The sequence below is a fragment of the Akebia trifoliata genome, chromosome 10, assembly GCF_017979445.1.
Source record: "Akebia trifoliata isolate Shusen 1 chromosome 10, ASM1797944v1, whole genome shotgun sequence".
Classification (NCBI taxonomy): domain Eukaryota; kingdom Viridiplantae; phylum Streptophyta; class Magnoliopsida; order Ranunculales; family Lardizabalaceae; genus Akebia; species Akebia trifoliata.
In genome coordinates, this window is record NC_141384.1 from 5,560,746 (window position 1) to 5,626,057 (window position 65,312).

The 65,312-nt window shown below is 34.6% G+C and overlaps 4 protein-coding genes and 1 long non-coding RNA gene across 7 annotated transcripts; 2 read left to right on the plus strand and 3 right to left on the minus strand.

Moving 5' to 3' along the window:
* The first annotated feature begins 13,335 nt into the window (after positions 1-13,335).
* Positions 13,336-16,527, plus strand: LOC147392934 (uncharacterized). The gene is made up of 5 exons (XM_086456456.1): positions 13,336-14,094; positions 14,170-14,490; positions 14,596-14,727; positions 15,090-15,315; positions 16,379-16,527. The coding sequence occupies exons 1-5, from the start codon at positions 13,336-13,338 to the stop codon at positions 16,525-16,527; spliced, it is 1,587 nt and encodes a 528-aa protein (XP_086312582.1).
* Positions 16,528-21,037: 4,510 nt separating this feature from the next.
* Positions 21,038-24,372, plus strand: LOC147392935 (uncharacterized). Its single transcript, XM_086456895.1, has 3 exons — positions 21,038-21,747; positions 23,026-23,261; positions 23,609-24,372. Exons 1-3 carry the CDS (start codon positions 21,711-21,713, stop codon positions 24,266-24,268), a joined length of 933 nt encoding a protein of 310 aa, XP_086313021.1. The 5' UTR covers positions 21,038-21,710; the 3' UTR covers positions 24,269-24,372.
* Positions 24,373-28,793: 4,421 nt separating this feature from the next.
* LOC147392936 (peroxidase 16-like) lies at positions 28,794-30,480 on the minus strand. Its single transcript, XM_086456893.1, has 4 exons — positions 30,129-30,480; positions 29,647-29,844; positions 29,390-29,555; positions 28,794-29,285 (listed from the first exon to the last, which is right to left on the minus strand). Exons 1-4 carry the CDS (start codon positions 30,333-30,335, stop codon positions 28,879-28,881), a joined length of 978 nt encoding a protein of 325 aa, XP_086313019.1. The 5' UTR covers positions 30,336-30,480; the 3' UTR covers positions 28,794-28,878.
* A 6,264-nt stretch (positions 30,481-36,744) lies between these two features.
* Positions 36,745-44,955, minus strand: LOC147392937 (peroxidase 16-like). 2 transcript variants are annotated; one of them, XM_086456381.1, is made up of 11 exons: positions 44,562-44,955; positions 44,079-44,276; positions 43,822-43,987; positions 43,346-43,717; positions 39,308-39,708; positions 38,909-39,214; positions 38,641-38,810; positions 38,433-38,533; positions 38,003-38,344; positions 37,480-37,893; positions 36,745-37,380 (listed from the first exon to the last, which is right to left on the minus strand). In XM_086456381.1, exons 1-11 carry the CDS (start codon positions 44,766-44,768, stop codon positions 36,767-36,769), a joined length of 3,291 nt encoding a protein of 1,096 aa, XP_086312507.1. In that variant the 5' UTR covers positions 44,769-44,955; the 3' UTR covers positions 36,745-36,766. The 2 variants fall into 2 exon arrangements, with proteins under 2 accessions (XP_086312507.1, XP_086312508.1); XM_086456382.1 differs by lacking the exons at positions 36,745-37,380; positions 37,480-37,893; positions 38,003-38,344; ... (2 more) ...; positions 38,909-39,214; positions 39,308-39,708 and having other exon boundaries at positions 43,233-43,717; positions 44,562-44,917.
* Positions 44,956-53,773: 8,818 nt separating this feature from the next.
* Positions 53,774-56,297, minus strand: LOC147392938 (uncharacterized). 2 transcript variants are annotated; one of them, XR_015182409.1, is made up of 6 exons: positions 56,131-56,297; positions 55,153-55,210; positions 54,949-55,016; positions 54,542-54,663; positions 54,382-54,447; positions 53,774-53,994 (listed from the first exon to the last, which is right to left on the minus strand). It is a non-coding gene; the product is annotated as an uncharacterized LOC147392938 (long non-coding RNA). The 2 variants fall into 2 exon arrangements; XR_015182408.1 differs by having other exon boundaries at positions 54,946-55,016.
* Positions 56,298-65,312: the final 9,015 nt, after the last annotated feature.

Genomic DNA, 65,312 nt, shown 5'->3' on the forward strand with positions numbered 1-65,312 from the left:
GGTCGATTGGATGAAAAAACTTTTTCTCCCTTGGTAGAAAATCCCTTTTTGACCAAAAATGTTGATAAATCATATTTTGATGTCAATACTTATCTTTATTTTCATGAATTTTTAAGACAATCAACATTCTAAGTAATGATAATTGTTTTCCTAATTTAGTTTATGAACTCAAAATCTTAGAAAAGAGAGAGAGAGAGAGATGGATGTTTATTTGTTAAATCGTTTTTTACTTAGACAATAAATATTTAAATTAAAAAAAAAGTTAATTTTTTTAATTAATATATATATATATAAATTCCAATTGATTCAGATGTGTTTTATTGATTTGTCCAAGATTTTCAAAATATTGTCTGAGTCATCTTATTTATCTTGCAAGATTTTGCATATGTGAGATATCTTATCCATCTGTCTCATTGATGGGTGATACCGAGATGACTTGGTCTTAAACAAAATTTTAAACCATGGAGAGGGGGTGGGGGGAGTTGAAGTGGGCTTGTTGGAGTCCTAACCCCATCGTGATGAGAGAGGTTGTACGTTATACTAGTTGTAAACCCCTATCAAGCCTAAGTTGACTAAGTCCGACCCTAACAAATTTGTTCAGGTTTAAGTTGATTTTCAAACACTTCTAAAAATATTAATTTTTAACACTTTTTGAAGTTGTTCGATATTTTTTTTAATAAAAGAAAGGGTCCAATCTCACACTTAATTTGAAAAATGTTGAGGGATGAGAGACTTATTATTTTGTAATATGCCTGAATTATTTTTTGTTACAAATCATACATCTAACTATGTATGATAGACGCACACACAATATGATATTAGCCAGGTCGAGTCAAATTGGGCATTGTTAAGTCTCTAACCTAATTCAAATTGAATTCAACCCTACTTCTACATACTAAAGATCAATTAAGGACCTAAATTTTATCCTTTAGGATTCGTTTAACCCTAGACTCAATCAGTTGACTTCGAGAGGACGGTATGTGTGATCGTGGGATTAAACTCACCCGAAGGGTGAAAATACCCACCATAAACCCCACACACACAAAAAAAAAAAAAATTTATTCTTTTATACGGTCGGTGGGGCTGGGTTGGGTCGGGTCGGGTCAAAATATCATACCCAAAGTTGAAAGGGGCTAGGCTCTTGAGAAGAGTTGTAAAACACTTGCAAGATCACATCATGGTGGATAGGAGATAATAGCTACACCAAAAGAAAAAGAGAGAATCAAAATCCTCAAATTTATAACGACACTTGGCATCTTTTTACTGGCACGTGGCATGATCGTGACATTATGCCAATTATTATACTTTTTCTGAAAAAGACAGTATCAAATTCATCCTTTCTTCTAACTTATAGATTAAATTTGGATAAGATTCTTCTCTCCATTGGGCTATAATTGGAACGGTCTTTTCATGTTGCTTGTCTAATTATATGTGCAACTTTTTCCATAAAAGAAACTAAATATTTTAACTTTTTTTTCTTTTTTTATAACGTGTGGCTTAAGGTACACGTTAAAGTCCAATAAATACACCTTGGGATAAAAGGAATTTTTTTTTTTTGAAGTAAGCATCTACTTCAAAATTTGGTACAAACCCTCTTCTTTGAATTACACGTAACATTTCAAAGGAGGTATTTTAAATATTGACTAAAATGTAGGGGCATAAAATTAATACTAAATGCACATGTCTTGTAATGAGGAGAGTTCCTAAAATAAAATTTGAGGGTATTTTTGTGGAAAATTCAACTTCTCAATTGTATTTATTTCACTTTAACTTGTGCCATTAGTAAAAGTTGGTGTGGCAATAGGAACCCTCTCTTTTAAATTGTAGGCTATTTTTTAATCTGAAATCAAACGTATCTAATTTGAGTATCAGATAACGGCCAAAAGTCAGAATTCTAGAATCGAAACCAAATGTCCCCTTAGTGTGCAGGCCCATTAAGGGGTGGCCCAAATCATGATAGGTCAATGGACTCGGGAAAGTGCCATGTGGAATTCTTTCGATGTGAAAAGTGTTGTCCAATATAAATCTAGTTGTCTACACACTTATTAGGTAATTTTTAATTTTCTCATATTGTTCCATTTTGATGGAACAAATCTCCTAAAATGGGACCATATTATATTTGATGCTTTGCCTACCTTAGTTCCCATACTTTGTTTAGAATTAAAAAGATTAAAAAATTTAAAAAAAAAAAATTACTTAAAGGATCCGACAGAGGGATTTGTTTTTTTAAATAGTCCCTAAGTTTTGGGTGGTCTCTTAATAATCTATTTAATAAAATTTTCTTTTCTTAATAGTCTGTAGACCTCATCTCACATGTATAAGGTCTTTGAAATATCCAAACTATCATTTTCTCTTCTTCTTCATATAATTAGGTTTTCCAATAATGATTGCGATTATTTTCGACGATTTTTAATTATGAATGAAGAATGGAGAATTATATTCTCTTACTTTCGAACATTTAAACGTATTTTTTAATTTATATCAATGTTTCATTAAGAAAAATGAAGAACTAAGTTGATATTTAAATTTTTTTGATGATTGAGTTGTAATTTTTTATTTGCAACTATGATTCGTGCATTTTGAGTGTTTCAAGGAGGTTTACCCAATATCAAATTCAAAAAATGAAAAAAAAATGAAAAATCTGATTCACATTTACAATGTCGAGATCACCAGTTTTTATTGTCTGGTTCACAATTTAATTATTGTCGAGGTCAACGGTTTTTTTCTTAAGAAAATATTGTCGAACTCGACAATAATTAAATAAAAAGTAGTGAACTCGACACTAAGTAATTAAATGTTGAACTAGACAATAAAAAATTGTGAACTTGACGTTATACTGTGAATCGGGTTTTTTTTTCTTCTAATTTCGATACTTGGTAAATCTCCTCAAAATACCCAAAATGTATAAATAATAGTTGCAAATCAAAAGTTACAATTAGTCATCAAAAACTTTAGAATCTCAATTACTTCCTTCATTTTTCTTCACGAAACATTGAAATAAATAAATAAAATGTGTCTAAATGTCAAAAGTAAGAGAATCTCGTTCTCTATTCATCATTTAATCTATGTTTGGATTGAAATAAGTGGGAAAAAAAAGCTCATTAAGAGAAGAGAAACTCAATTTCTCTCTACCATATTTGGATTGATAGAGAGAACTTGGGACAACTTTATAATTTTAAAATATCTTAAAAGAGATCTAAAGGTAGAGAGTTGGAATTATAAAATATTTTAAAAAGATTTCACTCCTCTTCTCTCCACTTTTGAAGAGAAAGAAAACTCACTTTTTTTCTCTTTTTCTCTCCAATTCTTTTCTCTTCTCTCCCCCACTTAACAATCCAAACAAGAGAAATAAAAAGAAACTCATTTATTTTCTCTTCTCTTCTCTCCATTTCTCTCAATCCAAACACAATGTTATGATTAAAGATCATCAGAAATGATCATCGTTGGAATACCTAATTATGTGAAAAAGATGAGAAAATGATAATTTGGGTATTTCAGTGACATTATACATGTGAGACAAAATCCAAGGACCATTAAAAAAAGAAAAATTTACTAAATAGGTAATTAAGAGATTGCCCAAAACTTAGTGCCTATTTAAAAAAAAAGTCCCTCTTACCTTGCTCCTTTAAAGTAATTTTCTATAATAAAAAAAAATGATTTTTTTAAAAGCATGGAGACAAGGTGGGATGGAGATTTATTATTTTACAAGTAGAAACAAATTTGGATCTAGAAAGGATAGAAATCCATTATTCGTGTTGGGACCCACTCATTGAGATTCCCTTTAGTACTTTTAACACCAATGCCAATCTTCTTCTTTTACTAGCTTCAAGGTCTCATCCAATCTGATGCATTTAATGTGTGAACTGAAGTGTATCCACTGCTTAAAAATCCGTTTTTTATTTTAAGGATCTTTGGAAGGTTCCGTTTTCATGGAGTCCCTTTTGCCCTTTTTAAAAAGAGTTGTTATTGGCACCCCAACTTTACTTATTAAATCCAATTAAAAATAAAGAAAATAAGTGAATAATTGAGAATAAGTAAAAATTAGGGTGTATTTAGATGTCGATGGCATAATAGGTGCAGCACTCGCAGCTGGTGGGACTTCTTCAAAGCCTTGCAAGCTCTGCTACGGTGTTTGAATAGGATGAAGTCGTAACCCTTTGAGTTTTTTAGAAATCTTATTAATATTACAAATAACTTTAATCCTCAGATTTACATCATTTTCAGCATCTAAGGTTTCAACATCATTTTCTTCTTGGTCTAATGCTCTTCATATCTATTTTTCTTAGTTGAATTTCTATGTTTGAAGGGTGTGTTTTAATCTTTAATTGGGGTGTAACAAGTAAAAAAAATTGGGATGGTAATTATCGTTCTCTTTTTAAATCACAATAAAAATATAAACATAAATATAAAAAACAATCATGTAATTATCAAAATGATATTTTTACCAAATAATTCCATAGGTTTAGCGTATTTGCAAATTCGAACTACTTTTTTTAAATATGCAGAGCTAAAAGAATTTGTGTGAATTGACTAAAAGACCCTTGTCTTTAACAATTCAACTTAACGCTCTCTTTATTTGCAAACTCCTCCATCTTTTCCTTACATCTAATCGAACAAAAGAGATAACATCTTTCTCTCTTTGCCATGGACTAGCTAGGATTCTCTGAAACTCTCACATATGTCTCTCTATCTCAAGAAATTGAGTAAAATGGTGGAATCGTCTTTCCCATCCAGTTCTATCAAACTCTCATCCTTTACTTTTTCTCAATCGTAATCTCATACGTTTTTTTTCTTTCTACTTTCTAAACAATAATACCTTGATGATTTTCTTAAACATACAAAATGGATGACTCCATTTTTCTACATTTTCGTTGCTTCATTTCTATGTTAATTGAAAATGAGTTATAAAAAATTAGGTTTGACGAATTGTAAATATACATTGCGGTTATACATATCCAACATATAAAAAATCGTCGAACTTCGATTATAACTAAGTTATATAAATTAATTTCACAAATGTGTGGAATCTCTATGGTTTGGACTTCATAAATTTGACATATTTTGCTAAATATGGGTAAAATACTTATTGTTTAAAAAAAGTCAATTTCAATCTCAAACATAGATAGAGAAAACAAAGTTAAAAAATTAGTTATTTATTCATCATTTATAATAATAAAAAAATATTTCTACCCAGCTTGAATCAAGGGATTGAGTAAAAAAGATACAACAAAAGTTGAGAAAATCTAGAATATGGATTTCAAAAAGGATGAGTAAGTTTCCCATATTAGTATGGTGAGTAAATTTTCTTATAGGTGTCGAGGTTCAATAAATATACCATTGTTGAGGTTCTATTTATTATCTTCACGAATCTGGACAATGTATAAAAATTAAGTTTCTGTCAATCTTGTAAGTTTTAAATTTTTCTACAAGTACCATGGTTCAATAATTATAGTATCATCAAGGTTCTAAAAAATACGTTCACGAACCTCAATGACGTATAAAAACTAAGTATCTGATAATCCTATAAGCTGTAAATTTTTCTGTAAGTGTCAAGTTTAATAACTATAGTATTGTCGAGGTTTTACATATTATATACACGAACCTCAACGACAAGTGAAAAATCATTATTAATTGGCATGTATTAAGGTATTAAGTTTCTGTCAGTCTTGTAAGTTTTAAATTTTTCTACAAGCACCGTGGTTCAATAATTATAGTATCATTGAGGTTCTAAAAAATATGTTCATGAACCTCAATGATGTATAAAAATTAAGTTTCTGATAATCATGTAAGTTGTAAATTTTTCTACAAGCGTCAAATTTAATAAGTATAGTATGGTTGAGGTTTTACATATTATATTCACAAACCTTAACGATTTGTGAAAAATCATTGTTAATTAGAATGTATTAAGGTATGAAGTTCCTTTTTACTTAAAAACACTTTTACTTCATTATTAATTGTAAATCATATTGTTAATTGGAACGAGTCTAGATTAAATATATGTTTTAATACTCAAAAACTAGATGTGACTTGGATGTCCACCAAGTCAAGTCAAGTCAACTAGATAACTTACAAATCAAATAATATTAAATAATTCCAAAACCTAAAATTGTGGTTGTTGAACACTAAATATAAACATGGGGTGTTGTTAACGTGTGCCCTTAAGTACAATAAATATACTTTGAAAATTGGAATTGAGGGTACAAAAAGTAATTTTTTTCAAGGGCATTTTTGGTACAAAGTTCAATTTCCAAAGCGTATTTATTACATTTTTCAAAGAAGAAAGAAAATGCTGGAGTAACATTACAATTGACATCGTTTCAGACATTGATGAGCAACGGTAGATGTTTTCATCGAGATACGATGAGAAGTATCTATGGTTTTGTGCACACCAATGTCCTAAACGATGTCAATTTCAGTGTTACTCTAGCACGATTAAAAAAAAAAAATAGAATAGAAATAAATTTTTGTCGTACGTTGGTCAATTACTTGGCCTAACTAAACATCTCTTCTTTTGAGGAGTCGTCATATCGTAATTTATCAAACGACTCATCTCTATCAGATCAAATCCCAAGTGACCACTAGATTACCACAATACGGGACATGTTGACACCACGTGTCATCATTAAAACGTGTTAGTTGGACCAACGTTGATATTCCATGGGCCATTGATAATGACAGGACAAATCATGATAACCACAAGCGTTATCCAATAAGTGGATGGGGGAGGAGAACATCATCCCTAATTTAATTCATGCAGTTGAGTTTTCTAAATGTCCTAAATTATTCTATCATACTCACTATTATTTGTCTTTAGTTAAAAAAAAAAAAAAAAAAAAAGGAAAACCAATAATGCTAGGGTGACACAAGATTTAATGTGATTCTCACAATTCTGACGTGAAGGTGCGCACATAATCGTAGATGTGTTTCGTCGACTAAAAAAGAATGACGTATTAAGAAGGAAAAAACCTTTGAAACTGGTGGAACCCTTTTCTTTGAATGACAAGTGTTTCTAAGGAGGTATCCCAAATATTATTAAAAAAATAGGGGTGTGAAATAAATATAAAAAGGCAAGTGTTAGGTTGTGAAGAGATTTTTACCAAAATTTTGAAGTGGGCTACCCTCTTCAAAGTCGGACTCTAGTAAGAAAAAGAGTAAAAATAAATTAACTCGAAAAAATCACTTGAAATTCACTTGTTGACATGGCATGTTCATGGAATCTAGGGTGAAGCCAAGAATTTGCTCATGTGGGGGCAACCAAGAGTAGAAAAAAAAATTGTGGGGACATTTAAAAGTGAAAAAAATAGTTGTGGGGGCAACGAAAAGTGAATGTTTTTTTTTGTAAGGACAATAGTGATAAAAAATTTTATCCGTTACTAAAATTTATCACTATAGCACATTAATCCATAGAATTTGAAAATTCTTATGACTGCAAGTGCCCCCACAACGGTATTTTTATTAGGTTACTATTTTTTTTTTTTTTGCTAAGTAAGCAAGAGATTAGTGATGGAGGTGAAGATAGGTTCAACAGGATTTGAACCAAGGGCATGAGATCCACTCTCCTTAAGCTTTTACCACTTAGCTAAGTGGCACTTTCAATATGTAGGTGTGGCGATTAAATCCCAATATTTCTCAAAATTTTTATACATTCAGTTCAACATTTTGTCTGATTAGCCTAATCGAATTCCAACTACTTGTTGTTTGAGATCTTCTTTAATTCGAATTTTCGGATGGTCATCAAAGTTCAGATGATTATCAATTTTTTCTTAGAAGAAGAGTTTAAGAGTAATAAATGTAGTTATTGATTTTTTTTTATCAACTCTTTTCTGTTTTTATTTTATGTATTTATAATATTTCATGTCTGATACAATTGTCAATTTTTAATAAGGTATTGCATACGATAGACATGTGTCTAAGCATGACAAATCATGTATAAGTAGGTGAAATAACTTGGTTTAGATAGAATTTGAATTTTAAATAGCTCAGAGAAATGGTATCCACATAACATTTGCTTGGGGTATGTTTTGCAAATTCATATGAATGTAAATACATGAAGTATTAACGGTATATTTGCATTTTGTAGTATTAAAATTGTTTCCATGTTTTATTTTAACAAGAAATCACAATGAAATTTTTTATTGCAAATATCAACCAATCGCAAAAATAAAAAATATTTGTGAGAGATTTTTCATTGGTTAGCAAGCAATAGTTCCACCACAAACTTTTTGCATTGCAAAACATTTACAAGTGTACCAAGTAGGGCCATAATAACATTAGGATTTTCCCATCTTGAGGAGAAAATTAATTTTTAGGGGATCAAGTCAAATAATATTTCCCAATAGGATGAAAGTAAAAAAAGAAGAAAAAAAATTCCATTAAAATACATAATCATACACATACAAAACATTTTGCATCAAAAGCCATTCACCTTGGATTTACTCCAAATTTTTTAAATCAATTTTTGTCGAACGGAATGAAGTGGTCCTCTCGAACAAATAATGGACACAATCAATCAGTTTAGGATTTTTTTATTTTTGGTTAGGTCAGCTTAGGATTCGTAATCTCAATCCTAAAATAATTCCACTTGCTTGAAATAGAGTTCAATTATATATGACCCTTTATCAAATAAATATGAATGATCAGATGGAAAAATGTCTCTAACTATGTGACTTAAAAGTTTTGGATTGGGCTGATGTTTTTGTGAGGATGATATCTATGGTGAGGAGATTATCCTCACAAAAAATCAAACGAATCTTATACTTCTACGTCCATCACAAATCCTTTACAAATTTTCGATAAATACAATTCTAAAATCACTTTTGATGGACTATTTTAGATCCGACTGATTTTTGGTGAGGATGATCTCCTCACCATAGAAATCATCCTCACAAAAAATCAGTCTAATCCAAAATTTCTAAGCCACATAGGAGGACAAACGTTTTGTGAACCTAAGATTATGAGGCAAACGCCACCATAGTGCTAAAGTGAGCCAAACATTGTGCTAAGCATTTTTCAAAATAGGGGTTAGAGGTTTCAGAATGGGCTGATTTTTTGTGAGAATGATCTCTATGGTGAAGAGATCATCCTCACCAAAAATCAGATCATTTCAAAACTTCCAACCTTAATTTACAAGTTGAAGAATCATGGACTATCCGATTTTTGAAAACAACTTTTGATGGGGCTAGAAGTTTCGCAATGGGCTGATTTTTGGTGAGGATGATCTTTTCGTCATAGAGATCATCCTTACCAAAAAAATCAAGTCATTCCAAAATCTCTAACCTATACATTGAAAAAATGTTTAGCTTTCTTTAGGGCCTTCGAACGCCACCATGTATATGTATATATATGAGAATAATAGTGTCTAAGACCTAATGGGAACTTTAACATTGTCCAACACTTTATTTTTTCAATAATACATCTATTCATTTTGTCTTTTAGTGAAAACAAATGGGGGTATGATGGTCTTTTACACAATAAATACTTGTTTGCATTGATTGCCAAATTATTTATTACAACGAGACATTTAATTCTAAAGATTAAATGCCTTTAATTTTTATTATGAAAGAAATAAGTATTAATTATATAAAGAAACATTTATTATGTAAAAATACTTATATACCCTTGTCTTTTTCACTAAATGACAAATAAGTAAGAGTATTATTAGAAAAACAAAAAATTGTTGGAGAATATTAACGTCCCCATAAGGTCTTTAACGATAGCATTCTCTCTCTCTATATATATGGGAAATGTTCAGCACCCTAAGTTTTACCACACACTTTAACAAACGTTTTTTTATCCTACATGGGTTAGAAGTTTTGGAATGGGCTGATTTTTGGTGAGGATGATCTCTATGATTAGAAGATCATCCTCCCCAAAAATCAGCCCATTCCGAAATGTCTAGCCCCATGTTTACAAGTTGAAAAATCGTGGACCGTTCATTTTTTGTAAATCATTTTTGATGGGGTTAGAAGTTTTGGAATGGGCTGATTTTTGGTGAGGATGATCTCCTCACCATAGAGATCATCCTCACCAAAAATCAGCCCATTCCGAAACTTCTAACCTATGTAGGACAAAACGCGTTTGTTAAAGTGTGTGGTAAAACTTAGGGTGTCGATATATATATATATATATAACTGAATATTCTCATAGACAATGGATCGAACTCGTATTTGACAGTTGCCCATTTCATAGACCATGGTCTTGTCCAATGACTCGTCTCGAGAAACGCGCAATACCCGCACATCACACTAGGTAAGTGAGGGGTGCGCCCTCGTGGATGGCCATGAGGAATTAATGCCCATATTGGGCATCGAACTCACGACCTACGGGCATTAATTGATTGTCGATCTGAAATTGCCTTTGAGCCAATCCCTTGGGATTTGTCCCTTTGAGCCAATCCCTTGGGATTTGTCCCTAACTATATTACTTACCATTCATTAGTTTGATTTAAAGCTCATTAATAGATTTTATAATTAGTGATTAAAAAGAAATTAGGTTTTGATTTGGTGAGTACGTATGAGTGGATTTGTATGACTTGATGATAATGTGAGGGTGATGATATTGGTGGAAATCAGTGGGACCCACACTCCTACGGCTGTTCCTTCACTAGGCTACAACGCGTGCTTCATGCAATCCAATGTAATTGCTGGCTTATTAGAAAGATGCTTCTGTCACTATTTTGTCTTCTTCCCCCATTATATGGCATTCACCATATCTTATTTTCCTAAAATACCCCTCTTTTATAACCAAATTTACATTTATAATCTATACATATATGATTGATCGGTAGTATGGGTGTTTATCTACTGCACCTGCGTTGGACGTAAACTCTTTCTTTGGAGGCATATCACCATCTATATAAAGAAAAGACTCCCACCTCACAACCACCATTTAATAAGAACAATGATTTTCTAACTAGAAAGTCTTCACTTGATCAATACTCGACTGATGTGGCACGGACATAGACCGATAGGTCTTTTTCTCTAGAATACACAATTGCACATCTTTATGATTGTGTATCCCGAGGAAATAGATCTATGATTCCGTGTCCATGTCACGTCAATTGAGTTTGACTGAGTGAAGATTAATGTTCTTTAATTAAGAGTGCTAATTTTGTAATTTAACATAATATGGTAACTCAAAAACTCATTGATGTGGCAGGTGCAAGAATCATAGATTTTTTTTTCCCCTCGGGATACATAATTGTACATGTTTTATGAGGATGTGCAGTTATGTACCTCGAGAGAGAGAAAAAAAAAAAAAAACCTATAATTCTTGTAGGGTATACGTCATTTGAGTTTTTGAGTTACCCTGTCAAATTGAATTACAAAATCATTACACTTTAATTAAGCTTGTAAGGTGATGACGAAACATTTGTTTTGATTTATAAGATTCAGTCATCCGAAGTCAACCCAGTCGAGTCAACTAAAAAATGCACCAATCAATCTTGCAAAAATAGAGAAAAACTAAAATTTGAGAACCTTTTAAGGAAAAAAAATCTTTTTGGGGAGGGAAAAATTGATACCATCATTGATTGTTGGAAGTCACAATCATACAAAGATATCCATTAATTTGGGCTCCAAGAGAAATGCCCTCATATTCGTTTGCCCCATGGGAAGATTATTTTCCAATTGATAGAAAATAAATGATTTTCTAACAAATGCGGCCAAATCGTATTTTTCGATAAATGAATTTCTAAGAAAAAATAGATTGAAGTATTTCAAAAGGCCTTGAAGTCCCTCAGAATGTCTTAAAAGGAACTGTGAATTATAAGTAGGATTAGAGTTACAATTTGAGTACTATAATCATTTTCATACAGATAAAGGTTTGTCGAGAACAAAATCTTCGTTAAAAAGATCGTATAATTCCTAACAATGACTCTTTGATTTATTTTAGAGTAAAAGTAATATCCCTTAATCGATTTATAATATTCTAGATGTTTTGGTCTAATAAATGACCCCAAAAACCCTAAATCATAAATATTATATATATATATATATATATATATATATATATATATATATATATATATATATATATATCAGGAACTAGGGTTTAAACCTCCAAGGAGTGAGTTTATGATCTAGATTTTGGGTGATTACAACTTAGGTTTTTTGATGTAGTAGTTTAAGCCAAGGGTTTGGTTTTTTTTTTTTTTTTTTTCCACAAATGCAGGCAAATCATATATCCTGTCAAATCTATATCTATGAAACAATGATTTTAATGCTCGACAAAACTTTTATTTTGTTTAGAAAATTGATTTTTGAAAAAATCAAACGTAACCTTACTAGCGATATTGTTCCATTTGCCATATTTTAAACATGATGATGGGAGATAACATGGCAAATCCAGCATCATCCAGTGTTGAATCACTTGTAGAGAAATCAATCTCATATGATAAGCATTATCTTTGATGATCAACAGATCAGTCCCATTTGATTCATGACACATCTGCATTACGTGAAAACTGAAAATTTTGACAAAAAAATTCAACAAAAATTGAATTTCAACGACCCATTGCCATTGAAAATTTTAATGGTCCTCAATTCGATGACATAGAACCATCAAATTTCTCCCATCCTCCATTAATTTGACAATTTCGATCAGTCGAAAATAAAATTTTGACAATGAAAAATTTGACGCTTTGATCCGTTAAATTTTATGAAATTCAACGGCCCAAGGCCGTCAAATATAGGCTTTTTCACATAGTGCTGAGTTTTTCCATTGAATACCAAATGATATGAAACGAGTGATTCCTAACTCATCGTGAGTCAAATTTCAAGTTCTTAATCTAGATATTAAGTGGGGTTTAAGGGTTGATTTGATAGTTTGATAAGAGATTAAAAAATTTTGTGAGAAAGAAGATATGGAGGAACATGTTGTTCGATTAGAGTTGAATGATTAAAGTGGAAGTACACTTATGGAGTACTGATATATGATCTGCACATACAAATTAAACTGAAAGAAAATATTTATAAAACAACAATAAATCAACTATGTTTTATGGAGTTGAATGTTGTGTGGTCGGAAAGCTTTATATTGTTAGCCATAGTTGTATTAGAGGTGTAAAATATATCTCCTAGCTTCTATTACTGATTCTTAGGGAGTTATTGCTTGGAGAATATTTTTGAGTAAATGTAAATTGATTGTAAGAATATTTAGTTTCCTTTCTTGTAGAAATAGGTGTATATATATATCTCCTCTGTTATAGAAAAGATATGAAGGAATTTCTTTCAGAAATGCTTAGTGTTAACATGGTATCAGAGCAGATTCGATCCTAGAGAGAAAGGGATTTTTTTTCTGCCATACTAAACCAGAAAAACACTTACTTTCACTTTCATGGCTGAACCTCCACAAATTGTTGTTCACCAAGACAACACCGCATTCCCCACTGGAATCACACTAGATGAAACGAATTACTCACTCTGGTCACAGTTGATGGAGATGCGTATTGGTGCGCAGAATAAAACCGGGTATCTCACCGGAGAAACAAAAAAACCAGCGCCTGGAGATCCCAACCTCGGCACTTGGATTACCGAAAATAATAAAGTCAAGAGTTGGCTTATCGATTCAATGTCCCCTCCTTTGATACAACGATTTATTCGTCTCTCCATAGCAAACGAAATTTGGGTTGCTCTGTCAAAAACCTTCTATGATGGATCTGATGAGACTTGTCTCTTTGAACTAAACCAAAAATCTTTCTCCATCAAACAAGAAGGTCAGCCTCTATCCACATACTATAATGAACTTTGTGCTGTTTTTCAGGAAATTGACCACAGGTCCATTACACAAGAAGGAACTGTTGAAGGAATCATACAACTACATTCTGCAATGGCTAGGCTACGAGTCCACATTTTTCTAAGTGGACTTGACCCTGAATTTGATCAGGTCCGTGGAGAAATCCTGAGGAAAGAGCCAAAACTTGATATGGAGAGCAGCTATGCATATGTTCGACGAGAGTATCAACAGAAACAAACAATGGGAGGTTCACGTATGATTTCAGAAAATTCTGCTATGGTGACTAATCGGACTCGACCTGGAGCATCACTTGGGTCTTCTAAGACTCGAAACAATCAACTTGGAAGATCTGGTGGTTTGGTGTGCACTCATTGTGGCGAAACAGGCCACTCGAAACAGCGATGTTATGAAATCATTGGTTATCTAGATTGGTAGGATTTCACGAAAAAACCAAGGAAGCAGATACTCGGGAAGGCCATAGTAGCAAATATAGAAGAAGAAACTCTAGTAGCCAAACCTTCAGCAAATGTCACCCTTCCAGGTATTATCGGTAAAGCATCTGTTTTGTCAACAAATTCTAAGAATAGTACTTGGATTATTGATACAGGTGCATCTGATCATATGACAAAAGGTCTTGGTCAGCTACAATCCATTTTGTCTTCACCTCAAACTGTCATATCCACAGCCAATGGTAGTACCTCACCTGTTACGGGAGAGGGACCTGTTACTCTATCCAAAACAATTACTTTAGACACTGTACTTGTTGTTTCTTCATTAGAATATAATCTATTGTCTGTTAGCCAGATTACTTCTAAACTATCATGTACAGTTACTTTTTGCCCATCTTATTGTGTATTTCAGGACATTCGAACTTGGAAGATTCTTGGTTATGGTGTTAAACGGGGCAAACTCTACTATTTGGATCTGACAAAAGATGACAACCCAAAGGCAAATAATACAATAAACTCGGGTGGAGTAGACAAGGCTCGAACAGTTATTTGGTTGTGGCATTGAAGATTAGGACATCTTTCTTTTGGTTACCTTAAAAAATTGCAACCACATTTTTTTTCAGATGTAAGTGCTTCAGATTTTAAGTGTGAAGTTTGTGAATTAGCTAAAAGTCATCGTGTGTCTTATTTACCAAATCTTAATAAGAGTTCGGAACCTTTCATGGTAATTCATTGGACGTTTGGGGACCTGCACGAATTCCTTGTATTTCAAAAGCTCGTTATTTTGTTACTTTTATTGATGATTGTACTCGTATGACTTGGATTTCTCTTCTTAAAAATAAAAGTGATGTATGTGAAGCATTTCAGGAGTTCCATAGTATGGTTTACACTCAATATCAAAAACAGATTCGAGTTTTTCAAACTGATAATGGTAAGGAATTCGTGGTCATGCCAACCCTTGGAAAAATTTTGAGTAGTCATGGGATTAGACACCAAACTTCTTGTACCTATGCTCCAGAGCAAAATGGTTTAGCAGAAAGGAAGAATCGACAAATTCTGGAAGTTGTTCGTGCCTCACTTTTTGGCATGAATATGCCGCGGTTCTACTGGGAAGAAGCTGTGAAATCCGCATGTTATTTAATAAATCGAACACCATCCAGAGTAATTAATTTCCAGACTCCACTACAAAAGATGCAATCATTACTTTCCATTCCTCCGTTACCAAATCTAGAACCACGAGTCTTTGGTTGTACAACGTATGTTCATGTTCCCAAAGTTCATAGAAGTAAACTTGATCCATGTGCCAAGAAATGCATTTTCGTGGGCTACTCAGATTTTCAGAAAGGATATCGGTGTTATGATCCTAATACCCAAAAGTTACATGTCACTCTAGATGTTTCCTTTCGTGAAATGGAGCCATATTACTTAGGGGGAGTTTCTCAAACTTTTCTTCAGGGGGAAAGTGGTATTGAAGAGAGTTTTGAAAATATCAAAAGGGTAACGATGAATTTGTTGAATTAGAAGAAGGAAATGAAGATGATGTCCAAGGCCAGAACTCTAGCACGAACAAAGAAACAATTCCTGACACTCTTGATCAAATAGTAGATATCCCAGATTTGCTTTTGTTAACACCATCATCTGAAGAATCAACCGAGCCCGAGTATGTCATTCCTCAGGTAACCTCACAACCCACACTGAATGAGTTGAATATGATTCCTCCTGTTCCTGCAGAAAACATAGCTCCTAGGTATCCACAAAGAATAAATAAAGGAGTCTCAAAGAAACAGTATAAACCTGATCTCAAGTCTAACACTAAATATCCCATCAGCAACTATGTATCTGACCATAGATTGTCAAAATCATATGCATTTACTGTTAATCAATTATCCTCTAACTCTATTCCTAGTAGTGTCCAGGATGCTTTGATCGACCCAAAGTGGAAAAAAAGCAATAAATGAAGAGATGGAGGCCCTACAAAAAAAATGCTACTTGGGAACTTGTACCTTTGCCTAAAGGAAAAAAGACAGTTGGGTGTAAATGGGTGTTTACAATAAAAATTAAAGAGGATGTCAGCATAGATAGATACAAAGCAAGATTAGTTGCAAAAGGATATACGCAGAAATATGGGGTGGACTACTAAGAAACTTTCGCACCAGTAGCTAAAATTAACACAATCTGTATTATCTTATCTATAGCAGCTAATCGAGACTGGCCACTACAACAATTTGATGTTAAGAATGCCTTCCTGAATGGAAATTTAGAAGAAGAAGTATACATGGACTTGCCTCCAGGAACAAAACCTTCAAGAAATGGGATGGTCTGCAAGTTGAAGAAGTCATTGTAGAGCTTGGTTTGGTAGATTCTCAAAAACTATGAAGCTGTTTGGTTATAAGCAGAGTAATTCAGATCATACTCTGTTTATAAAAAACAATGCAGAACAAGTAACAGCTCTAATTGTGTATGTTGATGATATTATTATTACGGGTGATGACTCGTATGAAATGAAGGCATTAGAAGAATATCTGTCCACAAAGTTTGAAATGAAGAATCTTGGTCATTTGAAATATTTCTTAGGAATTGAGGTTGCAAGATCACAACATGGAATTTCTTTATCACAAAGAAAGTATGTGCTTGATCTTCTAGCTGAAACCGGAATGCTTGATTGCAAACCAGCAGAGACACCCATAGAGATGAACCATAAACTTGGAGAGCTTATAGATCAAGTCCCATCAATCAAAGGTCGTTATCAGCGTTTGGTTGGAAGATTAATATACTTGTCACACACCATACCTGATATAGCTTATGCTGTAAGCATTGTAAGCCAATTTATGCATGCACCAAGTGAAGAACATATGAATGCTGTATATCGAATCCTAAGATATTTGAAGAATTCTCCAAGTAAAGGTTTGTTATTCTCGAAGAATGGCAAACTTGATACACAGATTCAAATTGGGCAGGAGACCAAACTACTAGACGATCCACCTTTGGGTACTTTACATTTGTAGGGGGAAATCTAGTCACGTGGAGAAGCAAAAAGCAAAGGGTTGTGGCCAGATCAAGTGCAGAAGCAGAATTTTGAGGTATGGCTCATGGTGTATGCGAGTTATTGTGGGTAAAAAATGTACTAAAAGATCTAGGGATCAAGCATCTAAAACCAATGAACTTGCATTGTGACAACAAAGCAGCCATTGAAATTGCTCATAACCCTGTACAACATGATCGCACCAAGCATGTGGAAGTTGATTGTCACTTCATAAAGGAGAATCTTGATCGAAAAGTGATACATTTTCCATTTGTTCAGTCCGAGAATCAATTGGCTGATGTTTTAACAAAAGCTGTTTCAGCAAAGATGTTTAACACTTCATTGGACAAGTTGAACATGATAGACATCTATGCTTCAACTTGAGGGGAGTGTCAGCCATAGCTGTATTAGAGGTGTAAAATATATTTCCTAGCTTCTATTACTGATTCCTAGGGAGTTATTGGTTGGAGAATATTTTTGAGTAAATGTAAATTGATTGTAAGAATATTTAGTTTCCTTTCTTGTAGAAATAGGTGTATATATATATCTCCTCTGTTATAGAAAAGATATGAAGGAATTTCTTCCAAAAATGCTTAGTGTTAACATATATTAATAAATTGAGCATTACAAAGATGGATAAGTACTGAAAATATTAAAAAAAGGAAAATTTATAAATGAATTAGTGCACTCAAGAAAATGTGGAGTACCTCCAACATAATATAAACTATAAAATAAAATAAAATCGATTAATGAAGATCAGTTACAATCTTAGAAAAAATATTCAAGTTGAAGATTCTAAAAGAAAGAGAGGAAGACCAGAAAGAACGTAGAATGAAGTAATGAAAATTTATTGGGTTATGTCTTCTATTCTTGATATGTGAAGAATTGTTGTGAAGTCATCCCGGATCTTTAGATGATCTGCTAAAGACCCTTATAACCTGTTTAATTGGTTTGGACTTGGATCTGACCCGTTTACCCTCTTTGTAACTCTAAGTATATAAAGGGTAAGAGATGAAATCCTAAAGTGGTTGGAGAGATATACGAGAGGCAGAGAAATTGTAATCATATTCTTCTTTGGTTGTCATAGTGAAACCGTCGTTTTCGCTTATAGACATAGGTCGATTCTTTGATCGAATCATGTATATTTTGTATCTTATGAGATTATTTATATTCTTATTGATTTATACTTCGGATCTGAGGGTTTTTTCTAACAAAATGAAGATAAATAAACAATCAATAATGGAGGAAAAGTAGATCTAGACAAAGTGGAATGAATGAAGATGATTAATTTAGTGGACCCAAAATCCTTGGAGGAAAAGACTTTGATGATGATGGGGATGAGGATGAACCAAGACATATATGTCCATGTAAGATGGAAAAAAAAACAGATAAATAAGAGGACATGAAAGTGACTAGATTCTTAAGAAGACTTTAAAATTACAACCTACCTATGCTGTCTATCTGGCAAACTCACACAAGAAATGACAACCACTACTCCAAGAGAAAAGGAAGAATCAAAAGCCTCTCTCTCTCTCTCTAACTTTCTCTCTCTAAAAAAAAAAAAAGACAAAAACGTTTCTTCTGTTGCTTTATATGAAGAGGGCCCAAAAAGCTCATGTTACCCCCAAAGACATGATAGGGGACTTTGTTAGAGTACATCTAAGTTCCACAAAGAGGTTTTGTGGACATTGTGTCAACTCCATTTGATTTACATTCTCGAGATACGTGGATAGGACAAAAGCTCCATCTGATGCACATCTGGAGGAAAAAAAAAAAAAAAGGATTAAAACTAAGATCTATGACTCCTTATTGAGAACCTCATGTCTACAATAATAATGTGTATGGAAGAAATCTAATAGAATAAGACCTGAGGCATGTGGGTTTGGGTCTGTTGGGGCACTGTGGATTTCCACTGTTTAAGCTTTATTTTTTTAAAATAAGTTATGGACCGACAGCTATGTCTTTGGACTTCCAGCTTTTGGAGGAAAGTGATGTGTGAGATTTTTTATCCTTTTCTCTCTCTTTAAGTTCTTGCATCTTTATCCACAAACCCTATTATTGGGGTGGGGGAAGCCTTTATGGTTGGAAAACAAAATTTTACCATTATAAAATTTACTATTCATCATTGTTGTTCAAATAAGGATGTAAAAAACATATTTTAGAATTGGGTCCCGTTCGGCACCCTAAGTTTTACCACACACTTTAACAAACGCGTTTTGTCCTACATGGGTTAGAAATTTCAGAATGGGCTGATTTTTGGTGAGGATGATCTCTATGGTGAGGAGATCATCCTCACCAAAAATCAGCTCATTCCAAAACTTCTAACCCCATCAAAAATGATTTACAAAAAATGGACGGTCCACGATTTTTCAACGTGTAAACATGGGGCTAAACATTTCGGAATGGGCTGATTTTTGGGGAGGATGATCTTCTAATCATAGAGATCATCCTCACCAAAAATCAGCCCATTCCAAAACTTCTAACTCATGTAGGACAAAAAACGTTTATTAAAATGTGTGGTAAAACTTAGGGTGCTGAACATTTCCCTTTAGAATTTGATTCTTGTCTATTATTGAGGGAACCTTTATGACTGAAAACAAAATTACCCTTATCAAATTCACTATTGATCATTGTTGTTTTAACGATGATCTAAATGTGAAAAAATTGAAATAGCAAAGATAACAAATCACACAAAAATGCAAATATTTATGTGGTTTGGCAATGTGCCTACGTTCACGGAACAGAACAATAACAATCATTATTTTCTCATACAGTCTTAAAGATCTCTATTTATACAATTGAGATTACAAAAGCATGTAAAATTTCCTAAAATAAAAATCTAAAAAAATAAAAAATCCTTAAAAAAATATTATACGGTTATCATTTTCATGACTCTGCATACGTCATAGAATACAAGACATTTACACAACACTAAAAGCATATTTAAGAATTTAATTATTGTCTACAGTCTGATTTTGGAATTCAATGTTACTTTGTTTTTGAATTATAAAAATGACTCTCCCATAATCACCATTAGAAATTAATTAAAATCATATATGAGGCAAGACCTATAAAGTGCTAATGTGTCATTTTTACGCTTAGTCGTTAGTTTGTATCATAACTATAGAAATGGATCACCAAAATAAGATTATGATTCTAGATTCTGGAATCAGTTTTCAAAGAAGGTGTGGGTAAAAAAGATTTAGAATTCTAGAAATCAATTTTCATAATCTGATTGTCACAATTTTTTAAATATGACTTCCATGATGTCGCTATTGTTCCGAAGAAAATTTGCCCTATTAAAAGGGTAATTTTGTCTTTTAAACAGGATGTATGCCCTTTTAAAAGGACAATTTTATAATTAAAAAAAAAAAAAAAAAAGAGTTTATAAACTAATGCATAATTGCATTTGGACTTCTCAAGTTAAAAGATCTATAAGATTTCCTACCAAAACCTGAATATAGGTTTTCGAGGACAGAAAGAAATCTTTGATGGGCACTTTTCAATATCTTAAAAAGATAAATTTGAGTCAGATTCAATCTTCACCACAATTTAAAGGTTGGCTATCAAGAATATTTGGAAAAAATCAAATGGGTTTTTCAAATTATAAAAAAGAAGTCATATTTAAGTAAATTTCAAGTCTTTTTCATTGGACTTCCAAGAACAGTAGAACAAATCTAGTGGGTACTAATTTTCAATCATTTAGATAAAGACCCATCTAATTTTTTTCTCTCACTCCAATGATCTAGATCTACTTTCAAAAGAATTTACTATCTTTCAACAAATTACATAACCCCACATTTAGTCCTGCAGAGTGTGTACTTCAAGAAGAAAATGTCAAACGCAAATGTTTCTTTTATTGTTAACTTTTTTTTTCTCACTTTTCTCAGAAAACTAGATATGGGTTATGAAGTACATTTAGAATAATATAATGGGTCGTCATTGAATTTCTAGAAATAAGTAAAGAAAGAAAGGAAGATTGAACTTGTTTTGAAGCAACAACCCAAGCCTATCTCATCATCTTCTGTAATCTTTGATGTCCTTTAAGAGATGTCTGGAATATCTTGTTCACAGACTTATAATTTGGGCTTACATATAGGAGAGTAAGATTTGTTTTTATGTTTGTTCTGTTTTGTTTTTTGGTCCCCTTTTGATCCTCCTCTCTAGCATACACACACACCCTCATAGGCTTCTCCTTCACAGCCTGTCAAGCTTGAATTGTTTTTTTTTTTCTCTCTCCACTGCTTTGTTGTTCTTTTTTTTTTCTAAGGAAATGGAGACTAGCTTTTGAGTTTTGCCTTGTAACAAATTTGGGATATTTGAGTCTTCAACACAACCACCATTCACCACTTTGATTGCTCGGTCGATGAGGCCTTGATGTCGATTCGAATGAGTCATGGGTGCTGATGAGGGAGTACTAGAGTGGTGGTTCTTATGATTCTAGTTTGTTTACAAGGTTGGCTTATGGATGAGAGGAGAAGCCAGAGAGAGGAGGAAGATGGTTCATGAGCAACCAAAGAACAACTTGGTATCCCGTCGAAGGTTAAGAAATTGTTGTTAATTCTTTGTTGTTTTTCAATTGATTTTGATCCATAATTCAATTGTTCTTCTTGTTGGTTTAGAGTATTTGTAACTCTTTGTTGATAGTCATGTTTTATATCACTAATATAAATTTCAAAATAAGGCCTAATTGCATGAATGGGCATATTCAATTGTGTTCAATTTGAATTTCTTCTCGATTTCTAAATTTAAATTACAATTTTTCTTCTCTTGTGGTGTTCTATGATCCTTGAAGGAACTCAAAATTTTGTCCAATATCTTTCATATTTGCCAATAATTTGATTTATTAATGTAGATCAGATTGAGTTTATTTTTGGGTGGCATGAAAATCATGGTTGTGGCTCATTAATGATCTGTTTTCTGCCTAAAGCTTGTCTCCATTTCTTAGATATGGTTCCATCATAGAGGCCCACACTGAGAAATCCTTTAACCCAATTTAGGATCTCATAATGGCCTAAAATAGCACTCGCTTTAAGCAAGTTTGTTTCGATTTCTGAATCTATCTACTGAAGGGGATAAAGCTCTAATTATCTGAAAAGTTGGGTATGAATTTGTCTCACTTTTAACTCTCTTTCCCTCTGCAATATAAACCAATTTCCTTTACACCCCCCTTAAAGATTGTTTTTCTATGTTTATTGTTCTTACAAAGATCTTTGCATTACTAATGTTCAAGAATTTTTTTTATTATTTTTAAATAATTTTGGCTACAACTTCCTCCAAATTCTTGATTTCTGATTTGATTCTCCTTATGGTTTCTGTTCAAACTTCTTAAAATATCGTTGTTGTCTCCCATTTTAACATTTAAGAGAGATTTGAGAATTCAATCCCTCTGTTTAATTTTTTGAACCCAATGGAATCTCATTTGATAAAACATGAGACTTTTGTTGGTTAACGTTCTTTGCCTACAAAGCAAATGATCATAGCGAATAAATATGGTTGCTTGAATTGTTGTTTTGAGTACAAATATTGCCTATTGAGTTCTATAAGTATCCAAAGGTTTCGGCGAAAGAGAGGTATTGACACCTATGGTTGAATTGGATTTAGATTTTTTTTTATTTGTTTACTTGATGTTTGGAGATGGTGACATGTTCTCGTCGAGTCTTTAGTGTCCACAATTTAGAAAACTCTCTGATAATTAATGGAGAAGTTTAAATTGTGGTAGCATATAACCTAACACAAGTGGGTTAGTCTTTGCCACTTGTTATTAGAAAGAAATTCTATTATAAGTTCTGATAAACACTACACGTCTTACTATTTCAGGAATGGGTACAACACTCCAATATTCGGTTGATCTCTTAGACACTTTTCGAAAGAACAACACAAATGGTGCCATAAATAATTCAGATTATTGGGAATTCATCGGTAAAAGATTGCTACAAAGCACACAAACTGGTCCTGACCAGTTTCAAGACTCCATGGATATACTTCATGAACAATATGACCGAGAATCTATGAGGATGATAATGTTGAAACACGAAGAAACCTTCAAATACCAGGTAACATTCTTGACTTCTTCGTTGCTCTATTTTAGAAGAATTGTGAAAGAATATCTACAAATTCCATAGTGCTACATGTGATTAGTTTCCAATCATTCGACTGGTCCAACCTAAAAGTTTCTTTGAATAATTTTAACCATGAGTCTTGCTTCCAAATAATTTCTTAATGTTGAAGATAACACGATTATATTATTAGGATTGCTGCAGAGTCAATATGTGTAGATCCCAACACCTTAGTTGTGGGTTGAAGCTTATGACGATATTCAATAATTATTTTTCTAAAAATCTTCCTAATTGGCATAAATTTTACCGAGGGCATAATTTATTTATATTATTGGAAAATGCAGGTTCGGGAACTCCACCGGCTTTACAAAGTTCAGAAAATGTTGATGGATGAGCTTCAAAATAACAAGTCAAGTCCCCAAGCAACACGGGTTGGACCCATAAGCATAGACACGGATAACCGAATTGGATCCGAAACTAACTGCTCCCCTTTCTATAAATGGAGCCATCCATCCAACCAAACCAACTCCGGACATAACTTTCATCAACTACTTAGTTTGAGGGCTTATCCGAGCTCCCGGGAACATAGTACAAGCTGCTCAAGAGATGATTTTAGAATCCCTAAGGGCTTCGATCTCGAACGTCCTGCAGACGAAATCTATAATGAAGGCAGTCCTATGGAAAAAAATAAGATGAGTGTCAACAACTCTCGTGATCCACATTTGTACCACGATGTAGAGAGCGAGGTGGACTTGACGTTGAGCATTGGATTTGGTACTAGTAAGAATAAACCCAACAACCATCAGCCACGTTCAAGGATACAATTAGGCTGCTCTGGGTCAAACAATAATGAAACCCGGCATGTGGACCCATCTTCGTCTATCAGATCAGATCGAGGAGAGGAACGAAGCAGTGTCACCATCGACAACATGGGTACTGCCAATGTAACATTCGATCGAGAAAGCTTACAGCAGCCACCTTGGATTTTACAAACTCTGAGCTAGAATAGGACATGAACTTGTATGTATTCCATTGTGTCCTGCCAATGCTACATGGATGAATGTAACATGATTATTTGTCGACGTATATAATTTAGTTTTCCCATTGATATTTATTGAATTATCTTGATCGATTCAATGGTCCATTTCTACTCATTTATGGGTAACTGTTTGCACGAAAGAACGTGTGAGACAATTAGAAGCGTGTAATCCCTCATTTCACATCGGTTAAGTATCTCAGGTTTTTGGTGAATGATTTGGATGACACATCTTCATCCCTTGAACCAAGCTAACTCCAGACGTAACTTTCATCAACTACTTAGTTTGAGGGTTTATCCAAGCTCCCAGGAACAAAACAAGCTGCTTGAGGGATGATTTTAGAATTCCTAAGGGCATCGATCTCAAACGTCCACCAAAAGAAGACATCAACAGCTCTCGTGATCCGCATGTGTACACCGATGTAGAGAGCGAGGTGGAATTGATATCGAGCATTGGATTTGGTACTAGTAAGAATAAACCCAACAACCATCAGCCACGTTCGAGACTAGAATTAAGCTTCTCTGCGTCAAACAATAATGAAACCAATCATATGGATCGATCTCCATCCATCAGATCAGATCGAGTAGAGGAACACAGCAGTGTCACCATCGATCGAGAAAGCTTGCAGCAGCCACCTTGGATTTTACAAACTTTGAGATTGAATAGGACATGAATTTGTATGTATTCCATTCTGTGTCCTCCCAATGCTACATGGGCTACTAATGTAACGTGAGTATGTTTTGAGGTATATAATTTAGTTTCCTTTGATATTTATTGAATTTTATCTTGATCGATTCAATAGCCCATTTCTACTCATTTATGGGTCACTGTTTCCACGGCAAGAACAATGTTTTCGATGACTTGCAGGAAAATCCTGTTTGATAAAGTACAATTTTGTCGTGCTAGCATCGTTGTTATTAACTTATTACTTGTTTGGATATTCTGCAACTGTAAATACATACTTGGAATTTGTACAATTTAAATTACCCATAATATACACGAATGGAAATCGATGTTTGTATGCTAGCTCAATTTAATACTCAGACTAGTTGAATTTTAAGTTTTTTGACTCAGCCTCAATGTTGTTCTGATCTGCTAATTACTACCATCTGATGTATGGACATTTTTTATTATGAATTGTCAAACTTCTTCTATACCTTTAGACATATAAAGACAGCAAAGCTCTTCTTGAATGTTGTTTTCTCTCTCACTTTTCTGTTCATGAGAGTTCTCTATTTATAAACAATTCTTTACAGATAAGTTACAATAGTTGGAAATAAAGAGAGTCCAACAGATCCAGGATAAGTCGCACACAGTTTTCGCTGTTGGAGACCAAGTCTCACATGGTTTTCAGCGTTTGAGAACAAGTCTAACTCTTATCTGTAATATTCCCCCGCAACTGAAGTGTCCCAGCGGTGACGTTGTGCTTGTCTTGCAAGAAGTGAAACCATCCCGTTGATAAAGCTTTACTCATAATGTTGGCAACTTTATCTTTTATAGAGATATAGCGAACTTGAAGGAGATGTTTTGCAACTTTGTCTCGCACAAAGTGGAAAGCTATTTCGATATGCTTCATAGGATTGTGAAAGATTGGGTTCGCTGTCAAATAGGGAGCACCAATGTTATTGCACCATAAAATGGAACAACGAGACTGATGAATGCGAAGTTCGCAAAGAAGGGATTGAATCCATGTAACTTCTGAAGTGGCATCCGCAATGGCACGGTATTCTGATTCCGTGCTTGAACGAGAAACAGATCTCTGTTTAAGAGAGCTCCATGAAATGAGATTAGGACCTAGAAATATGGTAAATCCACCGGTGGATTTCCGATCATCGGGGCAACCAGCCCAATCGGCATTGGAGAAAGCAGTTAATTGAAGGGATGATGATAAGAGAAAAGTGAGGCCGTGGTTGATTGTGGCTTTCAAGTACCGCATGATGGGCTTTAAAGCTTCCCAATGAACCATAGTTGACTTATGCATGTACTGACACACACGATACACAAAATGAGGTATCAGGTTGAGTGATGGTAGCATATTGTAGCTCCAACAATGCTACGATAAAGAGTCGCATTTATCAGAAGGATCACCGTTATCTTTGGAAAATTTTGAAGTAGGAGAAAGTGGATTAGGAAGCAGTTTAGCACCATTCATGGGAGCTTTGTGGAGAAGCTCAGCAATGTATTGACATTGAGTGAGGAAGAGCCGCTTTGAATAGATTGACCCTCAATGCCATGGAAAAAATGGAGAAGTCCCAAGTCTTTGATGGAAAGTTCCCGACCCAGTTGTTGGATAAGTTGGTGAATAAAAGCATTAGAATGATCTATACTGAGAATGTCATTAATATAAACAAGCACATAGGCAGTAGTAGTATGGGCAATTGATTTGATAAATAGGGACATGTCAGTTTTTGAAGCAATAAAATCATTAGTAATGAGCAAAAGGGGATAAGCCAATCAAATCATGAAGTTGGTGCTTGCTTGAGGCCATAGAGTGATGTCCAAAGATGACATACATGATGAGGATAACGAGCATCAATAAAGCCAAGAGGTTGAGACATGTCAACCTCTTCGGATAGGTTACCATGAAGGAAAACATTGTGTATGTCCAATTGATGGATAGTCCATCTACGACTAACCGCAATAGAGATAATGGTGAGAATTATTGTTGGCTTGACTATGGGACTAAAGGTCTTTGTATAATCGATTCCCTCTTTTTAAGTGTAACCTTTAGCTACAAGACCGGCTTTGTACCATTCAATTGATCAATCAACATTATTTTTAATGCAAAATTGGGTAAGATTGTATGGTGATAAGGATTTAGAAGTGGTTTCTAAAACCTTAATTACATAGACTTTATGGGTAAATTATATACTACATCATCTAATTAGATATAATTCATTGTTAGTTTTAATATTTACTATTGACTTCCATTAAAATATGTATTACGAACCTAATTGCGGTTATTTATATGTAATAGGAGAAATTCGCAAAGTTTCAAGGTGAATCAGAAAAATCCGAAGATACCACTGTGATTCAGGATTTGAAACAAGACCAAAGACCAAAATTTAGGCCCATTAGACCCAAATGGACCCTGGTACCTTGGTCAATTTGGGCAGTGCGATGATGTCGGAAAGTCAAACCTCGAGATTTGTGCAGTAGCTTAGTGGCTAAAAATACTTCGTATTGAAGTTGTTTTGTTTACAAAAAGTTTCCAAACCTTAATAACCTTAGAAACCCTAGTCTGGTCTCTATAAATAAGAAACCAGATTAGAGCTTAAAGGACATCTATAAAATAGGGAGATCTGTAAATGTATATATAGAATTTTAGGAGCTTTTTATTTTGTTTTTCTTTTAACTTTTTGTTTGAAGAAGAAGTTGTAATCAAAGAAGTTCTAACGATTTCAGACTTCAAGAAACAATAAAGAAGATCCATCTTTCTCTCATCTCTACTCTCTCTCTCTCTTTCATGTTCTTTTTTACTTTGTTTTTCTTACGATGACTATTGGCTAAACTCTCTGTTAGATTGGTCGAGGAAGCCTGAGTATTAATTTTTTTACTATTCTCATAATAATGCTTGATTGTTTTATTATGATAATCTTAAGTAATTATTATAGGATTTAATATTAATTGTTCTCAATTTTGATGGTTTATTCTTTGATAAGTTCAAGATAAATCATGCTTCACAGAGAACATTTAATACTTGTCCTATAATTTTCACTTAATACATTAATCACATACTTTGAATTTTTTTTTCAATATAACTGTCAAAATTTTCGATCCACAAACATTAACTTTGTTTAGTGGATTTAGATAAATAGAGGATCATAAAATCATTAATAAAACTTGTGATGGTGGATCAAACTGATTTAAACTTCTTCATATTAGTTTAAACCTTTGAATTTCATGTTTTCTTTAGATAGTTTATTCTCGTAAATCGTTTTTAAATTAGTTACGTAAATTTGAATTAGATTGGAAATAAAAAATAACATTGGATTAACGTTATCTCTGTGGGTCTATCCTTGCTTGCCAAGGTAGTTTTGTTATTTTATTTTGTCATAATCTACAGTTCAAACAGATGGTGGGAGAATAAGATGAACGGTGGGTCAAGGAGCACTAGATTCAGAGGATGTGCTAGAGGAAAATGCAACAGATCTGGGATAATTCGCACGTGGTTTTTACTTTTGGAGATCAAGTCTCACATGGTTTTCAGTGTTTAGACCAAGTCTAACTCTTGTCCCTAATAAGACACATCGCTTGGAGCTATTTCACATAAATTAGATCAAATTGCTTGATTGATTGGACTATTTTTGCTAACCATCATTACTATGAAGGCTCAAACTAATGCCAATTGCTTCTTGTCTTACCTTGGTATGCTAGCACGGAAAAATGACAAGAAAGTTCATGTGAACATCTAGATAAAATCTTTTCTTTTTTGCACAAACAATCCATACTTATTCCAATTAAAATAAAAAGAATCAATCCATGAAAACAAAAAAAGAAGAAAAACTACAAAAAGAAAAAAAAAATGAATAAAAAGGAAGTTCTATACTAGCTATTCATGAATAACAAGCAATCTTCTAGTTCACAACGGTGCAATCGCGCCGAATTTCACCTTGGTTTCCAGTCTTGACCCCCACTCTTCCTAGCTTTGTAATGGCAGTTATGAAAGCTTGTTGGAAAGCTGTGTTGTTCGACGCAAACAAGTTCACAATGTTCTTTGATCTGCTATCCGTAAACAAGATTTGATCAGAGGTGAATAAACCCATTCCTTGTTGAAGATTCCTGAAGTAGACATTGTCAAATTTTTGAGGTGTGGTGGGATCCATGTTGATAGCTATTGTTGGGTCTACATTTCTTGGGCACATCTGTTGGAGCTGCCTAGCATAACTTGACTTGATAGTTGGGTCTACCTGACTATTGGGACTGAAATTGTAAATCCGTTTAGAGAATTTGCTACAATGAGAGAACCCGATCGTATGTGCTCCTACAAAAACCCATTGTATGAAAATTTCAAATTATTTCCAAATATTATGACATGTTCATGTTTGTGTTCAAAATAAAAATATAGTAACCAATTGAGAAAAATACCCGATAATGCGATCATATCTGTTTGGGTAAGTCCATTAGTGGCAAACATGGAATTGAGCTGATCTAAACTAAATTCAGGGTGGGGAAGACGACGTTGAACACTTGCTTTAGTGGAGATTCTACCGTCAAGTCTCCCTAATTCAACAGGGTACGATGGTCCACCCGACTGCAATTGAGAGTTATGATCATTAAAGTGATAGTTCAGCACAAGTTTAAGGAGGAAAAAGATTGGATCAATGAGATAAGTGTTTGCTTACCAAGGCTACAACATCTCTAGTGGCCATGGCCAATATGTCAGCACACGAGACCTTGTTTCGGCAACTAGAATCCCTATCAACAGCAGCCTTGGCTTTGATCACTGTGTCAAACCCATCACCTGCAAGAGATATATCGTCTGGGTGGTCCTTCTCTGCACTATTACTTGGCGACGATAGAAGAACCGAAGCGTCACACCCCTGATTATCAAGAATGGGCAAGTTTTTTAGAATCACTAAGACCACATCTAGAACAATAGTACATGAATTCAACCAAGAATCTAGTTTTTAGAATTTAATTAATATAAAAATCTAGAACAAAAAGTACATGAATTTGACAAAAATAAATAAGCCAATGAATTCAATTCAATCACAACCCCTCACACCAAGGATGGGCTAGTTTTTTAGGATTTTATTGTTGAAAAAATTCAGAACAAGAGTACATGAATTGGATAAAAAGAAATCAAACAGTTAAATGAACAAACCCGAACAAAGCAATCATGGAAGAAGAGTCTAAGAGTGCCCGGGGCAGTCACGAAAGTCTGACGAAACTTCAGTGCCACGGCATTGCGTACAATCGATTCCACATTGGGACAAGTTTTCTTATAGTAATCACGTTGAAGTTGAGCAGAAGTTGTGATTATGAGAAGAGGGAGAAGAAATGAGAGGATGAAGAGTTTGGGATGCTCCATGACTGTTTTTTTGTTTCATTTGTTGTTGTGGTTAAAGGTATATATATATAAAGATGAAGCAAATGAGAGATGGGCTGTTCTTATCTGTCAAGAATCTTGAATTTGGCTAAGAACATATCCAGGAAAAACATGCTAAAAAATAAATAAAAAATGGGATTGAAGAGCAGACTTTTAAGCCTACACTCTGTCTAGTTGAGATTGGAAACTTTCAAGAGTTGGCAGCTAAGAGAGGAATTAATTAGCTAATGATTATGTTTTGCTCAAAGGTGTCAATAAATCGGGTTCGGATCAGGTTTAAGGCACCCTTTAACCGACCCCAGACACAGAGCCAGGATTTTGTCTACATGGGGGAAATTAAGACTTCAAAGTTTGAAAAAAAAAATTGTGGGGCAATAGCGGCGGATTTTTTAATCTGCCGCTGTAATCTGTCGTGGGGGGGCAAGTACCCTTCATTGCCCCCACTATAAATCCACCCCTGCCTGACCAGACCCGACCCAACGAAATTATGAGTTGGGTCTGAAAGATGGATCCTGACCTCAATCCTTTTCACCTTTCTACTTTGTTTAATGATCGAAGCATCTTTCATATATTTTCTTATTACTTCGATTTACCTCAATTTTCTTAATTTACCTATTAGTAATTGGATCTAAAAGGTAGGGACCACTACTCAAGATATGGGGCTTGGGTTAACGGGGCTTTTGGGCAGTACCAACTCCCTTAACTTCTAGTATGGTAATATAAAGTTAATAATCATATATTTAGAGAACAATCATTAGTTTATGATAGCTTCACATGAATCAATTAAAAAATTGAAAAAATGATTTTTTTTTTAAAATTATTTTTTAAGAGTATAATTGTACAAAACCCTATTTTTTAAGGGTGAGATCTCAAAAGAAAAATAGATAAAAATAAAAAAAAATCAAAACAAAACAAACATTTTGGGGAATGACAAAGGGAAGAATATAAAACCCTATCTTTTTCTACCTTCCCTTGTTTGTTGGTCTCTGTTCACTTGCCTTTAGGTTGACTATATTTACTTAAAGAATTTGTTTCATTTTTTTTTTTCTTTTCTTTGCCCTTCAAATATAAATATAAAAAATCTTATTTCCTTTAGCTCCTTGTCAATTGGCCAATTAGCAAAACACCCAATATTTTTAATTTACCAATACCTCTCCCACTGACTCTGATCAATATAGTTCATGAGTCCAAGTCCATTTCGTCGATGTTCTAGTCAGTCACATTCGGAGATGGGCATTCACAAACATTTCTAATTAATGATGTTGACCTAAGTCAAATGAGGAAGGTGCCTTTAAAATGTGAAAAATCTCATTTGGTATTTTACCATTTTTTTTAAATAAGTAACCGGGTTAGTGTTAGGAATTAATCTGTAAATTACTACATTGTAGATGTTAATACATTCATAAGTAACCATTTCTAGTCCACGGTGTTGACCCAAGTCAAATGAGGGAGGTGTCTCTACTAGGGCTTGCAATGGGATGGGTGTGGGTTGGATGAAGCTATTTCCATATCATTATCCAACTCTATATCGATTTTTTCATCCACTTATACTAAGGATATTCACATCCAACTATTTATCCACTTTTGTAAAGAATATCCATATCCAACTTGTGTTCAAATTTCAAACAGATATCTAAGTCGGATATATATACTTCATTGGGAAGATGATGGAAAAACTTTTAGTTTTGGGTTATACATATATTTTATTGTGAATTTACCATATTAAACTTGGATAATTTGATTTCTAGGTTGGATAAGAGGCATATCCATACCCGATCCTAAAATGTTCTAATAAAAATAATTATTGATAAATTTACCTGAATTCTTTAACGGATAAAAAATTTGTACCCATACCCGACTAACTTGGGAAAGCAGATATTATCAGACCCATTGCTAGCCCTAATCTTTAGGATATATGTTTAATATATCACATTGTTGATGGAGGTAAATATTAATAATCCAAAGAGAAAAAAAGACAAAATTTATATATAAAAATTATAAATAAGAATAGGAATAAGAATAAGAATAAGAATAAGAATATGAATAATAATTTAAGCTCTCACATGGCCCATATTAGAAGAGTCACATGGCGCCCACCTAATCTTCAGGGCACGTGCAATCCCCTCCCCACTCATGCACCACGTAATTTATGTGATAAATCCCCAAGGGTGGTCATTAAGGGTGGATTCAAACTCAAGACCTCCACTTTCTAAGGTGTAGTCTTGGCCATCTCTCCAATCTATTCAAGTTTCAGCATGAGTTTGTAGGGTGAATGAATCAGATCTTACTGAAATTCAAAATCTTATCCATTTTGATCTAATGACATTTGGGGTGTTCAACTGGGTAATCTGGACCTGATCGAAATCGAGACCAATCTTGATCAAGTACAACCTGGATCAGTAAACAACTTTAGGAAGACAAAATCTGTCTTATATAGCTTAAAAATTTCGAATTGGGCTGATTTTTTGTAATGATGATTGCTATGGTGAGGAGAGTATCCTCATAAAAAATCAGCTCAATATGAAACTTCTAACCCCATCAAAAGTGATTTACAAATTAATGGTAAAATTTACGATTCACAATTCTAAACCATTTTTGATGGGATTAGAAGTTTCAGATTTGGCTAATTTTTTTAGAGGATGGTCTCCTCTCCGTAAAGATCATCTTCACAAAAAATCAACCCCTATGAAACGTCTAACCCATATAAGATAATTATGTTATCTCCATAACGTTGTCTTCCGAGCGGGACTAGAGATGTACATTCAGGTAAACCCGAACCAACCTGAACTAAATTTTCAGTTCGGTTTGGATTTGTCTAAAACCAAGACCAAACCAAAAATTCCGGGTTTGGGTATAACCAAAAATTTGAATTTCAAATTTCAAATCTTTTTAAAAAAATTTGGGTAACAAGTTTCAATTCGGTTCAGGTTCGCATAGATCCGAACTTCAACTTATGAGTAATAAATATAATCTTTTTTTAAATTTATATGCTTGTACAACTTATATATATATATATATGTCTATAGTTATTTATAATTATATAAAATATAAACTTATTGTGTGTGTAGGGGGAGGGGATTCAAGATATTTTGAAAATTTTGGGTTTTATTCAGTTTAGTTTGGGTTCGATTCAGATTTGGAGGGATAAACCCAAACTCAAACCGATTTTTATCGGTTTCAATTTAGTCTAAACCCATTTGGGTTCAGTCCACATTTTCAAACTGATTTTTGGTCCAGGTAATGGGTTTCAAGTAAAATGTATATATATATATATAAAAGTAAGTTTGAAAGTACTTTATATTTATAAAGTTTTATAAATGTCACGATTCCCAAGTCTCAATAGCTATATATATAAAAGTTAAGTTTGAAAATAATTTATATTTATAATGCTTGAAAAATGTCAAGATCAGATTTGAAATCGGGTTCATGGTTGTAGGTTGCTATCCAAGCTTCCGGATTATTATCAGTTCGATACGGTTTCAAGCACCTTAACCCAAGACCAGACCAATACTTATTGGTCCTGTAAACACCCCAAATTGAACTGGTCCCACTTAAAAAATGTTTACAAAGATGTATTTTTATTTTAAAAAAATCTTCAACAGGCTTAAGAGTCTAAATCTTCAAAAAAAATGTTTGTTTTATTTCTTGGTCATGGGCTAAAAGTGGACCACCTCCATAAACATTTACCCCATAAACCCACCCTCAACACCTCACTTCTCAAGCCAACTCTATCCTACGCATATCCTAACCTAATCAAGTCCAACCCAATTCTTAAGTTCAATAGACCTAAATCAATTCTAATGCAAGTCAACCACCACCCAATACCCAAGTCCATAAAAACAAGCCCAAAGATATTCTTTCAACACATCCCTTAGATCACTCACTAAATTACTCCACCACTCTATCCTACCATAGTCTCTACTCCTAACACATTCCTTAAATTTCTCTACCACCCTATCCTACTCTCATGATCTAGACTCAAAATAAAAATTTTCTAAGTTTGAGGATATATTTTATTTCTACAATTTTCTTTTTTTAGATTTTCTAAAATAAAAAATAATCAAGTTATAGGTTACCACCCAACGTGAAGAGAATATGGTGCATAATACCTTTCTTATTCCTTAGATTGAACCCTCTCACTTAGATCTTAAGTAAATCAATGTCTCTTATTTATATTTAAAAAAAAATTAAAAAAATTAAAAAAGGTAAAATAGTCTTTTTACAAAAAGTTCAAATAAAAAAAAAATATTAATGTTTGATTGACGGCAAGTTGACAAAACGGAGTAAGTGAGCCTGTTAGATAAATTATAAGGGAGGTAATTGTAATTATCAAAACATTAGGGCTGACATAAAATTTACCCTTAAATATATGAAGATAATAATTTGAACCAAACCATTGTAACGTTTAAAGAGTGCGTTTTAATATTTAATCACGTGAAATAATTTAAGAAATTGGGGTCTACTAAGTAAAAGTTGGGTGCTAATAACATCTCTAGTTTATTATTACTGTTTTGAGATATACCCCTCAGGATTTTGGTTAACTAGAGAGACCCCAGATTTTCAAACTGATCACATATCCTTGATTTTATTCTTAGATGAGAGATTAAAAGACAATGACCAAAAAGACCCTTATATTCAACTTCTTCTATTTATTGATGAAGACCTTCCAAGAAAGAAAAAAAAAACCCATTGTTATAAATCTCTTCTCGGGGAATTCCTTAAAGCTATAAGGATAATTGAATCTTCTGTCAAAAATCCATCATCATGAGTAGGGGTGGCGATGGATCAGGTTGTTGTGTTGAGGTAAGGGTATTATGAAAATTTACCAAATTCAAACCTAGCCCATTTATAAATAGGTACACCTGACCCAATCCATACATAATCTGTTTAATAAAATTATAATATTTATATAAAAAAATAAGTTACATTTTCACTACTAAAAATAAAATAGCATTACTAAAAGTAAAGTCGTATAACCATAAACTAAGTTCAATGGTGAAAACTCTTTTGAATCATTTTTTTTAAAGTTCATATCATTGTGTCCTTGACAACCATGTGGCATCAAATCATGTTTTTGGATGTCATAAGGTGATGTGGTCAGAAAATTTTCTGAAAGTGTTTTTCATTATTTTAAGCTAAGCAAAGTGTATTTCATTATCACATAGACATCCTAACCTTACTTAGTATGACCTTAAATCTTACTAAGGGTCATTTTGCCTAGATGGATATCCATATAAGTAATCAAAAACTACATGCCTCTATATTTCAATGAAAAAATAGCTTACCAAAAATACAAATACAAATAAATAAATAACTTACTAAGGAAAATATTTTTTCTTTTCCCAATTAAAAGCTTAATAATTAATTATTTGAAAAATATCTTAAAACAACCTTTATATTATATAGAATTTGAAAAAAAAAAGTACTCTATATCATGTAGAATGGGTAATTTAAAATTTTAATAAATGTTGATATATTCAAAACTACACATTACAGGTTAAGTGGGTTGACACCCCTACTAACCTGACCTATTTAATAATCATGTTAGACGGATTAACACTATTATGACTCAAACCCACTAATTTCGTGTCATGTTTGTAAGTCATGTTAAGATTGCCATCCCCCCCTAATCATAAGTCTTATATTTTTAAAACAAGTTAGTGGTAAACTGGCAATTAGTGATAGACCATCCCAATTGAGTTTTGAGATTAAAGTCAATGGTTTAGAATAATCTAGGGTAGGATGTTGAAAATGAGGGCATTATGGTTATTTATCTTAGTTTCTAAGAAGATAAAAGTCTAGAATTTGTAATCACTTTGAAAATTGAGGTTTTCTAATCTTGTGGAAAGATCTCCTAAAAACACTAAGTGATCCCACACATCTAAATGACTAATTTTTTTTTTCATATAAAGATATATTATTAAAAATCAAGGACTTGAGGTTAGATTCCTGATGAATATAATGCCATTCATAATTCATTCTATTAGATGAGAAAAGATATCTTGCAGATCACACAAAATGGACTCATCCAACCATTTTAATGGATAAAGTTGGATAAACCTTATATACGATTTGGTCCAGTTTTTTTAATTATTAATTTCGCAACTATGAGAAAGATTTGATACAAGATTGAAATACTAATGTTTTAATGTGATACCCAATCAAAAATAAAATCCACCAATCAACAAACAGGAATAATATAAAGAGAGATCTATTTGAAATATATTATAAATTTCTTACAACTAAATCATAATTTTTAACAAGTTCATGACCTAATAAACCCATGAACATAAGCTCCACCTAATTAAATTTAGTATAAACCCACAAACCCATTGTTGAATGCCCATTGTTTTATTTAGTATGTATATATATATATATATATATATATATATATATATATATATATATCTTTACTATGATGACTTAATATTGACTTGAAGGGGGAATGAGATTGCTCCATCACCCACCATGATTGTGTGCTTGCCCGACGGTATAAGGGTGTAACCATTATCCTCAACGATGCTCAAGCTCTTGCAAACATCCAACACAAACTTGACTGTACTACTTGCACCCACAGGCACGAATACTCTCTTGAACCCAATAACTTGCTTAGCATGAGTCTTTGCAATGCCACTAGGTGGCTTTGAGTACACCATTACAACTTCATTCCCATCCACGCTTCCCATATTTTTCACCTCAACCTCGAATTCAAATTGTTTATCACAACTTATATCATCAACTAACACGGCAGGGCATGGAGGTCTATAGGCATCATCGTTGAAGGTGAGATCACGACATTGTTGGTACTTGTCTAAGTTAATGTCGAGCAATCTTTGTGAAGAATTTAGCTCGTAATCAAATTGGGTGTAACTCAATCCATAACCGAATGGGTACACAGTTGAACCATTGAAGAATTTGTAGGTCCTTCCAGGGTAACCAAACTCGTCAATTGGCCTTAGTGGCATCGATGTCATTGGCAATTGATCTACATAATCGGCTTTGTACCATGTAATGGGTAATTTCCCTCCTAATAAATATATACAAATAGAATCAATCAATAATCAATAAAAAATTAAAAATCAATAAATGTATTCTTAAACATTATTCTAAAATTTGATAAACTCACCAGGATTATATTTCCCGAATATAACATCAGCAATGGCACGACCACCTTCTTCACCAGGATATCCAACCCAAAGTATAGCTTTGATATTCGGATTATTTTTAGCAAAAGATATATCAATCCCACCAGCAGACATGATTACAAGAATGACGGGGCCTTTTGCATTCACCGCTACTTGGTTGATAAGTTGAATTTGATAACCCGGAAGGAGAAGATCAACTCTATCCAAGCTCTCGGCTTCTACAGCCAAATCCAACCCAACAAAAAGAATTGTAGCATCTGCATTCTTTGCAACTTTCTTGGCTGGGATGATCAAACTGTCGTTCTTGCATGCAGCATTAGCGCATCCAGTTTCGTATGTCACGTTTCCGAATTTGGAGAAACCATCTAGAGGTGAAGTGTATTGGCATGGAATACCTAAATTGTAGACACATATGATTTACATATAAAATGGTACACATAAAATAGGAATTAAATTGAAAAAAAAATGGTATAAAAAAATATCGATTCTAGAGATGTGTTGTACCTGCATAGTTTCCAACCATGACATTGGTAGCATTGGCGTGCGGGCCTATCAGCGCAAGGTTCTTATGAGTATTGGAATTCAAAGGTAACGTGTTGTTATCGTTCTTAAGTAGAACAATGCCTTCCCTAGCGGCCTCAGCAGCCAATTCAATGTGTTCAGCAGAGCACACATCCTCCTTCCCTAGAGACATGAAAGAAGGGCTTCCATCAAAGAATCCAAGCCTCATAAGTACAGTGTAGAGATACCTAAGAGACTTGTCAATGTCTCCCTCTCTAACTTTCCCTTGCTTTACAGCATTGTTGGTGAAGTTGGTGTAATATACTCCACAGTCTAAATCCAAGCCTGAAAGTTAAGATAGAAATTTCTAAGTAACAAAATAGAGAGAAACAAATGGATTTGATTAATTGTGTTTGGGTAATTAAGATGTTACCTGCTTTGAGGACTTGTGCAACAGCATCCTCTTTTGTGTCACCAAGCCATTTGTGGCCATTAACCATCACTTTAATAGAATCGCAATCTGCTACAATATATCTAGAATGAAATTAAACAAATTGTGAGTTAAGTTCATTTCAATTTTATGCAAATTATAGGCAGAATCAAGGAGATTTCAGTAATTAAGGCCATATATATATAAATACCCATGAAGATCCCAATCTCCTCTGATTGTTTCCTTCAAGAGCTTTGGATCAGCACAAGTAGGAATTCCATTGACGCGGTTATACGAGCACATAACACTACTAACATCTCCATCTTTCACACACATCTCGAAGGGACGAAGGAATGTCTCCAACATATCTTGCTCGGTGACCTTCAGAATATAATTATACAATTCAATCATATATATATTTGCTTGATACAAGAATTATATATATATTTATTAAAGATGAGCTCAAAGTACAAATATACCCTTGCGTCAAAATGGAAACGATCAACTCCAAGCCAATTATCGACATCGTAGGCAGCATAATGCTTACAACTAGCAGAAACCTTGAGAGGCCTAGAGTTCAAGTCTGCCACATTCTCAGAGCCCTCAACATCTTGTAAGCCTCTAACATAGTTAACAGCATACCTACCGACGACATAAGGATCTTCGCCTGGTGTCTCGGTAATTCTTCCCCATCTAGGGTCCCTAACTACATTAATATTAGGACTCCAATACGTCAACCCAGCACGACCAAGGTTGTACATTGCTCTTGCCTCAGTCGAAACAACCTAAGACACATGACATACGTATATATCAACTTGGTGACAATTAAAATCAAAATATATAGTGTTATTCTTCATGTACATGTCAATACGTGTTACCTGGCCTATATTTTTCCATAGAGACTCATTGAACGATGCTGCAGTTAGAATCACTGTTGGAAAGCTAGTTGCACCAGGAATAAGATCATCGAAACGGGTTCCATGGCCGACGTTGGATACGCCATGGAGTGCCTCGGACCACCAGTCATACTTGGGAAGCCCAAGCCTAGAGACACCATAAGCACGATCTCCAAGTTGTTGCACCTTCTCGGGTAATTTCATTCGATCAACTAAGTCCTTGACCCTAATGTCGAACGAAAGAGACGAATCGCAATACGCGAATTGAGACATATCCAACCCCATGTCGGCAAACCTCTTAGGATCACATACATGAGTGTAGTTTGCAGAATTGTTTTGGGAAGCAACCTTGAGGGAAGGAAAAAGAGATGAAGGGATTCTAGCTGCAATAGAAATAGTGAAGAAAGTAAGAAATAGAGAAAGAAGAAGACTAAGCTTTGCCATCTCTCTTGACATGAGAATCTAAAGGTCTAGAGAGAAGAAGAGAAAGACTACGTTTTGAACAATGGGTATTATACCGTGTATTTATAGGAAAATTAAGAGCATTTTATTTTATCTAAATAACTAATTTATTGCTTCTAAAGAAATGATACGCTTCTATAAATGAAGTATTTTAAATTATGGTTGTTTTCTCTCTCACTTTTCTGTTCATGAGAGTTCTCTATTTATAAACAATTCTTTACAGATTAGTTACAAGAGTTGGAGATAAAAAGAGTCCAACAGATCCAGGATAAGTCGCACACAGTTTTCGTTGTTGGAGACCAAGTCTCACATGGTTTTCAGCGTTTGAGAACAAGTCTAACTCTTATCTGTAATATTCCCCCGCAACTGAAGTGTCCCAGCGGTGACATTGTGCTTGTCTTGCAAGAAGTGAAACCATCCCGTTGATAAAGCTTTACTCATAATGTTGGCAACTTTATCTTTTATAGAGATATAGCGAACTTGAAGGAGATGTTTTGCAACTTTGTCTCGCACAAAGTGGAAAGCTATTTCGATATGCTTCATAGGATTGTGAAAGATTGGGTTCGCTGTCAAATAGGGAGCACCAATGTTATTGCACCATAAAATGGAACAACGAGACTGATGAATGCGAAGTTCGCAAAGAAGGGATTGAATCCATGTAACTTCTGAAGTGGCATCCGCAATGGCACGGTATTCCGATTCCGTGCTTGAACGAGAAACAGATCTCTGTTTAAGAGAGCTCCATGAAATGAGATTAGGACCTAGAAATATGGTAAATCCACCGGTGGATTTCCGATCATCGGGGCAACCAGCCCAATCGGCATTGGAGAAAGCAGTTAATTGAAGGGATGATGATAAGAGAAAAGTGAGGCCGTGGTTGATTGTGGCTTTCAAGTACCGCATGATGGGCTTTAAAGCTTCCCAATGAACCATAGTTGGCTTATGCATGTACTGACACACACGATACACAAAATGAGGTATCAGGTTGAGTGATGGTAGCATATTGTAGCTCCAACAATGCTACGATAAAGAGTCGCATTTATCAGAGGGATCACCGTTATCTTTGGAAAATTTTGAAGTAGGAGAAAGTGGATTAGGAAGCGGTTTAGCACCATCCATGGAAGCTTTGTGGAGAAGCTCAGCAATGTATTGACATTGAGTGAGGAAGAGCCGCTTTGAATAGATTGAACCTCAATGCCATGAAAAAAAGGGAGAAGTCGCAAGTCTTTGATGGAAAGTTCCCGACCCAATTGTTGGATAAGTTGGCGAATAAAAGCATTAGAATGATCTGTAATGAGAATGTCATCAATATAAACAAGCACATAGGTAGTAGTAGTATGGGCATTTGATTTGATAAATAGAAACATGTTAGTTTTTGAAGCAATAAAATCATTAGTAATGAGAAAAAGGGGATAAGCCAATCAAATCACGAAGTTGATGCTTGCTTGAGGCCAAAGAGTGATTTCCAAAGATGACATACACAATGAGGATAACGAGCATCAATAAAGCCAGGAGGTTGAGACATGTCAACCTCTTCGGATAGGTTACCATGAAGGAAAGCATTGTGTATGTCCAATTGATGGATAGTCCATCCACGACTAATTGCAAGAAAGAGAATGGTGAGAATTACCGTTGGCTTGACTATGAGACTAAAGGTCTTCGTATAATCGATTCCCTCTTGTTGAGTGTAACCTTTAGCTACAAGATGGGCTTTGTACCATTCAATTGATCAATCAACATTATTTTTAATGCAAAATTGGGTAAGATTGGATGGTGATAAGGATTTAAAAGTGGTTTCTCAAACCCTAAATTATATACTACATCCTCTAATTAGAGATAATTCATTGCTAGTCCATATTTATTATTGATTTCCATTAAAATATATATTACGAACCTAATTGCGGTTATTTATATGTAACAGGAGAAATTCGCAAAGTTTCAAGGTGAATCAGAAAAATCCGAAGATACCACTATAATCCAAGATCCGAAATAAGACCAAAAACCAAAATTTAGGCCCAACTGGACCCCGGTACCTTGGTCAACTTGAGCAATGCGATGATGTCGAGGAGTCAAACCTCGAGATTTGTGCAGTAGCTTGGTGGCTACAAAAACTTCGTATTGAAATTGTTTTGCTTACAAAAGGTTTCCAAACCTTAGTAACCTTAGAAACCCTAATATGATCTCTATAAATAAGAGACCAGATCAGAGCTTAAAGGACATTTATAAAATAGGGAGATCTGTAAATTTATATATAGAATTTTAGGAGCTTTTTATTTTATTTTTCTTTTAGCTTTTTGTTTGAAGAAGAAGTTGTAATCAAAGAAGTTCTGTCGATTTCAAACTTCAAGAAACAATAAAGAAGATCCATCTTTCTCTCATCTCTACTCTCTCTCTCTCTTTCATGTTCTTTTTTCTTTGTTTTTACTTTATTGTTCTTACGATAACCATCGGCTAAACTCTCTGTTAGATTGGTCGAGGAAGCCTGAACAAGCTTTTATTAATCTTTTTACTATTATCATAATAATGCCTGATTGTTTTATTATGATAATCTTAAATAATTATTATAGGATTTAATATTAATTGTTCTCAATTTTGATGGTTTATTCTTTGATAAGTTCAAGATAAATCATGCTTCACAGAGAACATTTAATACTTGTCCTATAATTTTCAATAATACATAAATCACATACTTTGAATTTTCTTTTTAATATAACTGTCAAATTTTTCGATCCACAAACATTAGCTTTGTTTAGTGGATCGAGATAAATAGAGGATCGTAAATCATTAATAAAACTTGTGATGGTGGATCAAACTGATTTAAACTTCTTCATATTAGTTTAAACCTTTGAATTTCATGTTTTCTTTAGATAGTTTATTCTCGTAAATCGTTTTTAAATTAGTTACGTAAATTTGAATTGGATTGAAACTAAAAAATAGCATTGGATTAATGTTATCTCTGTGGATCTATCTTTGCTTGCCAAGGTAGTTTTGTTCTTTTGTCATAATCTACAGTTCAAACAGATGGTGGGGGAAGAAGATGAACGGTGGGTCAAGGAGCACTAGAGTCGGAGGATGTGCTAGAGGAAAATGCAACATATCTGGGATAATTCGCACGCGGTTTTTACTGTTGGAGATCAAGTCTCACATGGTTTTCAGTGCTTAGACCATGTCTAACTCTTATCCCTAATAAGACATATCACTTGGAGCTATTTCACATAAATCAGATGAAATTGCTTGATTGATTGGACTATTTTTGCTAACCATCATTACTATGAAGGCTCAAACTAATGCCAATTGCTTCTTGTCTTACCTTGGTATGCTAGCACGGAAAAATGACAAGAAAGTTCATGTGAACATCTAGATAAAATCTTTTCTTTTTTGCACAAACAATCCATACTTATTCCAATTAAAATAAAAAGAATCAATCCATGAAAACAAAAAAAGAAGAAAAACTACAAAAAGAAAAAAAAAATGAATAAAAAGGAAGTTCTATACTAGCTATTCATGAATAACAAGCAATCTTCTAGTTCACAACGGTGCAATCGCGCCGAATTTCACCTTGGTTTCCAGTCTTGACCCCCACTCTTCCTAGCTTTGTAATGGCAGTTATGAAAGCTTGTTGGAAAGCTGTGTTGTTCGACGCAAACAAGTTCACAATGTTCTTTGATCTGCTATCCGTAAACAAGATTTGATCAGAGGTGAATAAACCCATTCCTTGTTGAAGATTCCTGAAGTAGACATTGTCAAATTTTTGAGGTGTGGTGGGATCCATGTTGATAGCTATTGTTGGGTCTACATTTCTTGGGCACATCTGTTGGAGCTGCCTAGCATAACTTGACTTGATAGTTGGGTCTACCTGACTATTGGGACTGAAATTGTAAATCCGTTTAGAGAATTTGCTACAATGAGAGAACCCGATCGTATGTGCTCCTACAAAAACCCATTGTATGAAAATTTCAAATTATTTCCAAATATTATGACATGTTCATGTTTGTGTTCAAAATAAAAATATAGTAACCAATTGAGAAAAATACCCGATAATGCGATCATATCTGTTTGGGTAAGTCCATTAGTGGCAAACATGGAATTGAGCTGATCTAAACTAAATTCAGGGTGGGGAAGACGACGTTGAACACTTGCTTTAGTGGAGATTCTACCGTCAAGTCTCCCTAATTCAACAGGGTACGATGGTCCACCCGACTGCAATTGAGAGTTATGATCATTAAAGTGATAGTTCAGCACAAGTTTAAGGAGGAAAAAGATTGGATCAATGAGATAAGTGTTTGCTTACCAAGGCTACAACATCTCTAGTGGCCATGGCCAATATGTCAGCACACGAGACCTTGTTTCGGCAACTAGAATCCCTATCAACAGCAGCCTTGGCTTTGATCACTGTGTCAAACCCATCACCTGCAAGAGATATATCGTCTGGGTGGTCCTTCTCTGCACTATTACTTGGCGACGATAGAAGAACCGAAGCATCACACCCCTGATTATCAAGAATGGGCAAGTTTTTTAGAATCACTATGACCACATCTAGAACAATAGTACATGAATTCAACCAATAATCTAGTTTTTAGAATTTAATTAATATAAAAATCTAGAACAAAAAGTACATGAATTTGACAAAAATAAATAAGCCAATGAATTCAATTCAATCACAACCCCTCACACCAAGGATGGGGCTAGTTTTTTAGGATTTTATTGTTGAAAAAATTCAGAACAAGAGTACATGAATTGGATAAAAAGAAATCAAACAGTTAAATGAACGAACCCGAACAAAGCAATCATGGAAGAAGAGTCTAAGAGTGCCCGGGGCAGTCACGAAAGTCTGACGAAACTTCAGTGCAACGGCATTGCGTACAATCGATTCCACATTGGGACAAGTTTTCTTATAGTAATCACGTTGAAGTTGAGCAGAAGTTGTGATAATGAGAAGAGGGAGAAGAAATGAGAGGATGAAGAGTTTGGGATGCTCCATGACTGTTTTTTTGTTTCATTTGTTGTTGTGGTTAAAGGTATATATATGTAAAGATGAAGCAAATGAGAGATGGGTTGTTCTTATCTGTCAAGAATCTTGAATTTGGCTAAGAACATATCCAGGCAAAACATGCAAAAAAATAAATAAATAATGGGATTGAAGAGCAGACTTTTAAGCCTACTCTCTGTCTAGCTGAGATTGGAAACTTTCAAGAGTTGGCAGCTAAGAGAGGAATTAATTAGCTAATGATTATGTTTTGTTCAAAGGTGTCAATAAATCGGGTTTGGATCAGGCTTAAGGTACTCTTTACCCGACTCGAGGCAGAGAGCTAGGATTTTGTCTACGTGGAGGCAATTAAGACTTCAAAGTTTGAAAAAAGAAATTTGTGGGGGGCAATAGCGGTAGCAGAAAAATCCTTATACATTTTGAAGACTCTTGTGTGGGTGGGGGGCAAGTACCCGACCCGACCCGGAAAAATTATGAGTTGAGTCTGAAAGATGGATCCTGACCTCAATCCTTTTCACCTTTCTACTTTGTTTAATGATCGAAGCATCTTTCATATATTTTCTTATTACTTCGATTTACCTCAATTTTCTTAATTTACCTATTAGTAATTAGATCTAAAAGGTAGTGACCACTACTCAAGATATTGGGTTTGGGTTAACGGGGCTTTTGGGCGGTACCAACTCCCTTAACTTCTAGTTTGGTAATATAAAGCTAGTAATCATATATTTAGAGAACAATCATTAGTTTATGATAGCTTCACATGAATCAATTAAAAAATTAAAAAAATGATTTTTTAAGAGTATAATTGTACAAAACCCTATTTTTTAAGGGTGAGATCTCAAACGAAAAATCAAAAAATCAAAAAATCAAAAAATCAAAAATCAAAAATCAAAAATCAAAACAAAACAAACTTTTTGGGGAATGACAAAGGGAAGAATATAAAACCCTATCTTTTTCTACCTTGCCTTGTTTGTTGGTCTTTGTTTACTTGCGTTTATATTTAATTAAAGAATTTGTTCCATTTTTTTTTCTTTTCTTTGCCCTTCAAATATAAATATTATTTGCTTTAGCTCCTTGTCAATTGGACAATTAGCAAAACACCCAATATTTTTAATTTGTCAATACTTCTCCCATTGACTCTAATCAATATATTTCATGAATCCAAGTCCATTTCATCGGTGTTCTAGTCAGTCACATTCGGAGATGGGCATTAACAAACATTTCTAATCAATAATGTTGACCCAAGTCAAATGAGGGAGGCTCCTTTAAAATGTGAAAATTCTCATTTGGTATTATACCATTTTTTTAAATAAGTAACTGAGTTAGTGTTAGTTATTAATCGGTAAATTACTACATTGTAGATGTTAATACATTCATAAGTAACCATTTCTAGTCCATGGTGTTGACTCAAGTCAAATGAGGGAGGTGTCTCTACTAGGGCTTGCAATGGGTTGGGTGTGGGTCGGATGAAGCTATTTCCATAGCCTTATCCAACTCTATATCTGATTATCCATGTCCGATTTTTTCATCCACTTATATTAAGAATATTCACATCCAACTATTTATCCACTTTTGTAAAGAATATCCATATCCAACTTGTGCTTAAATTTCAAACGGATATCCAAGTCAGATATATATACTTCATTATGAAGATGATGGAAAAACTTTAATTTTGTGTTATACCTATATTTTATTGTGAATTTACCATATTAAACTCAGATAATTGGATATCTGGGTTGGATAAGACACATTTCCAAATCTTATCTTAAAATATTCTAATAAAAATAATTACGGATAAATTTACCCTAATTCTTTAACGGATAAAAAATTTGTACCCATACCCAAATAACTTGGGAAAGCAGATATTATCAGACCCATTGCCAGCCCTAGTCTTTAGGGAGACATGTTTAATATATCACATTGTTGATGGAGGTAAATATTAATGATCCAAAGAGAAAAAAAAAAAATTATATATAACAATTATAAATAAGAATAAGAATAAGAATAAGAATATAAGCTCTCACATGGCCCATATTAGAAGAGTCACATGGCGCCCGCTAAGGCAATGGCAACGGAGAAACATCCCACCCACAACTCCTAAATAAAGTATATATTACTACTCTGTCAAGTCTTTTGGCTTCTCAAGGCCAACTGGGACTCTTTCCCTAAATTAAATATTACCAACAACTTCCCAAACTAAGCAAATGCCACATGGGGTCAGTTCGGCCAGCCCTTGGGCTCCTTCGTAAGTTTTTTGGTGGGCTTATCCTTAGCCTAGCCCAAACCATTAAAGTGGTTTTTTTTTTTTTTTTTTTTTTTTTTTTTTTTGGGGGGGGGGGGGGGGGGACCGAGGTATCTGGGCCACTTGGAGCAGCTGACTAATCTTCAGGGCACGTGCAATCCCCTCCCCACTCATGCACTACGTAATTTATGTGATAAATCCTCAATGGTGGTCATTAAGGATGGATTCGAACTAAAGACCTCCACTTTCTAAGGTGTAGTCTTAGCCATCTCTCCAATCAATTCAAGTTTCCGCATGAGTTTGTAGGGTTATCAATGGATCAGATCTTACTGAAATTCAAAATCTTATCCATTTTTATCTAATGACATTTGGGGTGTTCAACTGTGTAACCCGGACCTGATTGAAATCGAGACCGATCTTGATCGAGTACAACCTGGATCAGCAAACAACTTTTGGAAGACAAAATTTGTCCTACATAGCTTAAAAGTTTTGAATTGGGCTGATTTTTTGTGAGGATGATCGCCATGGTGAGGAGAGCATCCTCATAAAAAATCCGCTCAATATGAAACTTCTAACCCCATCAAAAGTGATTTACAAATTAACGGTAAAAATCATGGTTCACAATTCTAAACCACTTTTGATAGGGTTAGAAGTTTCAGATTTGGCTGATTTTTTTTAGAGGATGATCTCCTCACCATAAAGATCATCCTCACAAAAAATCAACCCTATGACACGTCTAACCCTAGAAGATAATTATGTTGTCTCCCTAACGTTGTCTACCGAACGGGACTAGGGATGTACATTCAGGTAAACCCAAACCAACCTGAACTAAATTTTCAGTTCGGTTTGGGTTTGGCTAAAATCGAGACTAAACCAATAATTCCGGGTTTGGGTATAATCGAAAATTCAAATTTCAAATTTCAAATCTTTTTAAAAATTTTGGGTAACAGATTTCAGTTCGGTTTGGATTCGCATAAATCTGAACTTCAACTTATAAGTTATAAATATAATCTTTTTTTAAATTTATATAACTATAAAACTTATACATATATGTAACATATATATATATATAACTATAAAACTTATAAATATATGTAACATATATATATATATATATATATATATATGGGTCAGGTTCAAGGGACATATGAGAAAACATATGTAAAAACAATGTAACATATATAAATTTTTAAAATATGGGTTAGAAATTTCAGATTGAGCTGATTTTTTGTGAGCATGATCTCTATGATGGGAAGATCATCCAGAAAAAAATCAGTCCAATCTGAAACTTCTAACCCCATTAAAAGTGATTTAGAATGTGGACCGTTGATTTTTTGACAATTTTTGTCAATAATTTGTAAATCACTTTTGATGGATTTAGAAGTTTCTGATTGAGCTGATTTTTTGTGAGGATGATCTTCTCATCATAGTGACCATCCTTGCAAAAAATCAACTCAATTCAAAACCTCTAACCCATCTTTTGAAAAACCATTGTTTTTTCATATGACCCTTGAACCGCCCCCTATATATATATATGTGTGTGTGTATGTGAGAGCGTTTCACTAGCCCTAAAGTTTGCCAAACATTTTTCAAAACATAGGTTAGAAGTTTTGGAATAAGCTGATTTTTTGTGAGGATGATCCATATGATGAGGAGATCATCCTCACCAAAAATCAGCATATTCCAAAACTTCTAACCCCATCAAAAGTGATTTACAAAACTTAGACGGTCCACGATTCTTCAATTTGTAAATTAGGGTTAGAAATTTAAAAATGAGCTGATTTTTGGTGAGGATGATCTCCTCATCATAGAGATCATCCTCACAAAAAACCAGCTCATTCCAAAACTTCTAACCTATGTTTTGAAAAATGTTTGGCAAACTTTAAGGCTGCTAAACCGTTCCCATACATGTATATATATAGGGTCCCATTCAACACCAAACATTTTGGCCAACATTTTAACCAACCATTTTTGTCCTACATGGGTTAGAAGTTTTGGAATGGGCTGAGTTTTTATGAGGATGGTCTCTACGGTGAGGAGATCATCCTCATCAAAAATCAGCCCATTCCAAAACTTCTAGCCCCATGTTTACAAGTTGAAAAATGGTGGACTGTCCATTTTTTGTAAACCATTTTTGATGGGGTTAGAAGTTTTGGAATGAGTTAATTTTTGGTGATGATGATCTCCTCACTGTAGAGATCATCCTCACCAAAAATGAGCCAATTCCAAAACTTCTAACTCATGTTTTGCCAAAATGTTTGGTCCCATTCAATGGCTAACTTTTTGGCAAAACATTTTTCAAAACATGAGTTAGAAGTTTTGGAATAGGTTGATTTTGGTGAGGATGATCTCTACGGTGAGGAGATCATCATCACCAAATCAGCTCATTCCAAAACTTCTAACCCCATCAAAAATAGTTTACAAAAAATGGACGGTCCACGATTTTTCAACTTGTAAACATGGTTTAGAAGTTTTGGAATGGGCTGATTTTTGGTGATGATGATCTCCTCACCGTAGAGATCATCCTCACCAAAGATCAGCCCATTCCAAAACTTCTAACTCATGTTTTGAAAAATGTTTTGCCAAAAAGTTAGCCATTGAACGCTACCCTATATCTATATATAGATATATATATAATATATATATATATATATATAGGGAGCGTTCGCGGGCTAACGGAATGGCGAACTGTTTGGCAAACATTTTCGGACCGCTAGATATAACGTGATCCAACGGACGTGATTTAATTTCACGCGTTATAATAAAAAGTTATATATTTACAGCGCCATCCTTTAAGAATTGGGTATTTCATGCTCCTCCTCCCTCTTCTCTTTAAATCAGAGAGAACAGAACTCTCTGTTCTCTCTCTTTGTTCGAACTCTCTCCTTTCTTTCTTCGATCTCTCTCGCTCGCTCTCACCCTCTCTCTCTCACTCTTGCCTCTCTCTCACTCTCACTCTCTCTCTCTCTCACTTCTCATCATTCTCTCTCGCTCGCTCGCCCTATTCCTCGCTGAAACCCTCGCACGAACGACTCACTCTCGCACTGAAACCCTCGCACGAATGGCTCACTCTCGCTGCCTCTCTCATTCACTCTCGCTGCCTGCCTCTCTCTCTCTCTCTCGCCCTATCATCGCTGAAACCTTCGGATGCTTCGACAGAACTGTAAGTTTTTTTTTTACTTTTTATTTTTAATTTTTTTTATTGTGATTTCTCATACACTGTAATTATTATTCTATGAACATGACTAATTTATTCATTCGTGAAGTCAAAAAAAGTCGGAATTATTGTGATTTGATTTTCGATTTTATTTATTGTGATTTTAGTTTCCGATTTTTCAAAAACAATAAATCAGGAATTATTTAGGGTTTATTTTCAATTAAATTTTTTTGGATTAAATCAGTAGTTTTTTTTTTTTTATTGTGATTTTAGTAAGAATTATTTGAAATAAGCATCTCTATTGAGAAGATTGTAGTTCTAGTGTTTAAATTAAATCCTTAATTGTTATCCATGTGAAACCCCATTTTAAAATTGTCTAAATGCTTAACTTTGTGGAGAACCATTGATTTTTAATTTTTTTTTAGTTTGTATCAGTTGTTTCATTTATTTTGTAAATTTGTCTAAAATATCTGTTAATTATGCAATGAAAATTTAAACTAAATTGATGTACAAATTAAATTACCAAGCTTGTTGGAAGGATATAATACAATGTGATTGGGAAGCAATCACTGTAAGCTCGTCCTCCCTGTTTTGGGATCATGCTAAGCACTCAGATGCCTTAAGAGGATAGTAAATTAAAGAGACTTAAGACTAGAATGAGATTTAATGGAGACTAGAGGGCACAAATACTTCACTAGAATTACAATATTAAAATTACAAATCATTTTAAGAAAGGTAAGATATGTATGACTCTAAGATCTTTTAATAGAACTATAAACATGTATGCCAAATATTGGACTGCATTGAATAAGAGTCGTGATAATCTGACGCTCTTTATATGCACCACCATAGATTTTTTTCTTCGAGATACACAAGGAAAAATCCATGGCTCTATCACTGCCACGTCAAGGAGCGTACAAAGAGCGTTAGGTTTTAGAGTGTAAGTCTATCATTAGTCATTGAATAATTGTATATTTTGGGGGTTAAGAAAATGTCAAATGGACAATTAAAAAAGTATTGTAATACAAATTTGAAAACTAATTTAATTTGGGTTATTTATTTTCTACCTGATGATCATGTTATGATTATAACTTTTTGGGTCATTTTATTTGTTTAAGGTTTTTTTTCCGATTTTATTTATTGTGATGCATTTGTTTCAAATCTGGATATTTATTGGAAAGATGTTCAGAAGGTTTGAACCTTTTGAATCACAAACAATGAAACCCATAGAGCTGATGAGCCCCTTTACCCCTTGTGAATTATGTTTCTTTGATTAAGTTCCACTTGCTTGCTTAATTATCTTAGTGAATTAAACCTGTAAGATTGAACATTCTTCAATTGTATATCACAATTTATTTTTTTCACAAATTCAATGAACTTTCCTTCAACATTTTTATAAGAATGTGACTTGTTGAATGGCCTTGCACCATGTCATAAAGATATCAAAAAGAATTATTATGCTTCGAAATCATAAATGATTTCGAATCTTACGAATCATAGAGGTACACATGGAATCCTCCCAATTGATCACTCTATAAACCAGTCCACTAGAATACAAGCATTAAGGCCCCACTTAACTTTATAGGGAAAGAGAGAAAATATGTACACATTGTGAATTTCTGGTTGAAAAAAGAAAGTAAATGCTAGTGATGGATCAAAAGCCACACAAAATAAATTAAAATAGTTGATATATTCTTTCTTACACTATATTTAGAGCCCCAATGCCTTCATCTTCCTCAACCATCCCAACAATACTCATTAATATGATTTCCTTCATTAATCATCATTGTGTAGAGAGATTAGGGATCCTTTGGCTATTGGTAGAGTTATAGGGTATGTTATTGACCCTTTTAGTAGAACTCTACCTATTAGAGTTACTTATGGGACAAGAGAAGTTAACAATGGATGTGAGTTTAGACCCTCCGTTGTTGTGAACCAAGAGTTAAGATTGGAGGTGAAGGCCTAACAACCTTCTACCCACTTGTTTGTGTTGAACCATATGTTATTGTCGTTTTAATTGTTATTGATATTAAAACATACTTGTTATAGGAATACTTATAAGAACTCCTAAAATTTTGTAAAACCACTCACAATTGATTTTGTCAGGTTTGCTATCAAAATGGGCAAGTTTTATGTTGTCTTTATAGGGAGAAAGACCAGTATATTTTTCACTTGAGAAGAATGTCACCAGTATGTCGATAGATATCCGTCAGCTTATCACAAATCATTTTCATCATACGAGGAAGTCAGAAGGCACTTTATCGAAGATAGACGTAATCGTGATATAGTTGAAGAAGAATTCCATGAAGTAGAAGATCAATTCCATGACTTGAAGCAAGAATTCCATGAAGTGGAGCATGTGGAGTTTAAGAAAAAATCCAATGTATTCAAGAGATTTCATGTAATTTTATAATTATTTTCCTATTGTCTTTGTTCATGGGTATGTATTTTCTTTGAACTTAATAGTTTTTAGGAGAATAATTGATTTTGGATCTTGATGAGTGAATGTATATTGTAAGAAACAAAAAACTAGATAATATATAAAACTACTATGAGTATTTTATCTCACAGAGACCACATGACTCAAAAGATTACCCTGATGGGGGATTATGTAGAAAGTTTGGTACTCCGTTGTATTAACTGAAATGTTTTCTTAATAAAATTTCTATTAACAATATTTTGTGGAAATGATATTAGTGGAGACAGCCGGTATGTAGTACGTCTCGTGGCAATGATACATTCTACCACCGGACACCTCTCTAGGCATGGTAATGGTACCAGTTGATGTATTTATGCGTGAAGAAATGTAATGAGAGAGCAAATGCAGAGTTTAACTAAAATGCATCTGGGTTTTGCTAATACTAGAGAGCTCGCTGGCAACCAATGTGCCGTGCCCACAGATGTAGCAGTGTGATTTAACATTTTTTTAAGATTGTCTTCCAAGGAGATACTGGATTTACAAGGAGATGGTCAATGAGAGTCTTGATTGGTAAATTACATTGTTTGATAGGTTTGAGCACATTACGTCAGGTTTTAGTTCATTAAAGATCAGTTATGAAAACCCCATTGTACAAGAGATTTCCACAAACCATCTCCATCGGCAAGTGGTGATGAATTATTTTAGTTCATAGGCCACCTCTTGGATTGTCATGCTTTAACCACACCGCAAGTTTCTCAACTGCTCGTTTTCTCTCTCTATAGAACAACGAAGGTTCCTTGATATTTAATTATTATAAGATTACCACAGGGCTCTATAAATGTCCGACTCTGGACCCAACTGGGTTTCGGAGATGGTGCCAAATAAATAAGAAAACAGCAATGAAATTGATTGATAAACTCAAATAATTGTATCCATTTATTCTACAGTACACAAGCTTTTATTCCAATAGTGTCAAACTTAAGACACGAAGTTCTTAAACAGTTTGAATAGCCAAAGGAAAACCTATCACAATGTCTTCCCCAGCTTTTTCACAGCAACCACCTGTTGGCCAAACTCCCATTGGAAGGCCTAAAAATTGAGGTATATGTGTTGTCAATCTCTTCACCTTCCAATCTCTCTCTACAAACTTCACACCAGGGACTCATCTAAGGGCTTCTGCCTACCAAACAAATTAAACTTGCATAAGGGGGTGGAGATTTATTCATATATATAATAAAAAAAAACACTGATATAGAAGTAACAAAAAATGAACTACATGCATACTTCATAGTAACAAAGTTCGGATTCGATAATTTTTTGGAGAGGGTTCAGTTCAAACAACGATGTTAGAATCATATCATGTTTCTACTCAAGGTGATTAGAGCAGGCCGTAACCAATTCACTGCAAAGATGCCCATGGAAGAGGAAAAAAATAGTGAGCAAAAACAGTTATAATTTGAATTCTTCGAATCAGATGGCAAACACTATGGGAACAACATTTGGTTATAAAGGATGCCTAGTGACTTGGCCGAGATTTAATCCTAAATCTACCTAAAGAAGAATCAAAATTGGGAATTAGACACAATAAGGAAGACGTGTGTTCCGCTTACTGATCAGCGATGAAGGAGACGGTGGAGTCGTTGGGGAGGTTTGAAATGCTGAGTTTACGGAGGGACCTGGAACTTCTAGTGATCAGCATTTGAAGCATTTGATCGAGGGCTCGGGCTGGCACCAACGACTCCATTAACTAGTGAAAAAAAAACAGGATGATTATGTTCAATGTCCATACCTGAATTGCACTTTGCTTGGAACTCAATGACTCAAATTCAACAAAGCCAAAACAGTGTCCTTGTTGCTGCACCAATAAGAAGATAAAACAAAAACCATAAACATTATGTTAAAAGATGTAAAATTGGTGTGAAATGCTGCATAATATACATAAAACAAACCTTATTACTTCTGACTTGAACACCCCTTGTCTTAATAGGCCCAAATTTCTTGAACTCCTCTTCAACTTGTTCAACTGTCACATTCATAGGCAAATTCCGGATATAGATGGAGTGACCCTCGACTGTGAGGAATAGGATGCACAAATTAGATAAGAGCTCCAAAAAAAAAAACATTAAATGAAAGGAAAGATAGTTATACATGTAGGTATTTGAACATTAATACAACTATTGAGGGTGTCAAGCATGTTGCTCGAGGTAGAACCAATACACCCCTTAGGCACATTAAATCTGATCTACGTATATTATATCCAATATATAATGCAAATAAGCATGCAATATAATGACAATCATTTGGAAGTAGCCAGCTCGCTAAGTTGGATAAAGTCTCAGAGAGTTGATACCACAACCTGGGTTCAAGACCCACTTTCACCAACTCTGTTTCCCCGCCTTCCATTTAATCTTTCGCAATCAGTTCCTGATGAGCAATTTCACATTCATACATACATTATCACTATATTTGAACCACAGTAATATCATGCACCACAGATTATTATATGAAGAGAGTAGAACAGATACCACAAAAAAAGGCTAACTAAAAAAAGAAAGAATACCTGATCACAAAGTATAACCGTGCGCGCACCAAATCCTGATTTGCTAAAACTAGGACATCTACATGTCAACAAAATTTAAATAAATAACTAAGTAAGAAGTTTAAGCCCAAGTTTGAACAAAAAAAGCCAAGTCTGATTGATTCTAACATATCGGCTTCTTGGTTTTGGTAATATTTAAACTGTTTAAATGTAATAATGTAATTATCTAAAGATCTAAAGAAATAAAAGAACTACACACACCTCAAAAATGATACCATCCAAAGCCATTGCATTACTAGCCTCCTCAAAATGTAATGCTCTAGGAGCTCACTAATTTTCTCGACTATTTATATCTTTCTACTGAAAACATTTCATTGCGTGATTCTAATATTGTGTGCTGATAATTGGTAGATATGTAAAGCGTTGGCTTACATTCATGGTAGTGTTGGAGGGTGCCATAGAGACATCAAACCCCAAAACCTTCTGGTATGTTATTGTGGTGCTGTTAGTAAATAATCTATGTGCATCTCTTTTGCTGGAATATCTATGTTCTGGTTTTGTTAGGACTACAGCAAGCTGAAAAGTACTATTTTATTTGAAATTTTAAATTGATTTGCTGACTCCAGTTTCAAAAATAAGACCACATTTTTCTGTAAAAACTTTACAAACTATGTGTAAATATCAAAGATGAATGAAACTGTGGTAAATATCAAAGACCACATTTTTAAATTGATTTGCTGACCACATTGTTTACATATATTTTAGACAAATTTACAAAATGAATAAACAACTGATACAAACTAAAAAAAAAAATAAAAATCAATGGTTCTCCACAAAGTTAAGCATTTAGACAATTTTAAAATGGGGTTTCACATGGATAACAATTAAGGATTTAATTTAAACACTAGAACTACAATCTTCTCAATAGAGATGCTTATTTCAAATAATTCCATACAGTGTTTGAGAAATTTCCAAAAAAAAAAAATGAAAAAAACTTACAATTTTGTCAAATAGGGCGAGAGATTTGCAGCCGTTCGTGTTCGTGAGATGGAGTTGCAACGAGAGTGAATGAGAGAGGCAGAGAGAGTGAGAGAGAGAGGTAGCAAGAGTGAGAGAGAGAGTGAGCCGTTTGTGCGAGGGTTTCAGTGCGAGAGTGAGCCGTTCGTGCGAGGGTTTCAGCGAGGAATAAGGCGAGCGAGCAAGAGAGAATGATGAGAGTGAGAGAGAGAGTGTGTGAGAGAGAGAGGGCGAGAGTGAGAGAGAGGGTGAAAGCGAGCGAGAGAGATCGAAGAGAAGAGAGAGTTCGAACAAAGAGAGAGAACAGAGAGTTCTGTTCTCTCTGGTTTAAAGAGAAGAGGGAGGAAAGCATGAATACCCAATTCTTAAAGGATGGCGCTGTAATATATAACTTTTTATTATAACGCGTGAAATTAAATCGCGTCCGTTGGATCACGTTATATCTAGCGGTCCGAAAATGTTTTGCCAAACAGTTCGCCATTCCGTTAGCCCGCGAACGCTCCCCATATATATATATGGGAAATGTTCAGCAACAAACATTTTGACAAACATTTTGGCAAAACATTTTTCAAAATATGGGTTAGAAGGTTTTGGAATGGGCTGATTTTTGATGAGGATGATCTCTACGGTGAGGGGATCATCATCATCAAAAATCAGCCCATTCCAAAACTTCTAACCCCATCAAAAATGACTTACAAAAAATGGACGGTTCACGATTTTTCAACTGTAAACATGGGGCTAGAAGTTTTGGAATGGGCTGATTTTTGGTGAGGATGATCTCCTCACCGTAGAGATCATCCTCACCAAAAATCAACCCATTCCAAAACCTCTAACCCATGTTTTGAAAAATGTTTTGCCAAAATGTTTGTCAAAATGTTTGTTGCTGAAAGGGACCCATATATATAGGGTCCCGTTCGGCACCCTAAGTTTTACCACACATTTTAACAAACGCGTTTTGTCCTACATGGGTTAGAAGTTTCGGAATGGGCTGATTTTTGGTGAGGATGATCTCTATGGTGAGGAGATCATCCTCACCAAAAATCAGATCACTCCAAAACTTCTAACCCCATCAAAAATGATTTACAAAAAATGGACGGTCCACGATTTTTCAACTTGTAAACATGGGGCTAAACATTTCGGAATGGGCTAATTTTTGGGGAGGATGATCTTCTAATCATAGAGATCATTCTCACCAAAAATCAGCCCATTCTAAAACTTCTAAAACCCATGTAGGACAAAAAATGTTTGTTAAAGTATGTGGTAAAACTTAGGGTGCTGAACATTTCCATATATATATATATATGGGAAATGTTCAGCACCCTAAGTTTTACCACACACTTTAACAAACGTTTTTTGTCCTACATGGGTTAGAAGTTTTGGAATGGGCTGATTTTTGGTGAGAATGATCTCTATGATTAGAAGATCATCCTCCCCAAAAATTAGCCCATTCCGAAATGTTTAGCCCCATGTATACACGTTGAAAATTGTGGACCGTCCATTTTTTTAAACCATTTTTGATGGGGTTAGAAGTTTTGGAATGAGCTGATTTTTGGTGAGGATGATCTCCTCACCATAGAGATCATTCTCACCAAAAATCAGCTCATTCCGAAACTTCTAACCCATGTAAGACAAAACGCGTTTGTTAAAGTGTATGGTAAAACTTAGGGTGGCGAACGGGACCCATATATATATATATATATATATATATAGATGGGAAATGTTCAGCAACAAACATTTTGACAAACATTTTGGCAAAACATCTTTCAAAACATGGATTAGAGATTTTGGAATGGGCTGATTTTTGGTGAGGATGATCTCTACGGTGAGGAGATCATAATCACCAAAAATCAGCCCATTCCAAAATCTCTAACCCCGTCAAAAATGGTTTACAAAAAATGGACGGTCCACGATTTTTCAACTTGTAAAGGGCTAGAAGTTTTGGAATGGCTGATTTTTGGTGAGGATGATCTCCTCACCTTAGAGATCATCCTCACCAAAAATCAGCCCATTCCAAAACCTCTAACCCATGTTTTGAAAAATGTTTTGCCAAAATGTTTGTCAAAATGTTTGTTGCTGAACATTTCCCATATATATATATATATATATATATATATGGGAAATGTTCAGCAACAAACATTTTGGCAAAACATTTTTCAAAACATGGGTTAGAGGTTTTGGAATGGGCTGATTTTGGTGAGGATGATCTCTACGGTGAGGAGATCATCATCACCAAAAATAAGCCCATTCCAAAACTTCTAACCCATCAAAAAGGTTTACAAAAAATGGACGGTCCACGATTTTTCAACTTGTAAACATAGGGCTAGAAGTTTTGGAATTGGCTGATTTTTGGTGAGGATGATCTCCTCACCGTAGAGATCATCCTCACCAAAAATCAGCCCATTCCAAAACCGCTAACCCATGTTTTGAAAAATGTTTTGCCAAAATGTTTGTCAAAATGTTTGTTGCTGAACATTTCCCATATATATATATATATATAATATATATATATATATGGGAAATGTTCAGCAACAAACATTTTGACAAACATTTTGGCAAAACATTTTTCAAAACATGGGTTAGAGGTTTTGGAATGGGCTGATTTTTGGTGAGGATGATCTCTACGGTGAGGAGATCATCATCACCAAAAATAAGCCCATTCCAAAACTCTAACCCATCAAAAATGATTTACAAAAAATGGACGGTCCACGATTTTTCAACTTGTAAACATAGGGCTAGAAGTTTTGGAATGGGCTGATTTTTGGTGAGGATGATCTCCTCACCTTAGAGATCATCCTCACCAAAAATCAGCCCATTCCAAAACCTCTAACCCATGTTTTGAAAAATGTTTTGCCAAAATGTTTGTCAAAATGTTTGTTGCTGAAAGGGACCCTATATATATATAGGGTCCCTATCCGTGGCCAACAGTTTGGCAAACATTTTGGCAAACACTTTTTCAAAACATGGGTTAGAGGTCTTGGAATGGGCTGATTTTTGGTGAGGATGATCTCTACGGTGAGGAGATCATCCTCACCAAAAATCAGCTCATTCCAAAACTTCTAGCCCCATTTTACAAGTTGAAAAATCGTGAACCGTCCATTTTTTGTAAACCATTTTTGATGAGGTTAGAAGTTTTGGAATGAGCTGATTTTTGGTGAGGATGATCTCCTCACCGTAGAGATCATCCTCACCAAAAATCAGCCCATTCCAAGACCTCTAACCCATGTTTTGAAAATGTGTTTGCCAAAATGTTTTGCCAAACTGTTGGCCATGGATCGCTACCCATATATATATGGGAAATGTTCAGCACCCTAAGTTTTACCACACAATTTAACAAACGTTTTTTGTCCTACATGGGTTATAAGTTTGGGAATGAGCTGATTTTTGGTGAGGATGATCTCTATGATTAGAAGATCATCCTCCCCAAAAATCAGCCCATTCCGAAATGTTTAGCCCCATGTTTACACGTTGAAAAATCGTGGACCGTCCATTTTTTGTAAATCAATTTTGATGGGGTTAGAAGTTTTGGAATCAGCTGATTTTTGGTGAGGATGATCTCCTCACCATAGAGATCATCCTCACCAAAAATCAGCTCATTCTGAAACTTCTAGCCCATGTAAGACAAACCGCGTTTGTTAAAGTGTGTGGTAAAACTTAGGGTGCTGAAACGGACCCTATATATATATATATAGGGTCCCGTTCGCCACCCTTAGTTTTACCACACACTTTAACAAATGCGTTTTGTCTTACAGGGTTAGAAGTTTCGGATGAGCTGATTTTTGGTGAGGATGATCTCTATGGTGAGGAGATCATCCTCACCAAAAATCAGCTCATTCCAAAACTTCTACCCTATCAAAATTGATTTACAAAAAATGGACGGTCCACGATTTTTCAACGTGTAAACATGGGCCTAAACATTCGGAATGGGCTGATTTTGGGGAGGATGATCTTCTAATCATAGAGATCATCCTCACCAAAAATCAACTCATTCCAAAACTTCTAACCCATGTAGGACAAAAAAACGTTGTTAAAGTGTGTGGTAAAACTTAGGGTGCTGAACATTTCCCATATATATATAGGGTCCTGTTCGCTGGCTAACGGTTTGGCAAACTTATATAGGTCATTGGATATAACGCGATCTGACGGTTTGGATTTAATCTCAGCGAAATATACATTTATACATATATTTGCAGCGCCGTCCCTTGAAATATAATCATTTTATTGTGAAGCCCTCTTCTCTTTAAAACTCTATGTTCTGTTCGAACAGAACTCCAAACCCTCTTCTCTTCGAACTCTCTCGCTCTCTTTCTTCTCATTCGCTCTCACTCACGCTACCTCTCTCGCTTAAATCTCTGCCCTATCATCTCCAAGATGCATCATCTGTGGTATGGGAAGCATTAAAAGATCAAATGCAATCACAGGACCTGCTCCTTCACCATTTGGGTAAGATCACTCATTGTTACGGAATTGTAGAATCATTCTTGTTTAAATCAACTACCATTCAGGAATCTGGTTCCTCTCGTTGGATTGTTTGTTGAATCAAACAGCATTTTACCTCCCCAAAGCTGTTGCAACACGACCATCTCAGGTTTCTTTGAGGAGCTCAGTAGAGCTGAGGGGGTGGAGTAATCGTTGCGGAATTAGTTTGTTCATGGAGTTTTTTTTTTTTGTCTGATTTATCTTCCCGCTAATATGTTTTTTCGACTTATTTTTGTTGTCCCCAAGTGAACAGAGTTTTTTTTTTCTCTTATTTCTGAGAAACTGCAGATAGTTGTTTGTATCAATATGTAAGATTGTTAGTGATGTTTGGAATCAATTCCCTGTCTGATTTATCCTGTTATGTTGTACTAGCGTAGTATCTCTCGAAACACCTTAGACACCACTTGGTTGTGATGGGCGTTCTTTTCTCAGGGATCCTTGTGTAGTGCCATGGGTAGTGATCTGCTGATGGGGAGTGCGAAGTAGTATTTTCAAATACCAAACAAGTTGCAACAATTAAATCGCTTAATTATGTTGATGATCTAATACAAAAACGGGACAACAGATTCCAAAATGGTGATTATGATGCAGACGGAACTAGTCAATGAATTGTACAAGTATGTTAAAGAAGAGGTCAAGATTCCTATGAAAAAATAGGGATATATGAATAAGGTTGTCAATGGATCAGGTCTTGATTGGATCGGCGTTGATTTGGTACTGATCCAATAAGGATTGGATCCAAGATTGATTCGATAATTATTGGATTGGTTTTTTTTATATATCAAAACTCAATATTAAGATCTAGATCCACAATGATCCATAGAGGGCTCCACAATGATATCTAGTGCTTCAGAGGGAGACACACACAGCTTTTTTGTAAGAGGCCCACAGATCCTCATACAGAAGTCTCAAACAAGAAATGTATCTCCTGCTCCTAAATTGCCCCCTTGTGGTGTAACTTTTCTTAATCAAAAGGGTTAATTTAAACCATAAAGTAATTATTAGCTTTTACACCCTTTTCCAAATCTCTTTAATTTTTTTTTTTTTTTTTTTTTTGATAACGAAGGGTATCCGGGCCAGTTTGCGCGTACCAGACTAGTCCCTACGCCCCCCACTCAGGCTATACCCCACTACGTGGAGCGGTGAGTGGCCACCAAGATTTTTTATGGGTAGTGGGATTTGATTTTGAGATCATAGAAAGATCATATTACTTAGCCCCAAGTTACTACCATTCAGCCACCCCCTTGGTGGTTCAAATCTCTTTAATTGCACGCTATTAGTGTTTATGGTATTAGTTAAAATAGAATTCCCATAACATACAATTTCGTGAACTTACATTTTGTTTACAGACCCTTTTTTTCTGATCTCTCGCAAATTTACAAAGCGTGCAGATCCAAACCCTATTGCCACTCTGGTGCTACAAAGATCCTCGTCTATATATCTATTGACACATCTTGTATCATGTGGTTGGTGGAACTTATTTTGTATTTCCACATTAGACAAATACGACTGGATAGAAGAACCATACTCATATACACGTACGACGTTCACCCTTCAGGTATTCATCCGTGTCACTAGCACAATTATGGGTGCAGAAAGGTGGCATGGTACCTACTGTATGTGTTGAGGGATGAACAAGTAACCTTAAACATATTTCTCTTCTTTCCTTGTAAGCTTTTCACTGTCAGAAAGTAGGATCTCAGATGCGCATTTGCAAACTTCCAACCGTATGGATAGCTAGGATGCATTTCTACTTCTCCCACAACATTATTGTCCTACATCTGATCAGTATGCCCATATACATAACTGGGCATGTATTTGTATTTCTGAATTAGATGCTCAATGAGTTAGTACTTCATATGCACAGATTATGCAGTTGTGCCATCTGAGTCCTATTTGGGGTGGAGTGGCCCTGCCATCCGTGGAAAAAACAAAATACAATACTGGCCACGATTCATTTTCTTATTTTTTGGTTTTTGTGGTGACAATGAAATCAAACCATACCATCCCCAAAAAGTGACTTATCATGTAGTCTATGTGGTAATTGTAGCAAATATTGAAACATATGGTTAATTTTCAGTCCATACCCTTGGCCTCTGCTGGTTATACCATCTCAACAATTTGAACTATTGTCCAATTACCTACCTTCATTTACCCATCTGTTTGATGGTAAAGTCTCAATTGATTGTTACTTCAAAATCATCTAGAAAATGGTATGTTGGTCATTAAGGTATTTGTGGCAAATTAAAATGAGTAATCACTTCTTGGAATTACCAAGTTTGCTGAATCTTCAATTCTTCTTCCAAGAACTCCTTACTTTCATAATAACAAAGAAACACTCTTTTCCTTTACTGTTGTTTTAGGTAACCCACATAACAAAGCCATATGGATACACTCCCATGTCTCTGCTCGGAATTGGAAGTGATTCTATGTTAAATAGATCCATCCTTCACATAATACACACTCTGGGCTTCATACATAGGGCTGTCAAATGATCGGACTGATTTGATAAATTCATATCTTAATTGATGTTTTGGATTCCGATAAGGATCCGATCCTATAAGGTTTCAATCTGATATCTTATTGGATCAGACCTGATTCAACCACGTCCCGATCCGATAATATGTTAGAAAATATATAAATTATATTATGTATTTGTTGAGACGTATGAAAGTTTATTAAGATTTTATATATAAAATCGCCCAACACAACCAAGTGGTGTCTAAGGTGTTTCGAGAGATACTACGCTAGTAGAACATAACGGGATAAATCAAACATGGAATTGATTCCAAACGTCACTAACAATCTTACATATTGATACAAACAACTATCTGCAGTTTCTCATAAATAAGAGAAAAAAAAACTCTGTTCACTTGGGGACAACAAAATAAGTCGAAAAAACATATTAGCGGGAAGATAAATCAGACAAAAAAAAAAACTCCATGAACAAACTAATTCCGCAACGATTACTCCACCCCCTCAGCTCTACTGAGCTCCTCAAAGAAACCTGAGATGGTCGTGTTGCAACAGCTTTGGGGAGGTAAAATGCTGTTTGATTCAACAAACAATCCAACGAAAGGAACCAGATTCCTGAATGGTAGTTGATTTAAACAAGAATGATTCTACAATTCCGTAACAATGAGTGATCTTACCCAAATGATGAAGGAGCATGTCCTGTGATTGCATTTGATCTTTTAATGCTTCCCATACCACAGATGATGCATCTTGGAGATGATAGGGCAGAGATTTAAGCGAGAGAGGCTGCGTGAGTGAGTGAGAGAGTGGAAGAGAAAGCGAGCAAGAGAGTGAGAGCGAGCGAGAGAGTGAGAGCGAGAGCAAGAGCGAGAGCGAGTGAGAAGAAAGAGAGCGAGAGAGTTCGAAGAGAATAGGGTTTGGAGTTCTGTTCGAACAGAACATAGAGTTTTAAAGAGAAGAGGGCTTCAAAATAAAATGATTATATTTCGAGAGACGGCGCTGCAAATATAAGTATAAATGTATATTTCGCTGAGTTTAAATCCAAACCGTCAGATTGCGTTATATCCAACGACCTATATAAGTTTGCCAAACCGTTAGCCAGCGAACGGGACCCATATATATATATAGGGTCACGTTCAATGGCAAACTTTTTAGCACACTTTTTGGCAAAACATTTTTCAAAACTTGAGTTAGAAGTTTTGGAATGGGCTGATTTTTGGTGAGGATGATCTCTACGGTGAGGAGATCATCATCACCAAAAATCAGCTCATTCCAAAACTTCTAACCCCATAAAAAACAGTTTACAAAAAATGAATGGTCCACGATTTTTCAACTTGTACACATGGGTTAGAAGTTTTGGAATGGAGATCATCCTCACCAAAAATCAGCCCATTCCAAAACCTCTAACTCATGTTTTGAAAAATGTTTTGCCAAAAAGTTTGCCATTGAACGCTACCCATATACATATATATAGGGTCCCGTTCCCCACCCTAAGCTTTACCCTATACTTTAACAAACGTGTTTTGTCCTACATGGGTTAGAAGTTTTGGAATGGGCTGATTTTTGGTGAGCATGATCTCTATGGTGAGGAGATCAATCTCACCAAAAATCAGCTAATTTCAAAACTTCTAATCCCATCAAAAATGGTTTACAAAAAATGGACGGTTCACGATTTTTCAACTTGTAAACATGGGGCTAAAAATTTCGGAATGGGCTGATTTTTGGTGAGGATGATCTTCTAATCATAGAGATCATCCTTACCAAAAATTAGCCCATTCCAAAACTTCTAACCCATGTAGGACAAAATACTTGTGTTAAAGTGTAGGGTAAAGCTTAGGGTGTTGAACATTTCCCATATATATATATATGGGTCCCGTTCAGCACCCTAAGCTTTACCACACACTTAAACAAACGTGTTTTGTCTTACATGGGTTAGAAGTTTTGGAATGGGCTGATTTTTGGTGAGGATGATCTCTATGGTGAGGAGATCATCCTCACCAAAAATCAGCTCATTCCAAAACTTCTAACACCATCAAAAATGATTTAAAAAAATGGACGGTCCACGATTTTTCAACGTGTAAACATGGGGCTAAACATTCGGAATGGGCTGATTTTTGGGGAGGATGATCTTCTAATCATAGAGATCATCCTCACCAAAAATCAGCCCATTCCAAAACTTCTAACCCATGTAGGAAAAAAAATGTTTGTTAAAG

What these genes read in the sequence shown, in the direction of transcription:
- LOC147392936 (XM_086456893.1), bottom strand. Translation starts at nt 30,335, where the DNA reads ATGGAGCATCCCAAACTCTTCATCCTCTCATTTCTTCTCCCTCTTCTC. An exon ending in CTAGAGATGTTGTAGCCTTG is followed by an intron (nt 29,556 to 29,646) that starts GTAAGCAAACAC and finishes TCTCAATTGCAG; the next exon opens with TCGGGTGGACCATCGTACCC. An exon ending in AGATATGATCGCATTATCGG is followed by an intron (nt 29,286 to 29,389) that starts GTATTTTTCTCA and finishes GGGTTTTTGTAG; the next exon opens with GAGCACATACGATCGGGTTC.
- LOC147392934 (XM_086456456.1), top strand. Translation starts at nt 13,336, where the DNA reads ATGGCTGAACCTCCACAAATTGTTGTTCACCAAGACAACACCGCATTC. An exon ending in AAACAATTACTTTAGACACT is followed by an intron (nt 14,491 to 14,595) that starts GTACTTGTTGTT and finishes TGTGTATTTCAG; the next exon opens with GACATTCGAACTTGGAAGAT. An exon ending in GAGTAGACAAGGCTCGAACA is followed by an intron (nt 14,728 to 15,089) that starts GTTATTTGGTTG and finishes TATCAAAAACAG; the next exon opens with ATTCGAGTTTTTCAAACTGA.
- LOC147392937 (XM_086456381.1), bottom strand. Translation starts at nt 44,768, where the DNA reads ATGGAGCATCCCAAACTCTTCATCCTCTCATTTCTTCTCCCTCTTCTC. An exon ending in GGTCAAGACTGGAAACCAAG is followed by an intron (nt 39,709 to 43,345) that starts GTGAAATTCGGC and finishes TTTCTATTGCAG; the next exon opens with CTAGAATCCCTTCATCTCTT. An exon ending in ATTCGGGAAATATAATCCTG is followed by an intron (nt 37,381 to 37,479) that starts GTGAGTTTATCA and finishes TATATTTATTAG; the next exon opens with GAGGGAAATTACCCATTACA.
- LOC147392935 (XM_086456895.1), top strand. Translation starts at nt 21,711, where the DNA reads ATGAGCAACCAAAGAACAACTTGGTATCCCGTCGAAG. An exon ending in AACTTGGTATCCCGTCGAAG is followed by an intron (nt 21,748 to 23,025) that starts GTTAAGAAATTG and finishes TTACTATTTCAG; the next exon opens with GAATGGGTACAACACTCCAA. An exon ending in AAGAAACCTTCAAATACCAG is followed by an intron (nt 23,262 to 23,608) that starts GTAACATTCTTG and finishes TGGAAAATGCAG; the next exon opens with GTTCGGGAACTCCACCGGCT.